Raw genomic sequence first — 72,089 nt, 5'->3', positions numbered from 1 at the left:
GTTCAAGGCACTCACAACTTTGAATCCTATAGAGGTACTGTCAGCCTTTTTCTCTTCAATGCTCTTTCTTCCTTGTTTGTTTCTGAGTTATCTTCCTTCTGATGAACATGTGCTTTTCTTTAGTTATATTGAAACCATTTGTTACATTATACCAACTGTGGTGCTGTTCTGTACAGCAGTACCCCTTATCCCTACGGGATATATTACAAGACCCCTAGTGGGTGCCTAAGAAAGCACAGATCGTATGGAACCCTATATATACTGTTTCTTCCTATACATACATACTTGTGATAAAGCTTAATATATAAATCATGCTGCTATAAACACACATGCACATGTATGTTCATTGTGGCACTATTCACAATAGCAAAGACTTGGAATCAACCCAAATGTCCATCAGTGACAGACTGGATCAAGAAAATGTGGCACATATACACCATGGAATACTATGCAGTCATAAAAAAGGATGAGTTTGTGTCCTTTGTAGGGACATGGATGCAGCTGGAAACCATCATTCTCAGCAAACTATCGCAAGAACAGAAAACCAAACACCGCATGTTCTCACTCATAGGTGGGAACTGAACAATGAGAACACTTGGACTCGGGAAGGGGAACATCATACACCGGGGCCTATTATGGGGAGAGGGGAAGGGGGAGGGGGGAGGGATAGCATTGGGAGTGATACCTGATGTAAATGACGAGTTGATGGGTGCTGACGAGTTGATGGGTGCAGCACACCAACATGGCACAAGTATACATATGTAACAAACCTGCACATTATGCACATGTACCCTAGAACTTAAAGTATAACAATAATTAAAAAAAAGAAATTTACATGAAAGTCTAAAATAAAAATTGTACAGAAAAAAATTAGGTACAGTAAGAGAATAGTAAAACAGAATAATTATAACAACATGCTGTAATAGCAGTTATGTAAATGTGGTCTCTCTCTCTTTCCCTCAAAATATCTTATTGTACTGTAATCACCCTTCTTTTAGTTGATTTGATAACCAAGAAGGCTGCTTAAGTGACTAATGGGCAAAGAGCATACATGGTGTGGATACTTTGGACAAAAGGATGATTCATGTCCTGGGCAGAGTGGAGTAGAAAAAGGACAGAACAAGACAGGGCAAGACTTCATCATGCTACTCAGAATGACACTCAACTTACAACTTATGAATTGTTTATTTCTGTAATTTTCCACTTAATGCTTTTGGAACACAGTTGACCACAGGTAACTGAAACTGTATGCTTGCTATGGTTTGGATATTTGTTCCCTCAAACCTCATTTGAAATGTGATCGCAATGTTGGAGGTGGGGCCTACTGAGAAGTGTTTGGGTTCTGGGGTGGATCTCTCATGAACTGCTTAGTGCTATCCTTACAGTAATAAGTTCTTGATCTATTAATTCCTGTGAGAACTGATTGTGAAAAAGAGCCTGGCACCTTCCTCCCTACTCTCTCTTGCTTCCTCTCTCGCTATATGATCTACACACACCAGTTCCCCTTTGCCTTCTGCCATGAACAAAAGCAGCCTGAAGCTCTCATCTGACATACATGCTGATGCTGTGCTACTTGCAGAGCATGCAGAACCGTGCGCCAAATAAAACAATTTTCTTTATAAATTACCCAACCTCAGCAATTCCTTCATAGCGACACAAATGGACTACAACACTTGGAAAGAGAAACCACGTGTAAGAAGGAACTACTATACGTTATTCTTTTTTCTTGAAGTGGTTTTGGATATTCTTGAACTCATCTCCTATAGATTTTAGGTTTTAAGTGATTAATGTAGTTGCTCTAATTGCTAAAGTTCAGATGGGTGTTTTGGCATCTAATAATAAAGGAAAGACCAGAACCACTATTGTGATCATCAAAGTGAGCACAGAGTTTATTGATTTGCCAGGCAAGAGCACACACACCAGAGAAGAAATTCAAGGAGTAGTTTTCTGAGGGAAAAACTTTAGGGAGCACTATGCAATAGGGATGTGGTGAGAGTTTGTGATGGTTATGCCAATGAATACTTGATGTTTGCTTTCTGGATAGGACTGCCAGTCCGTAAGTCTGCCCAAGGTTAGTTAAAACAAGCCCCATCGTTCACCTGTTAAGAAAGAGTGAAGTTCACACTTTCATTGTAATTTTAGCATGTGAGGTTTTGTCTCTTTTTTGTTGTTACCTGTGTACAGAGTATAATCTTTTTTTCTGTGTGTGTGTGTGTGTGTGTGTGTGTGTGTATGTGTTTTCTCCTTGGCTAATTCTTGGCAGGAATCTTTCTGGAGGAAAAGCTGGGGCCAGTCATGGCAGGAGAGGTGTGGAATCTGCCATGTGAGGCCTGCTGTTTGCTTCTCAGGCCAACTTCCTTTTGCTTGCCCCTGTCCTCTGCCCCTTTGCCTATCCTCAGGCCACTAGAAGGACAGCTCATTCCTCATGGGCGATCACTCCACACCTATAAGGTACAGCCTGAGGGAGATTTGAGGGTGGGCTGGGGACTCCTTGTCCTGGGTTCACAGCTGTTCCTAAGTCCCCTCCTTCAACACCACGGCTGCCGCCTCCCACACAGGGCTGCTGCTTTCTGCGCAGCCACTGTGCCGCCTCCCACAAATTGTCATGGAAAGAGTGGAGAATGGAGGAGAACCTGTCCTTGGAGGCAGCCCAGGAGGGCGACTGTGTAACGTCACAGGGCAATGGAGCAGGCCACCAGCAGCAGCACCTGCTGCGTGAATGTGCAGCATGTAACCCAGGCCAGGCCAGGCCAGGCTCCGGGGTTGGGGGAACCTGCTTGGAGCTTTCTGCCCCACACCCCGAGCTTCCGGCAAGGAGCAAGGCTTGCGAGCAAGTCAGAAGGATTTGAACCGAGCAGCCAATCTTTTCAGCGCCTAAACTCTGCCTGGAGATGCAGCGGGCTGTGTCATCCAGGGCCTCTGATTTGTTGTATTATAGTATATTTCGCTGTGGAAAATGTCACGTTTATTCACCTTGATGCCCACTCACCTGGTCCTGTTGTTTTACCCCATCTCCTCTCCCGCGCGACCTTTGATTTCTCGTTTCTGAGAAGAGTACAACGTTCACTATTGTAGAGTAACCCCTGTGACTCAATATTACCATAGTGCGATGTCGTTTTGTGCTGTTTTGAGCAATTAAAAGTTTTTGAAATTTAAAAAAAAAAAGAGTCTTCAATTGTGTTCAGTAATGGTCCAATATCCTGGAGTCACTCAAAGTTTACATTCACTTATCAGCCATGGTTTGTGAATGTTCAATGTTCATGATTGCTTAAAAGCTTCAGCTGGTTAGAACTAGTTGGGGTGAAACACAGCATATCATATAGTCCAATTATATCATAGGCAATCACTGCTTTAAGTTGAAAATCTTTCTTTCAGATATCTCATTGTTGCCATCACTTACCATCTACTATAATTATATACAAGGCTTATACTCTATTCTGGTGATTCACTTGAGAGTTTAACTGCATTCATATATTCTTCATAGCATCTAGCACAGTTCCTGAGATGCAATAAATGTTCAATAAAGGTTTGCTGAATTAATGAATGCTCAAACGAGACTTTTTTTAACCTCACTTTTTTGTTACCTTAAGAAAATTAATGTGTATCTATTTATAATAAAATCTCTGTGTAAGAGGCTTTCTTAATATTTTATCAGTGTAATATACTTGAAAATATCATATAACATAGCAAAACCCCATCAATATATTTTCTCTTTTCATAGTCATTTACAACTAGCAGTTTATTAAAAATAAGATATACATATAAATCTACTTCTCTTCTGATTAATGAATAAATTGATTAAATGATAAATGAAATATACAGTATTATGTTCACAGCAGACATTCGAAAAATGAGACTAATAAGACATATACTCTCAAATTCATGTGGCAGAATTGATTTTCAGGACTATTTTAAATATATTTATCAAATGATGTAAAATGTATCAAATAATGTAATGATCTTTATGACTTACATGAGCTTGTTTTAATTGTGTGTGCATACACACACACACATATACATATTGTGGAACTAAAAACAGTGATAAATCACAGCAATTAATAAAACTGATAAATTAAATTGCTTACTATATATTAAAGACAAATATTTATATTAAAAAGATGTATTTCAAATTTTATTATTACATATGTTTGATTGTTTTTGGCTGGGGAAATCAGAAGTTTTGGATTATAAATAGTTTCTGGCATTGTTTTATTGCCTAAGTATGTTATGTAGCTTTAAATATAGCAAAACTAGCTTAAAATTTTTTTTCTTTCTATTGCATCAATATTTCTATATAAAAATCTATTGCTGAGCATGTTTTTAGGCTGTGGATATCGCACTGTGGTTTTCATAGAATAATATTAATAGTTTTACTGACAGTCTTTATTGGAAAGGTTGTTTTCTAACTGTGATAGGCAGCTTCTGATGTGGTCACCAATAATCCCAGCATCCTGATATTCATGCTCTTGTGTTATCCCCTCCCCTTGAGCATAGTCTTGATTACTTGATCCTAACCAATAAAATACAGAAAAGATAATGGAATGTCATTTCTGTGATTAAGTGAAAAATATTATGACTTCTATATTGCTAGCAGACTCTATTGCCTTTTTGGCTTGCACACTTTGATGAAGCAAGTTAAAGTATGGGTGAGACCCAGGTGGCATGGAAATCAGGGAAGCCTCACTTTCTACCCGTCCCATTTCTCATGGATGAGTAGAAAAAGAGGTCCTCAGTCCATCAGACCACAAGATCTGAATACAGCCCCAAATCACTGAATGAGCATGGAAAAGGATCCTTTCTCAGTTGTGTCTTCATATGAGACTGCTGATCTTTGTATGATATCTTAATTGCAGTCTTGTGATAGGTTGCATAGCAGAGAACCCAGTTCAGCCATGCCCAGTTTCCTGACCTAAAGAAACTATAAGATAAAAAATGTGTGCTGTTCTGTAGTAGTAGATAACTAATATAATAACTTGTCAGTAAAACTGACAAACTTAAGTATGTCTTCACATCAAAATCTTTTAAAATACTAATTAAACATATAAGAACTTACTCTCACATATGTTGTTAATACGGTGCAATTTTAATTTTCTAAGAAAACTGGATAATTTACCTTACAAGATAAACCTGTAGCCATTCTTACATCTTCTCTTGATGTATTATGCTCATGCTATTTCTCCCTAAATCATCTATTATGACAAAGAAGGAAAATGGGAGACATTACATTCATAGAACAAAACTTAACCTGGTACCAGAGGGCCTCCAGCTCATCTTTTTCCAAGGGGAAAACATCATCAAATTTTTCCCCTAAGAGAGCCATCAAGTTTTGTCACAGAGATTTCCCTAATAATAGCTTCCTGTAAAATTGTAGGCTAGCATTGTATTTCTGTTACAACATAAGTTCTCTTCTTCCCGCTCTGTGACCTACGGCAATTTACTTAATTTCTCTGCATGTCAGTTTTCTAAGCATAAAATTATATTTTTGGACTATATGGTATATAAGGACACCCCCATACCTGCTGAAATATTTCAAATACTGTAAGTGTACCTAAAAATATTTATATTTTTAACATGGCCACAGCAGAAGCTTCTGATGGGGAGACATTATCTGTGTTGCAAAGCTGCTTGATATATCGCCTAAATGTGCCAAAAATTTCTGCTAAGACATTTTTTTTTTTTTTTTTTTTTTTTTTTTTTTTGAGACGGAGTCTCGCTCTGTCGCCCAGGCTGGAGTGCAGTGGCCGGATCTCAGCTCACTGCAAGCTCCGCCTCCTGGGTTCACGCCATTCTCCCGCCTCAGCCTCCCGAGTAGCTGGGACCACAGGCGCCCGCCACCTCGCCCGGCTAATTTTTTGTATTTTTTAGTAGAGACGGGGTTTCACCGTGTTAGCCAGCATGGTCTCGATCTTCTGACCTCGTGATCCGCCCGTCTCGGCCTCCCAAAGTGCTGGGATTACAGGCTTGAGCCACCGCGCCCGGCCTCTGCTAAGACATTTTATTGCAAACTCCAATCTACTGGATTCTGTAGGGATTCTTTTGAATAAATCCTTTTAGGCCTAAAAAAAAGTTCTCTTTTTTTCGTATTCCTAGTGCAAGATTAAAAGTGTTTATTTCTCATATTCTTTATTTAACATGTGACAATTACCTTCCTTGTGAGCATAAATAAATATTAAATTCCACAACTGCCACAGAGAAACAAGCACAAAAGGAAATGATGTTTTTCTAAGATAATTCACTTTCAAATGAATGAATACTACTGTGAGGTGCTTAATAAATCTAAAACTAGTGACAAAATAGGAGGAATTATTAGAGAAAAAATTGATCAGTACTATGGAAAAAATGACTCACATAAGAATACAAAATGTCAGAGAAGCAAAAAATAACACAGGTAAGAAATAGATGCTAAAGTAATATTTTAAAAAGACAAAGTCACAGGAAAATTAATTTCCTTAAGGAATAAAGATCTATTTTCCTTGGCATTGTGCACTTAGAAATGTACTCTTCTGGGTTGCTTAAGAATCCTTTAATCCTTGTGATGGACATATATGGCTACTCAATATCCAATCCACCTTCTCATTTCCTGTCAGCACCCAGTTTTCCTTTTGGGGAACACCCTGCTGACATTGTATAAGAGTTGTGGGGCTCAGATCAGAATTTCTTCCATAGTGCTACTAGTAGATCCAGATCAACACCTCAAAAAAAGATTATTTCACTAATTGTGAAAACTGGTGCTCTCTCCCTGTATCTGAATAAGAAAAAACAGTGTTTCAATTGCTTCTGACTCATTTTTTAAGGATGTAAGACAAGAATAAACCAAATTATGGAGGAAGGCAGAACCAATGGACTATTAGAGAAACAGACTTGTGGTTCTGATAAATCCAAGGCTTAAAGAGACTTGGCAGTGATAAAAGCCAACAGAACTTCTTATTTAGACCAGGTTAAGCTGTATAATTGTAACTTAAAGTTTACAATACACTTTCCTGTAAAAACATAGTTAACAACCAAAGCGTCTTACTCCCCCAAGAGATAAGAGTGTCTCACTCCATTGCCTAGGCTAGAGTGTAGTGCCACAATCATAGCTCACTGTAGCTCTGAACTCCTGGTCTCCAGTGATCCTCTTGCCTCTGCCTTCCAAATCACCAGGATTACAGGCCTCATGAGTCACTGCTCCAAACTCCCCAAACTCCAAAGTGCCTTTAATTGATGCCTTTTATTTAGCTACTGTTGTGTATGTTGGGTTGGGATATTTTCCAATTTAAACACTTCTAATCTTATCCTTCCTAGTATTTTATGGGGATAAAAATCACACATTAATACTGTATTTTATTTTTAATAGTGAGACCTATCAAAACTCTTAATAATGTGCTCCTAAACAAAATACCATTGCTCCACGACATAGGTTTCTGAAGAAGACACACCTTTGAAAGATGTATGTGTGAATATGTGTGTTCCCAAATATAGGACAGTACAAAGGCCACGACCATTGCCTGGGGATTGCCTTGGGATTTGTGAAAGTTACCGGACTGGTGAAAAAATAGCCAAGCCTTTTCTGTGTATATACTTTGGTGCATGAGTAGCAAAGACTTTAAGCTAAGGCATCAAACAAGTTTCTGTACACCCTAAAGAGCAAAAGGAAGGATGCCAGAGACAAGTCATTTTCAGTTATTACTAACTTCCTGAATCAATAAGATTCACTGAAGACTTGGAGAACAATAAACTTTGCTTTTGAGATTTTTGTTTTAGAATAATATAACAACAAGCTTAGAAAGTAGTTGAATTGGTCTTCATCTGACAAGAATGACACAAGTCTCTACAGTGCAAAACTAAACAAAATATTCCCTCTCCCTGCCATGCTTAATTTTTTAACCAATAGATGATAATGGAGGCATAATGGAAACCAGCAATCAGTTGATACATTTCAAGTGTGAAATGCAAAAATTTTCTTTACTCTGGATTTGTAATAGGCAATTGCTTCTTTCATATTCTATATTAAGGCAGGATAAATTTACCATCCAGTCAAACACATTTCTTCTCCAGACACAGTATCATTGTCCCCATGTAGGTTGACATCATTTATATCTTGAAACTAATTTATTCCCTGCTTCCACGCAGCTGTCAAAATGACCTAAATGAGACACAAAATTGCCACGCTACTCCCCTGTGTAAAATCTTTCTAACCTTGCAGGGGCTACAATTACCAGCAACATAAAATCCAAGCTCCTCCTTCCTTGGTCTGGTTCCTAATTTCTTTTTCAACTTCACCTCTTGCCAAACTCTAAATTCCTGCAACATATAGAGGCATATATCATGCCTCTGTTCACGTAGGATCTTCCATCTGGAACTCACACCTCACTTTCATCTCAGCCTGGTTGAATTTGACTTATCCTTTAGCCCCCAAGTTAGGGGCATAACTCTGTGGTCAAGGGAATAGTTTTCAAATCTGCCAGAGTGGTGTTTGAATGCCCCCTCACTACATATGAGCTGTATGAACTCAGTCAAGTTATTCAACTGGCCCAAGCTCAACTGCCCTATCTGTAAAACGGGGGCAATAATACCTATTTATAAGGTTGCTTTGAAGATTAATTGAGATATTTACAAAGTGTATAGAAGAGTACCTGACACACAGCAAGTTCATTATTAATGTGTATAACTAAGTATTATTGTCACCTGCCATGGAAAGACTTTCCTGATACCACCACTCTCTGGCTGTAGAAGAGGCCTCTTCTCCATTCCTTTATAATATTTTATTGAAAATTATATCAAAGTAATTATAACATTGTAACATTATTATCTTTTATAAAATGGCTTTTTAAATTTATCGTAAATTTTATCAGTACTACAACCACACTTATTTCATTTTCGCATGCCCATGGCTTAATACAGTGTCTGACATGTAGTAAACATCCAGCTAATATTTGTTGAGTGATTAATAAATGATATGGTTTGGCTCTGTGTCCCCAGTCAAATCTCATCTTGAGGTGTAATTCTCATAATCCCCATGTGTAAAGAGAGAGACCAGGTGGAAGTGACTGAATCATGGAGGCAGTTTGCTCTGTGCCATTCTCGTGATAGTGAGTGAGTTCTCACGAGATCTTACGGTTTTATAAGGGGCTCTTCCCCTGTCACTCTTTCACTCAGTACTTCTCCTTCCTGACGCCTTGTGAAGAAGGTGCTTTGCTTTTCCCTTTGCCTTCTTCCATGACTGTAAGTTATCTGACGTCTTCCCAGCCATGCTGAACTGTGAGTCAATTAAATTTCTTTCCTTTATAAATTACCCAATCTCAGCAGTTCTTTATAGCAGTATGAAAATGGGCTAATATACTTATCAATGAATGCAGATTTCTCAGAATAAAATAAATATATGTACGTAAGTTGTTACAGATAGCCATTGCTACACACACACACACACACCCACACACCCCCACACCACACATCAAAATTTATTGAATTTAAGCAAGGAGACATTTATCTTTTTCAGAAATCTGCAATTTGGGCTGTGCTGATGGGGAAAGCTCTTCCCTGCTCTCCTTGGCAAAATCTGTGTTAGCTCAGAAACTAAATGCTGGAATCATGCGAAGGCTTCCTGAGTCCATATGTCTGGTGGTTGTTGCAGGGTGTCACCTTAGCAAAAGGCATATAGTTAAGGTCACTTGTTAGTTGACTTTAAAATAGGGAGATGATCTGAGTGCCTTAATCTAATCACATGAATCTTTTTAAAACAGAAAATTTTCTCTGGCTGGTGGCTGGCGGCAGAAGAAGAAGTGAGATATTGGAAGCTCAGTGGGGATTTGATGTACCATGGCTAGCTTTAAGACGGAGAGGGCCACATGCCAAAGAATGTGAGTAGCCGCTAGGAGATGAGAGCTGCCCCCTGATGACAGCCAACTAGGAAATGTGTATCTCAGTGCTACATGGAATTGAATTCTGCCAGCAGCCTGAATGAACTCAGAAGTAGATATTACCCTAGAGGTTCCACGTAAAAGTCCGGGCTGACTAGATCCCGGATTTCAGCCTTGTGAAATACTAAGCTGAACCATGCTGTACTTATGCCCTATATAACTGTGAACTAATGAATCTGTATCGCTTGAGGTGCTACATTTGTGGTAATTAGTTCCATAGCAATAGAAAACTAAAACAATGGAGTTTCTGGGGAAAGTATTCAGACAAGAAATACTGCTATGGCCATTTTAGAACTACCACATAAGTATCTATTCAGAGTATTTGGGTTTGTAATGTTTCTGCTTGAACATAAATACTTTAAAAGTTACTATCATTAAAAGAGTCTTTGAACTTAAGGCTAATTTTAACGTAATTTTTACAAATTACCATAAATTTGATATAACAGTCTCAGTCTGATTCATTTTTGAGGCTCTGAAAGAGGAGGTTCATCCAGATTCTTAAGCAGGATCAAGATTTAGACAGAAGGCTACCTCTGGGCCTGCCTGGAGGTCAGCCCTTAGATGTTGTTGTGGTTAAACTCTGTCCCCACCGGAAAGATATGTTGAAGTCTTAATGCCCAGTACCTCAGAATGTGACCTTATATGAAAATGGGGTCTTTAGAGAGATAACCATATTAAAATGAGGTCATTAGTTTGGCCCTCATTTAATATTGCTGGTATTTTATAAAAAGGGAAATTCCGAACACAGAGAGAGACATGCACAGACAGAAGACTACGTTAAGAGACACAGGGAGAACACCATATGGCAGAGATTGGTGTGATGCAGCTACAAGCCAAGAAATGCCATAGACTGCCAGGAATCAAGCAGAAGCTAGTAGGGGGGAATAGAACAGATTCTCCATCCTGGTTCCCAGTAAAAATCAACTTTGCCAATTGAACTTCTAGCCTCCAGAACTGTAAGATAATCATTTCCGTTGTTTAAGCCACTCAGTTTCCGGAAGCCCTAGAGAACTAATACAGGTGGCAAAAGGGAGTGGGCTGCTTCAGCAAGAAATACCTAAAAAAGTATAAATTGTTTTGAACTTAAGAAATGCACAAAGACTGAGTTTTGAGGTAAATGGCAGAAAAAAACTCGATTGCCTTGAAGGGATTGTTGGTAAAAACTACGGATGTTAAAGGAGAGTCTGTGGAGAGTTCATAAAGAGGAAAGCTGGAGAGAAAGCTTCTATCATCTTAGATCATACATCACCACAAACAATGTCACTAGAAATATGAATGTTACAGATGGTGGGGTATCAGACAAAAATGAGGATCATTTTATTGGAAACTGGAGAATAGGTGATCCACGTTAATGGAAACTGAAGAAAAGCCGACAGAGAATTTGGTTGAATTGTGTTCTGTAGAGTGGAAAGAACTTATCCATGATGAACTTTTTATATTTAGCTGAGGAGAATTTTAAACAAAGTATTGAAGGTGCAGCCTGGTTTCTCCTTGTTGTTTACAGTGAAATATGAGAGGTAAAAGATAAACTGAAGAAGGAATCCTGCCTGAGTTTTCCTGCAGATTTTGAATTTCCCGCAGATTTTGGACTCAAGAGAGCAATATCAACTCTTATCTGAATTTCTAGGCTGCCATCCTGGTCTACAAATTTCTTACTTGCTAGCTTCCACAATCGTGTGAGTCAACTATTTAAAATTTTAAATATGATCTCTTTCTCTGTCTCCATATGCAAGTGCATGCCATGCATGGCTATAAATATATACATATACATTTTATGTGTGTGTGTGTGTGTGTATAGCCAGTATATATACCTAGCATGTCAGACAGTGTGTGAAGCACCTTGAAAAATAATGTGAGAAGCCATTGTATCCAATATTTCTAGCTCAGATAGATTGGAGAATAACATTGCTGTTAGAAGGTTTTTAATATTCAATATCTCATAGGTAGTTATAAGTGGAGTTTAGGGAAAATGATTCAGGTCTAGAGTTCTGAAAACTACCTGTAAACAATTTTTTTTTTTAAAACTGTGGTACTAGATAACTTTTTGAAGTCAGAGGGTAGGAAATAAAGTTGTTGAGAAAAGAAGAGAGAGTAACTCAATACACTTGAGGGTACCCTTTTGTGAAACATGCCTTGAGGAAACAGAATAGCCTATATCCATTTGTTCTTACATTTTTCAAAAATTACCTCTAAGCATCTGTATTAGTCAATGTTCTCCAGAAAAACAGATGACGACCCCAGTCTCTTTAAGTTTCAGTTTGGGAAAGCTCAAAGATGCCAAAAGCATCTGTTTGTTCCAGCCAACACCTTATTTTGGTGCTAATTTTTAAAATTCTTCCCTAATGCTGACTAATCTCCCTTTTAAATCAAAAGAAATCAAAGTCTAAATGAATCACATTTTTTATTCATTATGTTGATACTGTTAGTTTTTAACGGGTCATTATGCTGTTTCGATTTATATTAATCATATACAGTTTTCTATTTTAAAATTCATTTACATATAAAAGGTCGGTTAATTAAAAAAAAAATTAAGTATATAAGAGAAATAGGAAGATTGATAAAATACTCTTCCTGACTAAACTATAGCCAGGTTCCTTGATCCCTTTTACTGGCAAAGCCTCCACTTTGGCCTATAAAAACTACAGACTCTCAGCACAACTGATTTCATCCACATCCTCCCCTCTCCTACCCCTACACACATATCAAAAGACTTGAACAAACACTAATATAGTTTCTAACAGCTCAAGGTTGCATTCTTAAGATGAAATTTGGAGTTATCCTGGACTTATCCCTCTCTCTACATCAAATTAATCTTGTTAATTTTGTCTCCAAAATGCCTACTAATCATCTCTTCATTTTCTGCCACTGATTCACCCAGGACTGTACTGTATCTTACCTAGATTATTAAAATAAAATACTCTCTTTTCCTTTTGATTCTCATGACCTTACTTGACTTCTTTTCAATCCATTTTATACACCATTGTTAGAGAAAGCCCCCTAGAGCAAAAAACTGTTATTTCCTTCCTTACAATGGTTTCTGCATAGATTAATGGTGAAATACTAACTAGTAAGTCCCCATTCAAAGCCCTTCACAAAGTGATACAAACTCTTCTTTCTGTGATTCCTCCTCTACCCCATACACTTTCTATTGTGTGATATGAAAATATTGGTAAAGATCCAATTTTTATGTTCAAAATTTGAAAAAATATAAAAGTCTAAAAAACTCAGAATAATTTAAAAATGGGCCTCAAAAATGAACTGAAAGATGTATTTTATACTGCAGACACACGGTGGCACCATTTTAGCAGCCTAACAGCAATACTAGAGAACCTTTGTTAATATTGTGTGATTATGTGCTAAAATTGTGCAAGTGCTTTAAATGGCTAATGTGATACTACTTTAATCATTTATTAATGGTATTGTTAGTGCTAAAAATGCTCCACAATATCATTAACTTTGAAAAAGAATTTAGAGGTGATAGTTATTTATAGATTGTTTTCATTACTCCTTTGTTTTAGGCTGAATTATGTCAACACTTCCATGTTCATATGTTGATGTTCAAACCCCCAGTATCTCAGAATGTGACTGTATTTAAAGATAGGGTCTTTAATGAGAAAATTAATTTAAAATTATTAGGATCGGCCCAAATCAAAGATGACTCAAAAATGAACTGAAAGATGTATTTTATACTGCAGACACACGGTGGCACTATTTTAGCAGCCTAACAGCAATACTAGAGAACCTTTTTAAATATTGTGTGATTATGCTCTAAAGAAAGCATATAATTTTCTGATAAGAAAAATATCAGAAATGTCAGCCTTATAAGATACTGCGGTTTTCTAAAGTGTGGGACAAATACCTGTGGAGGCACCAAGATAGATTTAAGTGAGATATAGACATGGTATCAAGGACACTGTGTCATTCAGATAAAGTTTTTCTTTCACTTATTTCTGGTAAGAAAATTAGGAAATAGACATGTATAGAGGGAAGACCCTGTAAGAAAACAGAAGGTACTGATCTACAAGCCAAACAGAGAGGTCTCAGAAGAAACCAGCTGTGCTGATATATTGATCTCAAATTCTTAAGCCTCCAGAATTGTGAGAAAATAAATGTCTATTGTTTAAACCACCAAGTCAATCTGTGGTATTTTGTCATGGAAGCCCTAGGAAGCCCTAGCAAACTCATATTCCCTTCAGTATATTTACAAATATAGAAACCATACAATAGTTGTGGATTAATGTACTATATAGGAGTGCAATCTCCATATTATATATTTATTCTTACAGAGAAACTGAGTCTTGATTTATGAGTTTGTAAATTATTTGAACTCTTCAGAAATCCTTGCCTCAAATAAAATGCCACTGTCCTGAATGTTGGCCGTGTTCTCTACTGACTACTAACCCAATATATTGTGTGTTTTTCCTCATTTGTATCCTTGCTCAGCTGAGCCGAGTTTAATGGAGTGGTTAAAGGTGCAGGCTCTAGAGACAGGCTGTGTGGACTCACAGCCCCGGTTCATCACTAACTGTGACTCTAGCCAGTTATTTAAAAAGCGTGGGCCACATTTTTCTTGGAAATCTATAAAACAGATATTAAAAGGGCCAGCAATAGAGGGCTCTGTGAAGATCAAAAGAATTGATACAAAGTATGTAGAATAGTACTGGGAACTGAGAAAAATGTGTTATGCTGTTGATTATTCCTCTGCTTAAGTTCCATTTATCTCCTTGGGTAAAAACAAAAAACTGCCTATCCTTCAAAGCCCGGAAAAGATACCTCCTGTTTCTTCTCAAGTTGAATAATAAACTTACGCTGACAAAGATATTGCAAGACATGAGCTTTAGTTTCCAAAAAATTGGATTCAAATAATTTTTGCATTGATCTATGATGTAATTTTAGACATTTTGCTTAATTTGTTTGAGTTTCCAGAGCTGGTATATAACCTGAAACAGTGGAGCTCAGCATTTTTCTAATAAATATGTTTTTCCGTTTGTAGGTTGGGAAATATTATAATATCAGCCTTATAAGATACTGCGGTTTTCTAAAGTGTGGGACAAATACCTGTGGAGGCACCAAGATAGATTTAGGTGAGCTATAGACATGGTATCAAGGACACTGTGTCATTCAGATAAAGTTTTTCTTTCACTATTACAATCAATGTTATGGCCCGTTTCCTTTCAGATGCACTTCAAGATTAGCTCAGTCACTGACAACATGGGGAATATATTTCGACCTCAGATTTTAAAAGTGCCATTATTATTTAGACACTAGGTAGAAGGCTAAGTCTCAACGTTGTGCTAATAATAGCATCGTTTATCCCTGGACTAAGACCTCCGTTCCTGGTTGGGGAATCAGACTGCCTGGGCGGCACTCCAGGCTGACAGCTCCCCAACTGCGACCTCCTGGGCAAGTCACTCGGTCCGGATTTCCTGACGTAGTATGGGGGAACTGACAGTACAACACACAACACAGGGCAGTAGTGAGAAACAGACAATGCAAAGGAATTGGCACAGCACTCAACAGACAATATAAGCTAATATATACTCTGCCTGCACACTGCGTTTTAGGGTTAATTGAAAGCCCCCACTCACGTGACCACTCCACTGCCCGGCGCCAAGACGCGCTGATGTCACGACGTCGTGCGCCGTGCAGGCGTCAGCAAGCTGCGCCGCGCTGCGGCGCGCCTTCGGGGTGCTTCTGGAGCTGGTACTTGGGCAGAGCTACCCGGGGTTTATTGTCTTCGCTTCACAGGGTCTGTTTGAGTCCTGTCCACCGGACCCTACCCGGGGTACCTTTGAAAACAAACGGGCTATGTTGCTGTTGCTTGTCGGTACCCTCTCCTGACGCCTCCGTCGCCCGGGTCATGTGGACCCTCGTGAGTCGGGGCTGGGGGTGCGCACGCACTCTCGCGCGGTGGGCCACTGGGGCCGCGCTTGGGCCCGCGCCGACCTTTGGGGCTGCTCCAGAGTCCTGGCCTACCTACAGGGTCTACAGCTCCGCAGAGTTCAAGGTGACTGCCCCCTGGAATCTGATATAGCCATGTTTTAAAACATTGGAGTACCCCGTGCGATCTTGGAAATGTGTAGGACTTTCTGGGACTAGCTCTGAATCCTGCTTACAGGGAGGCAGAGCACAGTGTGAGCACGGCTCAGGTTCCCGACCCTCCACCGTTCACTAGTGTGACCTTGGGCAAGTCACTAACTTCGTAGGATTTCTCATTTGCAGTGTCAAATGTTGATTTGTTTACGCGAGCCACTGGTCGAAGTGCTTTGCGGGTATTCATCTATTTAATTCTCCTAAAAAGTCTGCTGAGAAAGTTGCTAGTAAATGTTAATATAACGTCCATTTTCCTGTAAATTAACTAGCTATGTGGCCTGGGCAAGTTACTTCTTTGTCACTCTCCTGCTTCATTTGTTGAATGCAGAACAAATCAAACATCCAGTGGCTAATTGGTGAGATTTGTGTGATTTGAGGAGTGGACTTTTTTAGATTAATACCTAGAATGCAGGAAGTGCTCTGTCTTTGTAGTTTTATTATTTCCTTCTACCTCAGCCAGAGCAAACCTGTGTACTTTTGACTCTGGTGGGAGAGGGTGGGAGGTTCAACAACTCTGATAATTGTGAATGGATACAGTTTAGGCAGAAAAGTGAGGTGACTGAAGGCAAGCTGTAAGTAGGCAGAAAGACAAAACCTTATAATTAATCAACTTTGGCCCTAATATGCCTGTGGTTTCAGAAATGGATTTATATTGCAATTCACGGTTTTAAAGATGGTGCAATTCTCTACCTTTTGAACTAAAGGGAAAGAAAATCTACAGGGCAAACATCAGAATTGGTCTTTTTTTTGGGGGGGGCAGACTTTCAGCTATAATTGTGCTTTTATTATCTGTCTTATATGAGGCTGTTATAAAAAAACTTAAAGCTCTTGTGAATTTTATATTTCATTTTAATTTTATGGTTTTGATTGTGAAATATAGAGTTGATTGGAAAGAAATGTTTAGAGTACAAAAAACTGGTATATTTTGCTTGATAACAATTTCTAGCAGTTTGTGATGTGTTTTAGTAAAAACGTTAAAGATGTGTACACTTAAAACCAGGAGTTCCATTTAAAAATATTTTTAAGTTTTAAGTGAAAGTCTTTTGTTGGATGTCATCTGTTTTTCTTTCTCACCAGAGAAGCTGTAAAGTAGCAAAATTGTATCTAAAATAAAATTTTGAGGCTCAGTTAGAAACACAGATTTTTAAATAAATCTGATTCCTGGTTAAATGTGTGATAGGAGCAGAAGATTTCTTTCAGCTTTTCTGTAGCTCCGTTGCCTCAAAAGTTACTGGACAAGGTATTCTCAGGTCTTTAGAAGTTCTAGGTATCTTAAGTTCATTCACAATTATAAATTCAGTTCCTGGTTGGCCCTAAAAATGGTGTAGAAATGTTAAGGGATTATTATTTAGCTGTATAGTTACTTTTGACTATTAAACTGATGTTCCTTGTAATATGAACTTAACCATATATGTCTTTATTCTTAGAAGAATAATATAAACAATATAAATGCTAGAAATGATATTGTTCAACGATTAAAAGAATATTCTTTGAATTGTTATACTTGTTTGATAGTATGCAAAATTTATACTCTTAAATGTGGTATTTCCCCTTTCTAGGAAAAACTTGACATGTCTAGGTTTCCTGTTGAAAATATTAGAAATTTCAGTATCGTTGCACATGTGGATCATGGCAAAAGTACTTTAGCTGACAGGCTCCTAGAACTTACAGGTATTTCATTTATATTACATACTTAACTGATGGCTGCGAGTTATTGAGAATTACTTTTACTCTTAAATTTTAATTTTATACGTAATATTCTCTTTTTTTTAAAAGCCCAGAGAAATATCAGTAAGTGTTTCTGTTTATAGGGACAATTGATAAAACAAAGAATAATAAGCAGGTTCTTGATAAATTGCAAGTGGAACGAGAAAGAGGAATCACTGTTAAAGCACAGACAGCATCTCTTTTTCACAATTGTGAAGGAAAGCAGTACCTTTTAAATCTCATTGATACACCGGTAAGTTTAATATTAATTTTGTGTGTATTATTAAAGTCAACATTGTGTCAGTAGTGCAGACAGATCCTTGTTTAATTTTTGAACTGAATATTAAACATCTGCCTTTGCTTTTTGTTTTCTCAGTGTTCTTGTGTTAGTGTCAGTTGTTTCAAAAGTGTAGGGTACAAAAAAGAAACGAGTATTTAACAACTTTTATCAAGTCAATAAATTTGACATAATGCCCTTTCCTAAAAAACTACCTCAGATTTACAGGTATCAATATTTTTGTTTCTCAGGGCCATGTTGATTTTAGTTATGAAGTATCCAGGTCACTTTCTGCTTGCCAGGGTGTTTTACTTGTGGTTGATGCAAATGAGGTAGGCATTTTTCATTTTGCATGATGTGACATGTGATATGACATGACTATTTGGTTGTTTCAAGAGTTTTTCTTTAAAATGTGTTTTGGAAATAGAATTTTAGTGTTTGAAAAATAGATTTATTACTTATTGAAAATCATATGGTTTCATCCTATTAACTTGAAATATTATTACACTAAAGCATTCTCTGGAATTGACTAGTTTTTAAATTGGAATTGTTCAAAAGATTGTTGTATTTTTTTTTGAAGTGTGACATCATGTTATCAATGCATCTTACAAAAAAACCCCACCAACTTTCGCATTTCTTAATCTGAGGTTTCTATATCCATTTTTTAGCAGATCTTAAGAATAAATCATTAGTTTCAGATCATTTTAGGTGATTTTAAGGCAATAATTTGGGAAGTATTAGGTTTTTAAAAAATCAATAGCATTACTAAGCTCTTTTGTGGTGTAAACCATAAAGACATTCAGCAGATGACCATATAAGAGCTGTGAATATACTAAAGTAAGCTTTTGATACATGTTTCTCACAAATTCTTCATTCAAAACCCAACTTTTTTTAGTGGTGGTGGTGGTGTTGTGTTAAGCCTTTCCTGATCCCATCAAGGAAAGTCAATCTTGACCTTATATAGGCAGTACTGGGCTTTATAAACTGCCTTGATGACTGTGTTCTTTACTAAGCTTTGAGGTCCTTGAGAGTCCATGTTACATCTTTTGTTTCTCCAATGCCTGATGTATTTCCTAGCACAGAAAAAGCCCTCCAATAAATGCTTTCTGAACTGAAAGGAATTATTACAGAGAATGATTCAGATGCATGGAAAAATAGCTATCATAGTTGATTTGCCCTGTACCTTTCCTTAAAGGCTTCTTATCTCAAACTTAGTAGACTGTTGGCTCACTCTACTTGGTGTGGTTATTGCTTTACCATCAGCGATTTTCATTTTGATCCCAAAGACAAGTTGGAGAGAAAAGTATGAAGGGTAGCTACGTGGCATTTTGTTTAATTTTATTATTAGCATGATGCAAAGTCTCTTGAAGAAGATGTGTGGAATGGTCTTAAATTACAAGTTTTGTGATAGATAATAGAATGGTCATCTCAGTGTCTTGTGTCTTGATATTTTCAGGGTATTCAAGCCCAAACTGTAGCAAACTTCTTTCTTGCTTTTGAAGCACAGCTATCGGTAATTCCAGTTATAAATAAGGTAATTACAATGAGACAACAGTGTTGTTATTTCACTTTCTAAAAATACAATTAGTGTTTAAATGTCAGTTGTACTATTTATTATATGAGGGATCTCCTGCTATTTATTAAATATATTGGTGGGATTTATCTCTTTGAATTGTATGTAACAGAAGTGCAACTTAAACTCACCCTTGCACAGAGTTGAGAAGATAGTTCCCCTGAATTATCTTACAGTAACTGAGGGCCATTTCTGTAGGGAAGGAATGCAGAGCAGATGAAACATGTTTGTCCGATTAAACCATACATAGGAAAAGAAGAGAAGTTTATAATCTAGGAAGAAACAATACAGCACATGAAGCATGACAATTTAGTGCTAAACTGAGCTCTGTCTATAAACTTCCATTTCATATTTTAAAATTAATTTAGAATCTTAATTTTAAAATCTGCATTGCTTTAAATTATATTTATTGGTAATGGAGTTAAGTTTAAAAGAAGGCCATAGGTAGGACAGCTTGTTGTCAGACTTAATGTTATATTTAACTTTTAAAATCAGTTCACATGCTGCTTAATTGATAAATTACTACTGATCTCTTCTGCTGCCCTGGGTAGCTAACTGCTTAAAGTTTTTTTGCATGCTCTGCTACCTAACTTCTCTTTTTCAATCATGGTTATTAAATTGTACTGCTAATATATAGATTATTTTACTGCTTTTGAAAAAATATCATAGAGGGGTCAGTTAGGCTGAAGTGGGTAAGCTTTTAACTACCTGTGAATACTGTTAATACATAATACATCTTATCCTTATTATACTAACACATAATGGATTTTTTTTTTAAAGATAGATCTGAAGAATGCTGATCCTGAAAGGGTTGAAAACCAAATTGAGAAAGTGTTTGATATTCCAAGTGATGAATGTATTAAGGTAAAATACTTTCCTAAAAAGATTATACTTTGAAAAAAGTCACAGGAAATTGGACTAAGTGAAATTTCATGGTATTTGATAACCTGACATTATATGCTATTTTTTTATAGTTTTGCAAATTTCTTTTACTATTAATTTCCTTTTATCCTTACCAAAAGTCCCTTTTATATTGTTGGGACATACAGAAATTATTGTGATGCTGTAGTTAAAGGAACTGAGGCGCAAAGGTTTTAATCACTTTCCTAAGATCATGGGTTTAGTTAGCCAATGTGCCAGGACTAAAACACAGGCCTTCTGAAACTCCCTGCGGTATTTCTTGTGTGTCATTTTGCCCAGTGGAAATACTGTCTTTGAAGAGCAGGTTCAAACTAATTTCAAGGCATTTGTATGTATCATTCTTGGAACTGACAAAAACCTATTTTATAAAAAGCTATAGTAGTGCTAGGAAACAATGGATTTTATTTATATCAAAGTTGCCACCATTATAAATTTGAATTTTTGTTTACCTTTCAAATGATGATTTGCTTGTTAAACAGCCACTGCCAAAGTGCTACGCTACATGGTAGTGTAAAGTATGTCAGCGCAGCACTGTAATGTTTTTCTTTCAATCTCATTTAATTTTCAAAAGAGCAAGTTATACATGGTTTTATATTTTGGATTGTGTTATATTAAAATGCAATTAACTATTCTGATTTTAATCTTAATAAAATTCATTCAGATTCTTATTTGGTATATGCCAGCTAAGAGTATGGCAGTGAACAAGACAGACAAGACAGTCAATAAATAAGTAAAGACAGACAGACTTTCTGCAAACAGTCAATAAATAAGTAAACAAAGAAGTAACCATAGGAATTATTGACTAGGATAAAGTTTGTCGAGGAAATTCATTTGACAAATTGTTATTATTCTAGGTGAAATACCATAATGAACAGTGAAAAGTCTTTTTTCTTAGAGAGATGTTATGACATAGAATAGCTTAGCAAAAGCGTCTCTGATAAACTGAAACATGGAGGAATGAATAATTTTCTGAAAAGCATTCCAAGAATAGAAAAGAGCGTGTGTAAAGGACTTAAATTAGAAAAGATTTGGCATGTTTACTGATCAGAAAGGTAGATTGGATGAGAAGGCTTTGTAGGGGTATGCAGGAATCAAGTTGTGCTGGGACTCTTATGCTAAAGAGCTTGAAAATTATTCTGAGGCAATGGAAGGATTTTAAAGCAAGAGAAACAAATAAATTCAGGTAGCCTTACAGAGAATGGATCAAAGAGGTGTAAGAAGAGATACAGGGAATCCAGCTATGAATAGTAGCCCAGGTGTGAAATTATTATATCTTAAGTATTAACTATCCATATGAAAAGGAGATTATGATCCAGGAGGAAACAACCCATAAAACATAACAGTTCATTGCTAAACTGAGCACTGTCTACAAACCTCCATTTTCATACTTTAAAATTAATAAATAACCTTAATTTTAAAATCTGCATTGCATTAAATGATGTTTCTTGATTTGGAGTTAAGTATATGAGAAGCACGGCTGCCCAGAGGCAAGATAGCTTGTTGTCAGATACAAGAAATGAACCATACTGTTCATTTGATTTCTTTTTTCTGGTAATGTTAAGCTGCTCTGTGTATGGGCATAGAAAAAACATAATTGGATGCAGTCAAGGTTGAGGTTTTGCCAGCTGCCTCTAATAAGGAGAGAATAGAAAGTGGATGAACCAGAGTGATTGTAAATGATGGATCTTGGAGTCCCATCTGGGAAAGAATAGAAATGGAGTGGAGGGTGGAGCTGATGGATAGCATCAAGTAGTATATTCAGTAGTTACAAGTTAAGGACTGTTGTAAAGAAAGTGCTACAGTCTAGAGCAGTAGTTGTCAATGTTGGGTGGTTTTGCCCCTGAGCAAATATTTGGAGATAGTTTTGGTTTTCACATCTTGGGAAGGATGCTACCAGCATCTTGTGGGTAAATGAGGTGCCCTGGTTGCTGCTGAACATCCTATAATGCACAGGACGGCCTCCCAAAACAAAGAATTATCTGGCACAAAATGTCAGTAGGGCTGAAACTGAAAATTCCTGGTCTAGAGTGAATGGGAAGGGTAAGAAGTTTGAAATCAGGATTTCAGAGATAGTCCATTTATTACTGGTGAAAAAGGTTAGTCATACCATGTGGTTTGAGTGTTGGCTTGCTTTTCTGGTGTGAGAACAGTAAAGTTAGTAGTCAGATGCCTTATGGTTTTATGCCATCCACATACATTGTTTATTCACACAACAACCTTGACATTTAGGCAGAATGTGAATAATCACTTCATTTTTTAGACGATAGAATTTATACTCAAGGAGATAGATACTGGTGAAATACACGCATTCAATGCAGAGATATGATTGTTACCCAGATTTTGAACTCTTAGTCTATTCCTCTTTCAGTGCCATAATCAGGACTCTCTTGTAATTCAATTCTAGAACTGTAGAACTACCCAATTATAATAGAAAAAGAGGTATTTGTCAATATACTGTTTGCTTTGTTCTTTTCCTTTTGCTGTATTTCTCAAATTGATAACTGTTGGAATTATTTCTTCCTTCTGATCGTAAGTCACAGGTCATCAAGATAGAAAAGTATAGTCAACTTTAAATGCTTATATTTTTCACATGTATCTTTTTAGATTTCTGCTAAACTTGGAACAAATATTGAGAGTGTTCTTCAGGCAGTTATTGAAAGAATTCCCCCGTGAGTATTTGGTGATTTTTGTACTAGTTGTCTCTATTTAATAGTTCAAAAACTGTCTATGCTTAATAGTTCAAAGATTGTATCAGCTTGAACTGTTATTTTAGCTTAACAGATGTGGCAAATATTCTTGCAGGGAGTGAGAATAAATTTATTTGCTTTTAGTAAAATATAGAAGGCAAGTACAGTAAAGTAAAGAAAAAGCAAAGATGATTGATGGAGGTCTTTTCATGACAATCATTATAAAATATACCTCAGTACATTGGCAATTATTTTCCTTTGCTTTAAGCTGAACAAATATATTTATAAATAATTTGTTAAAACTGGAGGTTATTAAATCTAATATATTTTATAAAAAGGTCTTTTTATTTAGGCTGTTGTGTATCAAACTTTCTCAAGAACTCAAATTAAGTACAATAAGTTGAAAACAGGAATTTTATTAAGATTTTAATTTAGTATATATGTATTTACTTTTTACTTATATTTACTAGCCCTAAAGTGCATCGCAAAAATCCCCTGAGAGCTTTGGTATTTGACTCCACCTTTGACCAGTATAGAGGTGTGATAGCCAATGTAGCATTATTTGACGGAGTGGTTTCCAAAGGAGATAAAATTGTATCTGCACATACTCAAAAGACATACGAAGTTAATGAAGTAGGAGTTTTGAATCCTAATGAGCAACCAACTCATAAATTGTAAGTAATCTGCATTAGTAATTAAAATGCATTTGTATGTGGTTCTGTTTCTGCATTTTTCTCAACTTGGTAGTCTTAGAATGATCCTCATTTGATAACTTAAAAAAAACTATTTAATGCAACTATACAGTAAATGCTCTGTCAGAAGGAATCTTGGGTGAAGGACAATAGAAATGTCAGTTGATACTTTTTTTATTCTAAATGACTAATTATAACTAGGTTTATGATCAAGGGGAGATTGGATCCTATATTGATACATTTGATGAGACAATGAAAGAGTTCCCTCCACCCATATTGGGTATCATTTTTGACAGTTCTTCGTAACTAGATTTTCCATTGTAAAGGTGGTATAACAGAAACCTTAATAAATCTTTAGTGTGGAATTCATGGTAAAACCTTGATTAAAATTCTTGGGGAGTGGGATTAGCAAGGGTAGTGTGCATTAGAAAAACACATCTGAATTGACTTGTAAAAGAACTATTTATTGAGTGCCTACTCCATATCAGGTACTGATGAGACATGACCTTGGATACATAATTTGAGCTTTGTAAGGTCCTGTTTCCTCATTTGTAGAAATTATGGAACCAGATGACTATCAGATCACATTTGAGTGTTGAGTGTTGTATGTCTAAAAACAGCACTATATTGAGTCAAAGTCTATTTTTATTTTACTGAAATATTTTAACATCTATTTATATTCTGCCATATATACTGAACATTATCACATCTTCATTTAAGGTTCTTAAAGCTCATTGTAAGTGTAAATTATTTTACCTTTGTAGGGATTTTTTTTTTTTTTTAAACTACAGCTGAACTCAGAATTCGTTCTTTTGCTAAAGGAGGAACATCAGATGTCCAGTTTGTTCAGAGTTCACATTTTTCTTGGATAAAAAGTTACCTTTTTTTCCATTGTTAAAGCATTTGCAACACAATTCATTAATAAAAGACATCACAAGTAGTGTACTTATTGTAATGCTTTTGTACTTACTAGTTTCACTGTATTTACAATATACTTTAGAAACTGCTGTTTAAATTGCAAAGGTTGGCAGAATCATGAAAAAGGTGATAGGTTTATAAGTAGAGAGGTCTAATGGATTGTAAGACCTGGTGTGTTCATTTGCTGGCAAGCTTCAGAGTTTGATAATTGATATGGAGCACTTATTTTCAAAGTGTATGGAAAGTTTGGAAAGTGTATGATAGTTTCCTGGGAAGGTAGAACTAATTGTGAGTTATGTGCTTGAAACATTAAAGCAGTAAATATTTGCATATAATAATTTTATTTAGATATGCAGGACAGGTGGGCTATCTGATTGCTGGGATGAAAAATGTCACTGAAGCGCAAATAGGAGATACATTATATTTACATAAGCAACCAGTGGAGCCCTTGCCTGGGTTTAAATCAGCGAAACCAATGGTATTTGCAGGTGAGGAGCTCACAAATTCAAAGGTTGAAGGCCATGATATTTTTAAACTAAAAGTTTGTCTCAGTGGTTAAGGAAAAAATACACATTCTGATTATGTTAAATAACCACGAATTCCAGCCTATTGTTTCACTTAATTCTTTGTGCTGTTTATCAGTTTATAATTTCATATGTATGATGAAATTATATGTGGGAGATCATTTAGGATGTGTTAAGAAATAAGCTCTTAAGGAAGAAGTTGTGATGTATAGAATACAGTAATATAAATTTTTCTTACTTTTCTAGGGAGTTCATTATTATATTTGAAACTTTTTAATTAGGATGTTCTTATTACTGATTATCATTAGACACTGAGTATCTTCATCTTCGATAGAGTTTCTTTAATATTGTATTGTACTCATGTAGACATGACAGAGAATGGTGTTGCCTCAAGTATATATAATTTCAGAATCTGTTACTTCCTTTATTTTGGAGAAAGGAAGACCTGATGGAAGGTCATCAGGTTACTCTGTGCCGAGTATCTAACCCTTGATTTTCGCCCTACAGTCTCTCTCACTGGGAATTAGGAACTTTGTTTACCCCTACCTTTAGGCAAAGTCAGTCATCTGGATTTTAGAGGACTTCAGAGTTGTCAGATGAAAGAGAATCAGTAGTGATTCCCATAGTTTTTGTAAGTAAATACCAAAAAGCAAAATTTAACTATGGTTTTAAGTAGATAATCTGCCTTAGAAAATTGAGAGTGCAGTATAGTTTTCATTTCTACTCCTATTTTTATCTAATAATAAAGTTTCATTTGGGTTGTGGGATGTCTTGTGCTTTTGTTTTTGCAATTACAATGTGTTTCCTTAATAGGCCTAATTCCCATGTTTTTTTTTTTCTTTTCCCTGTAGTTTTTCAAAAACATTGAAAACATTATTTGGAGTGCCAATCTAGGTGTATATTCTTTAAGACTAATGACTTGTAAGATACTTTGAAACCAAATTATCATAAATTTTTAGCAAACTAGTATTTTGGTCCATAAAATACAAGAAAGTAATTTAAAAGGTAAATGACTAATTTGGAACTTGGCAGCACTACACATGTGGTTTGATTGGTCTGGAGGCAGCTTATCACGTGATAATTAGAAATCATTGTATCCCCAGGAATGTATCCTGTAGACCAATCTGAATATAACAACCTGAAGAGTGCTATAGAAAAACTAACTTTAAATGATTCCAGTGTGACAGTTCATCGGGATAGTAGCCTTGCTCTGGGTGCTGGCTGGAGGTAAGATTCATTCACTTTTTTTTATAGGAAAGAAAGGTATAAATGGTATATTTTAAAAATATTTTTATAAGAAAGGGAGGTTTTTTTAAAGTATCAAGTACGGGAGGTATAAAATGGTGCATTTTTCTGGAACATTTACTGAAAATAAGTTTATATTAGTGTAAAGTGGACAAAAACAATTTTTATCTGCCTGTTTCACGTTGTGGATTGACATTTTATGGGTAAGTTTTATAGTGATTTAAAATAGATTTCCAGTGGAAGATTTTAATCTTATTTAATGAAATTATGCTAGCATTTAATTATATTGTAAATTCTTTGACTCAATTCCATCCCTCCCTTAAAATAACAATATGTTCATTAAAAAAAAAAAAAAAAAAATGAAGCCCATGGGACATAAACATTTTGGGGTTTATCTTTTCCTCCCCCAGGCTAGGATTTCTTGGACTTTTGCACATGGAAGTTTTCAACCAGCGACTGGAGCAAGAATATAATGCTTCTGTTATTTTAACAACCCCTACTGTTCCATATAAAGCTGTACTTTCATCATCAAAATTGATAAAGGTACTTCGTATTTAGTACTGTTTTGCATTAGTCTCTTGGAAAAAATAAATGTGTGTATATACAATGCAGGAGAAGCTTTTTACTATACCAGTAGCTGATTAAGTTTTAAATATTTATTGATTAGTAGTAATAAACATTGAATTACCCTATGCCTAATGATGAAGAACTTTTTTGAAAACTAATTTATGCAGTATTTTTCTTAACCTGATATAATCTCCACATTATCAAAACTAGTCTATTGCTGATAGTAAAAAGTAAAATTAGTCGTGAAAACAATGTTCTGATTCTAGCACAAAGATGCAAAATGTAATTTTGGTCATAAGTAATTTCTCTCATAAAAAGTGAAGCATTCATTCCAGTGACTGAGAAATTTTAAATTTCAAATCAGTGATGAAGACAATATTGTATTCCATGTAAGTGGCAATCTGTTCATTTTAAGCAAATACTAATTTTGGCAATCTAAATATTTTCCAACAAAATTAACTATTAAACTATAATGTTTTCTAAATGTCAAGTTAAAATGTATTCTTTTGTCATACTTTTTCTAAATGGTCCATGAAATATGTTTAGTAAATATCAATAATTGGAATATATTGTTTACTAATACTTATTAATACTAAATGATTTCAGCGGGAGAGATTTTAAAATATAAAGCAAACAAGAAAAATGATCATTATATTAAGATTTCTTTTTAAGTATTGCTGATTTTTCTAATTTTTAGGAATATAGAGAAAAAGAAATTACAATTATCAATCCTGCACAATTCCCTGATAAATCAAAAGTAACAGAATATTTGGAGCCAGTTGTTTTGGGCACTATTATCACACCAGATGAATACACTGGAAAAATAATGATGCTTTGCGAGGTATAACTAATACAATTTAATACAAAATTAGGTTTTAGTCCTCTGAAATAGTGATTTCCAACTTGTTTTAAAAGATTTCTTTCTGCTGAGCATACTGAATTTAAAGAGATTTTCTTTTATATATATATGTCTGTGTCTGTATACATAGATATAGATATATATACTTTTAAAATTTTGATTTCAAATAAGAAAAATATTTCTGATAATTTGTGTAATTTACTGATTTGATATTTTAGCCCAAAGGAAAGAAATTTGATAATTAGCTAAATGTATAATTTCTTTTCGCCTTTTTGAGTAGTTTGAAAGATGATTATAGTACTTCAGGGACCATAAATTTGAAGGTACTCCCATTTTGCTTTAGTTCTCACCACATTGTAATAAATGATTGAATCCACAAGGTATGTAATTATATTCTTTAAAAATACTTATTTGAAATACTCAGATACATATTGGAAAGTGTCAAATGGTGACTTGAGTTTTAATTAGGTTAAAAACTAGATTGTAATCTTGGTCTTACACTTTTAATTTCTCTGGACCTAATTATTTATAAAACAAGAAATTAGGATTTTTGACTTTATATGTAGTTACATTTGATTTACTGTTACATGAAATAGTGTTTATTTTAAAAGATAAAATTCTTAGATAAAGATTAAAAGCTTTGATAGCAAGCCTAAGGTAATTGAAATATAAAATGTTTCGCCCTGGATTATAAATACTGCCTATAAGTTTTTACTAGACCATTAGAGAAATACATTATTCCTCAGTATTTGAGTAGGTTATCATTAAACCCATTTTTTTCCTTCCCTTTTTAGGCTCGAAGAGCAGTTCAGAAGAATATGATATTTATTGATCAAAATAGAGTTATGCTTAAATATCTCTTTCCTTTGAATGAAATTGTGGTAGATTTTTATGACTCTTTGAAATCCCTGTCTTCTGGATATGCTAGGTAAAAAATCAATGAGAACCTAAGATGCCTGACCAACTTTTTTGAAATATTGATGAGCAAGAGTACACTAATTCTTTAGTAATTTCAGCTTTCTTGAAGATAGTTGAGAATCATATGCTAAGGTTAAAATGACTTGGAACAACCTTATAGGTGTTACAGACTACTTGTGATTTGCTTATAGGAGAAAAACTTACTTTGATTTATTTTCTAACTTTTATTTCTCTTAACAAAAAAAGTTACTCCCCTTTTCATGAAGAGTTGTATTCTGTTAAGAATTAGACCTAATTTCAAAAATTTACTGTAACCTCAGTGGCACTTTTAAAATGTATTTGTATGTTATGCAATCTCAAGAGCATCTATTTACATTTGAAAAATAAAAGTGCATATTCAGTCTGTAAAAAATGTTAAGTGTGCCCCTCCATTAATGAACACTTTAATAACTTAGTCTTTCCAGGACCAGGTTGTCCACATCATGAAAACCATTGTGTATCTCATAGGAGTACATGGAGAAAAGCCAGATAAAAATGAAAGAAGAGTTACTATTAAATAACAAATAAGGAACTCAGGGCATGGCATTCTGAGAGGCTGTTTTTTTTTTTTTTGTTGTTGTTGTTGGGGCATATCACTCTAGATACCCTCACTATGCCCTAAAATCTTATGTTACAGGATAGTATATAGTAGAAAATAGATATGAAACATGGGGAAGCAAAAGGGGAAAAATGAACATTGACATCTATAGAACTCCCACACAGTGCATGAATATTAATGTTAACGTGCAGAGACAAATTTCAGTGTTTAACGAACATGCTACAATGACTTGGAATTTTAACTTTAATCAATCATCTTGTCAGTGAAGAGAGTTAGCATATATAATTCTTCTTACCAAGGAATCTTCATGTTCCTTTGTATTGAGAATTTTTTTCTACTTTGTCACCTAGTTTGTTTGTTTTTTTTTTTTCTTTTATGTCTTCTTTCAGACAAGACCTTGAGCAAGTAAGTGGCTGTGGAATTTAAAGTAAAATGAATTGGGAGGCATATTAAAATTACTAGAGTTGAAGGCCGGGCGCGGTGGCTCAAGCCTGTAATCCCAGCACTTTGGGAGGCCGAGATGGGCGGATCACGAGGTCAGGAGATCGAGACTATCCTGGCTAACACAGTGAAACCCCGTCTCTACTAAAAATACAAAAACTTAGCCGGGCGAGGTGGCAGGCGCCTGTAGTCCCAGCTACTCGGGAGGCTGAGGCAGGAGAATGGCGTAAACCCGGGAGGCGGAGCTTGCAGTGAGCGGAGATCCGGCCACTGCACTCCAGCCTGGGTGACAGAGCGAGACTCCGTCTCAAAAAAAAAAAAAAATAAAATAAAATAAAATAAAATTACTAGAGTTGAAAGGAAGATTACTAGGTTTAATGTTTATAAATATTTTTAACAGAAGTCTGTCAATTTTAGTTTGCATTTGGGTACTACTTTCTGAATTATAAGTGGTCTTAAAAACCCTTTTCATTTGGAAACTTAAATACATTTTGAATTTAATGAGAGAATGTCATTTTTGAACTACATAAAAATAAAATATTCCAGCTTCCAGCATTAAGGTAATTGTTATGTTCAAGATGGATGTTTTACATATGCAGTCAATTCCACACTTAACAGAAAGTCATCATAGGCTATGAATTAAGATCAGGGAAAAATTTATTTCATACCAGGAGGCAAGAATCAACTGCAACTAGGTCAGAGCAGGGAGTCCTGTGTTATACAAGAACTGTAGTGGTGTCTAATCAAACAGGCATTTGCCTTCAACCCATAACCCCAGTAGCTTTTTGGAATTGCAGATGTGTTTCCTGCATTCTAAGGGAACACTAGAATACCTGTGTTTTCAGTAGAGGTTAGGAATTGATTGGGCTCCTTGGAAAAAGAAAACACAATTTTTATAATGATTTCTTTTGAAAAAATGAGTTAAGAAATTTTTAAGATTTTTAATATTTTGGACCACAACATAGCTGGAGCTGTAACAACTTCAAAGTTAAGGACCACGTCTGTTTTTTTCTCTTCCTATTTGCTTTGTATTCATTGGATACTTAACATGGTATCTTTCATACAGTAAATGTTTAATAAGTGATGCTTTCTGAAGAAAATATTTTAACAATACTTCTGAAAAGAATCTGTTAATAGAGTGTATTATTGTCATTTTATGACCTTTCTGCTGAAAATCTTTAGAAACCAAACATAATTTTGCAAGTCCAGGCACCAGTTGTTTTAAAATTAAGACAGTAGGAGTATACATGTTCTTGTCTGTGATTGGGACAACTTGTAAGCCTATAATTGAAATTTTCTTGTTAGACTTCAGTTTTATAAGTTAAACATTTAAATACCTGTTTTGACTAACATTGCAAGCTTTGACCACATTGTTAAAAGTAACAGCTGAAACTAAGTGCTTGTTTGCATGCTAAACTAGGCTCTGTTTGGCTCTGTTTAAACATGTATTATGTACTAGGCATTGCTCTAAGTGGTTTACATGTATTAACTCATTTAATCCTCACAAAAGCCCTCTGAAGGGAGGTGCAAACTGAAGAGCCAAATAGGAAATTCAGAGGTCTCATTTATTAATGGCATTTTATGAGTGTCATAGCATTTATTTAAACATAGAGTTGTCATTGGTAATAGAAAGTTAAACAGAAACCCAACTCATAAATCTGAAAATGATCCATTAATATATAGTATTGTCTGAAGCCTGCCAGCTGCTGGGAACATGGGAAGGCATGATATTTGTTTTCAATAAACCCTTTTCTTTGTCAGGTTCACCAATTTATTTCCCTTTCCCCTATAAACATATTCCCCTTGTTTTTGCCCTTGATTTAATAAACATAAAAAGATAACATTTAGATCCATTCACAAGAAATTGTATGTGTAATATTTTGATGGAAAGTTAGATCTCTTTGGGGAGTGTAATGTGGCAGAAAGTAAGACATTTTGTAAAGAGTAAAAAAAGTAATCTCTTGGGAAGTGTAATATTTATCACTTGGAGTTTTTTCCTTTTAGTTTTGATTACGAAGATGCAGGCTACCAGACTGCAGAACTTGTGAAAATGGATATTCTACTGAATGGAAATACTGTAGAGGAGCTAGTAACTGTTGTACACAAGTAAGTTGAATAGAAACTAATCATGGAATGTGAAAATACTCACTTTTGATATGTTTTTCACTTATTTTTGAGCAGCTGCATTTAAAAAACTTTTAAAGGTAATTAAAATAGAGTTCACCCTACTTACTTTGCTTTCTCTTCTTTTTCCACACTTCTCCCTGGACTGCTAAAAATAGAACAGAGCTATAATAGTCAAAAAGAATAGTGTAATAGAAATGTTTCCCCTTACCACGCAAAAAAAAAAAAAATGTTTTGAAAATTTTATGATGATGGATTTAGAATTGGGAACAAGTTTTTTTGTTTTGTTTTGTTTTGTTTTTTTAGATGGGAGTCTCATTCTGTCACCAGGCTGGAGTGCAGTGGCACAATTTCTGCTCACTGCAATCTCTGCCTCCCGGGTTCAAACGATTCTCCTGTCTCAGCCTCCTGAGTAGCTGGAACTACAAGCGCGTGCCACCATGCCCAGCTAATTTTTGTATTTTTAGTAGAGACGAGGTTTCACCATATTGGCCAGGATGGCCTTGATCTCTTGACCTCTGATCTGCCTGCCTCAGCCTCCCAAAGTGCTGGAATTACAGGCGTGAGCCACCGCACCCTTTTATATTTGTAAAAAAATTAGGAAAAAACCCACGTGTTCAAGAAACAGCAGATTGGTTAAAATGAATTACAAAGCACCCATATTGTTATTTTCAGCCATTAAAACTTGTGGAGTAGTATTTAGTAACAAAAATGTCTATTAAATAAGAGGGTAGAATATATCATAAACACTGATCATAACAAAAATATGCAAAAAAATGACTAGAAAGATATATGTTTAAAATAAACATTCCAAAATGTTTACCATTTTCAGTGGCTAAGGAAAGAGAATCAAGAACGGTTTCTATTCTCTAATGTTGTATTTCTAAATTTCCTGTAATCATACATTGCTTTCTTAGAGAAGTTGTTCATGATTCAGAGAGTAAGAGATATTTATGATAAGTAAGTTCCATTTGAACCTCCTTAAGAGATCACCTTTACATTGATTATGCAACTGGCCTAGAGAAATACTTGAAATATTCTTATTTAGGATATATAAACAGTTGTATTTTTCTGTCTCAGAGACAAAGCACACTCAATTGGCAAAGCCATATGTGAACGGCTGAAGGATTCTCTTCCTAGGCAACTATTTGAGATAGCAATTCAAGCTGCTATTGGAAGTAAAATCATTGCAAGAGAAACGTGAGTTGAAATTGATTTTTGTTCTTGAGCCAGTTTCAGAAATGATGTACTTAAAAAGTGAAAGAATATTGAACATTTTAACATTGGCCTAAGCTTTATTCTTACTTGTAGAAACAGTACGATAGTGCTCTCCATTTTTCTGATTTAAGTAATGACTGTTAGTTTGAATTACTTATATAACACCATTGGGTGATGTAATTTGCAGTTAGTATAATATGTATGGGTTTGAGGAACTGTTTTAATTTCCACTCATATGAATGTCTATAACTGAATTTCCCGGGTAAGGAATTTCTTTATGGTTTTATCCCTTTAGGTAGATTATAAATTAATAGAAACTGAAACTAAAAGGTTTTGTCTTCCTAATGACAAAATTACAATTTTTTTTTTTAAACCCAAAGTATTTAATATCACTTCCCTACTTCCTCAGAGCTAGGGAGGTTATAAACCAAGGAATGCCAATACCATGTTAGGATTTGCATTCTAGATTAGGGACCTCACATGAATTATAGTAGACATGAAAGATAGGCTAGTTTCTATAGGACACGGAAATGTAATACATAAATCAGAACACTGGCTGGGTGTGGTGGCTCAGTCTGTGATCCTAACTACTTGGGAGGCTGGGGCAGGAGAATTGCTTTGAGACTAGTCTGGGAAACATAGACCCTGTTTAACAAAAAAACAAAAATAGCAATGAAGAACACTGAATAAGCTGCTCAGCTTGTAACAGCAGATGCAGGGTGTGTCTTGTAGCACTTCCCATTTCCTTTCCTTAATGATACTAAGACTTCTGGGAAACAGGAAGTATCTCCTCAGTTATGAAAAGTTGAAAATTGTTATTAAAGTCTACCTTTACTCAAACCTAATGGGGAAGTACAACTATCATGTTAATATAGACTTGAGGTTAATTTTAGGCCCACTGTTTGAAATACATTTCATTTCCTAACACAATTTTGCTTCAGTTATTCTGTGTTTCGTAAATACTGAGATCAGGCAGAGTGGAGATGATAACCAGGGAACATCCTGGAAAGTGCAACTTAAGACAGTTAGCAAATGCTCATTCTAACATAAGTGTGTTGAGAGAATACCTTAAAAAAACAGGTTTTTCTCTCTGAAGGAATACATAAAGGTGGTGCTATTTTCAAAATTAGATGATCTAGAAATTTCTCAAACATTATAGAAATAGATTAGTTTATAACTGGTGGGGTAGATATATTAATCTTCCTAGCCACTCCATCCACATTCAGTAGAGGCAATAAGATAATAAACATGTTTTGTTTTTCTGAAGTAGTAGTGGTAACAGTATTTTTAGATTGAGTAAAAAATAACGTAATATATTTCGTGTAATCAAGGTCACATCACGCTTGAATTTGGCCTAATCAAACCTACCACAAGCCTTGACCTTTTTTCTTAATGTGTGTTGACAAACATGTTGAATTTGTTCTTTTATGCCAAGTACATGAAAATAAATACAAGAGCAATTGAAGTATCTAATTAATATGCTTATGGAAATTTTACATAGGTAATGATACTGTCATTAAAATTTTCTAGTAAAGGGGAGATTGTTTTTGGTAAGAAAGTGCTTTTAAACAGTATGGAATTATGTACTTAAACGAAATTTTCTCTTTTACAGTGTGAAAGCCTATAGGAAAAATGTTTTGGCAAAATGTGTATGTATCTAGTTGTATTTATTCTACTTTATAACTTTTATGGGTTTTAAATCAAAGGGGGCATAAGCTTACTGATTTCTATTGTTGGTTTTTATACATTTTTCCAAGTTTTCTTTTTGAATAGGTAAATTTCAGCTTGACCATGGCAACCGGTTCATTTTGCCCATATCCTTAAATATTTTTTCATCTTATTTATAAAATAAAAATTTACAAAAGAATTATGAAAATTGTTCTTATATGTAATACTAAGGAAGATTCTTATAACAGTTATTTCTATGATCTGGGTAACATGTTTTATTGATCTAACATATAATGAAAGATTTTGAAAACAATGGCTTTATTTTACAGTTGAAATCAATCTCTCCTGACATACATATGCTTTGCCAGTTTGCTGTTATTGAGCTGTTAAAAAAATTATTCTTGCCCGGGCTTGGTGGCTCACACCTGTAATCCCAGCACTTTGGGAGGCCAAGATGGGCAGATTACTTGAGGCCAGGAGGTCGAGACCAGGCCTGGCCAACATGGAAAACCCCCATCTCTACTAAAAATACAAAAATTAGCCAGGCCTGATGGTGCATGCCTGTGATCTCAGTTACTCGGGAGGGTGCAGCGCGAGAACTGCTTGAGCCCAGGAGGCGGAGGTTGCAGTGAGCAGAGATCATGCTACTGTACTCCAGCCTGGGTGAGAGGGAAACTCTCTCTCAAAAATTAAGAAAAATTATTCTTAAATATAGTGAGAATTGAATGATCAATTCTTTCTCCAAATGCTCAGTATAGTTTTTGGCACATTTATTCCTATGTGATTAAGAGTTTCCTATATTAGACTGTGGCTTTATGGTCAAAATTCCAAGCTTAGAATCAGTAATGAGATTGATAATTCTTCCTTGACATGCATATTATAATACTTGGTTTCTTTAGGGATCTTCACCTCCATCCAAATTAAAGCCTTTATCATTCTTTGACAGTAAAATTAGGATCTGCTAGGAAGATTAGAGAGATGCCTGCCTTATGGAAAATAATTTGGTATGCTTATTAAGATTGTACTGATGCCTCTGTAATCATGTGATTATTTTCTCTTTAGAGTGACTCAGACTTCCAATTTTTAAAAATATTTTTCAGTATGGTGGTGATATTACCCGAAAAATGAAGCTTTTGAAGAGACAAGCAGAAGGGAAAAAAAAGCTGAGGAAAATTGGCAACGTTGAAGTTCCAAAAGATGCTTTTATAAAAGTGCTGAAAACACAATCTTCTAAATAATTGGTGGGAAAACAAAGAATTTTCATAAATTAAAAACTATCTGTTTTTCACTGCAATTTGTAATATGCTGACAACAGAATGAAAATTATAAAATTTGCTTGTTACTTTCAGGGTATTCAGGTTCAAATAACTTACTAGCCTTTCGTTGAAAGGGAGTAATGAGTGGGTAGGTTAAGAGCTTAAGATTTTGAAGCCATGTTGCCTGTTCTCAGATACCTGTTCCAACCACTCACTAGTAAGGTGACCTTTGCCAAATTAACCTTTGTTTCCTCTTGAGTAAAATAGAGATTATATACTACCTACATAAGTTGTTGTGAAGATTAAATGAAGTAATACATTAAATATTCAGAGGTAAAAGACACTCAGTTGTTAAGTCCTTAATGCAGTTATGTCCTTAAATGCATTGTAAGGTCCTTAGAAACTGACTTTAAGCAAGATGTCACATAGCAGGTCCTTGAATGATGACATTTCCTTCTAAGTGGTTTATAACATTGATGAGGAAAAATAATTGGTTTATGAATCATTTCATTATTATTATTTTTTTGAGACGGAGTCTTGCCCTGTCGCCCAGGCTGGAGTGCAGTGGCACAGTCTCGGCCCACTGCAACCTCCACCTCCCGGGTTCAAGAGATTCTACTGCCTCAGCCTCCATTACAGGTGCGCGCCACCATGCTTGGCTAATTTTTTGTATCTTTAGTAGACATGGAGTTTCACCATGTTGGCCAGGCTGGTCTCGAACTCCTGACCTCGTGATCCACCCGCCGTGGCCTCCCAAAGTGCTGAGATTACAGGCATGAGTCACCATGCCCAGCCATGTCATTTCATTTAAAGTCACAATTTCCATGAATCTCAACAAGTGAGGACCTGCTATATTTTGTTGCGTGCAGTTTTTCCTTACTGACACTAAAAGGCCGCATACTTAAGATTCCATCTACTTTAAGTTAAAGGATTTTCAGAATCACCTTAAGTGTCAAATTTGTTAGCAGGATTAATTTATCTGATATGAATTCATTTATTAAACAGAACTCAAATAACATACTAACTAGACAGCTGCTCTAGTTCATGATAAAATGTTTATAGATTTTATCAGGTTGTTTGAAACTAAATGGTTTACATCTAAATTAAGGGCAGGAGCTGTCTTTCAGACATTCAAAACGCATTTGTGTAAAATGACAGGTGTTTGGTGTTACCAGGAACTCTTAATGACATTTTAATAATTATTGTCTAAATTTCATAATTGAAGCGATTTTAGAGTAGTTAACTTGAGATTTCAGAGCCACCTAAATGGCTGTATTTCTCCAAAGCTCTCATCTGCCGTGTTTATTCAGCCAATGAACAAACCAGACTGCAGACTATATTATAGCAAGATAACATTATTTAGCCATTGATTTTTATCTTCTGCCTTGCTTGAATGAACCGAATGAAGAAAATGCCTTTTAGGGATAAACACTGTCAAGGATGAATTTTATACTAAGGTTATGTGAAAGAAAAAAATCTCAAAACCACTAAGCCAGAGGGAAGTCAAGCTGGGAACTGATTGAGGCAAACCTGCCTCCCATTTTATTCCTAAATGAAGACAATCACAAAGATAAAATTTGCTCACAAGGAAATTCTTTATGGACAAAGACAGAACTCAAAGTCTTCCTTCTGCTCACATGAAACAAATGCATAAATGGTTGCTTCCTGTGCCCCGTGTTTCACTAAGCCAGATTAAGGTGTAAGTATTCCCCTACCCTCCTCTCACACGTAAATTGTATATTCAGTGAAAGGCTAATCAGAAACCCAGAAGAATGCAACTCTTTCTTACCTGCCTATGCTTGAAGCCCCTGCCCCTCTTCGAGTTGTCCTTCCTTTCAGGACCAATGTACACCTTACACATACTGAGTGATGTCTCATGTCTGTCTAAAAATGTGTAAAACCAAGCTGTGCCCCAAATACCTTGGGCATATGTGGCGAGGACCTCCAGAGGCTGTGTCACGGGCACATCCTTAACCCTGGGAAAATAAACTTTCTAAAGTGACGAGAGCTGTCTCAGATATTTTGAGCTCCCAGTTATTGTGAAATCATCTTAATTATAAATTAAGTAGAGATTTACTTAAAATCACTTATAGAAGTAGCCTGAGATGTAGTCCTAGATACATACATTATCATCTTATGTTATCTTCCCTCCGCCTTCCAGGTTCTGATAAAACAGATGAAATCTGAAAGACCATGACAGCAGTATTTTGAAAATGACAGTATTTGAAACTAAAAAATTGTAAAACAAAGTGTTCTATCACTGCCAAGGGATAAGTTACAAATTGGTTTTTGGAACATAATATGTACTGTGTGCTTGCTATTTAATAATTTACCAATATTAGCCTTTTTTAGTCAGACTTTTTTTTTAACCTATGACTCTTTAGGAAATAGTTTTAGTTATAATAGTACAAAAAAGCATTTTCATAAGCTTAATTTCTTTCCCCGTCCCACTTTCTCAGTCAGAAGACTTTAGTGACTTGGAGTTGTGTGCTTTATAAGTGTATTCCTCAGAGGACCTAACATTAATAAGATTTTAGCAATCATTAAAATATGTCTAAACACTGTTATCAATATTAAAATAGCACTATTTATTGAATTTAATATGTGACGACCACTCTGCTGATCTATGTATGCTTCCCTCATTCAATCTATTTAAAAATTTTGGGGAAGAAGCAGAGTTTATTTTCCAAAGTCACCATTGTTGACAGACAGAGCTGGGATTCAATGGTTTCTTTCTTCAAAAAGCTAAGTTCTTTGCCTAACAGCAGCTTAGCTCCTGAGTTAGGGAATGAAAGCAGGAATGAAAGTGACCAGAGTTTCCGCTACTCAGCTTGTGGAGGAGCTTGAGTACATGAACCTCAAGTAAGCCCCTAACATCAAGGTCAGGAAAGGAGAATTTTTAGACCTTTGAAGCACAGAAATAACTGGTGAATCATGTACCACAACAGGTACCTTTAGCTTTTTCACTGTGATGCTGTATGACTTTCTAAGGTAGTCAGCATAGTTTGTAGTAAATGATTCTTATTACTGGAAGTGTACGTGGAATGTTACTGACTCACTAGTTACTTAAAAAACATAAGGCTATTAAAACATCATCTGGAATTAAAGCAGCAAATTTACCCCATCCCCCACTTTTAACCATAAAATCTTATTACCAATTTTATTTCATTAATTTATTTGCTCTTTCAATATTTTAAGAAACTAAATACATTTTAATCACATAGACAAGCAGGTAAGTAAGGCTTCTTCTACCAGGTGGGCTTATGAAATGCAAAATAAGCAAAAGGAGCATTTTTTTTTTGCTCCCCACAGAGGCAGAGACATCTTTTAACCTAACTCTTGATGCATGATGGCAACAAACGCAAAATAAATGCAGGTTCACATATACTATAATTGTTGGGAGTTGAATGCATGTATTCAGTTTCACTTCTGGAAATAAAATTTAGATAACTTATTTATTACACGCTTTATTTGAGTTAAAGATAGAAAACAATATACTTTTATGTAAATTGCTATGGCAATGTAGTTTACAGTAATTCCTTTTATATATACTTCGTATTATTATTTTAGACATAAGGAATAAAGCTAGTCGTATATTAAGTTTAACAATAATCAGAAAATATTCTCCAAAAGAATTTCCTGAAGTGGATTGCTAGGTATAAAGCTCATAATTGTCAAGATACTTATGTTAGGGACATGAACCCAAGTCGTTAAAAATAAGATATTTGTAAAAAAGTGCTATAGAAGGTGGTGCACAAAAAACATGCACTTACACATACTTTCCGAAAGGATGTAAACTACTTTTAGGCACTGTCATCTCTTCAAATTTCCTTTACCAACGATATATAGCACAATTTTTGACGTCTAGATAGTGCTGTAGGAAGATGACTAAGGCAACCACGTGCAGAAAAGCATGTGGGTGATGCACAGAAAATATAAAGATCGCATTCCAAAAGTGAAGGTCTGCAATGACAGTTTGATCTGAAAGGTTTGGAGTGTCATGTCATTAAAAAATGAAATATATGCCACTGGAGTCATATCACAAATGGCACCTGATGTGTACACTCTACCTTTAAAATGACTTTTTAAACGGGCAGACATTTCTATGCTGTTTTATAGGTGGCTATGTGACTTCAATACTTTATAATAGCCAATCTTGAGAGCCAGCTACTTCTCTTAAACCCAAGTACAAGATATAAATATTCAAATTATGGAATGTTTAACATAGATACTCAAATGAAAAAATGACAGTCTTCAAAATTCCCCATGTTTTATCATATTGCATAGCTGAAAATTCATCTACTACTTAGTAAAAAGTGCTCTGTTCATTCAAGCAGAATTTTGCTCCAATCTCCTTCAATTTCCATCTTTCATACTGAATAGTGGATCCACAAGTTTATTGTGCACATGCATTAGACCTTAAAGAAAAAAAGCACAGTTCTAGTTGTTTTGTTAATTTTGAACTATTTCATTTACTTCAGACAACAAAGTATTTTTTATAAGACACAGTAAGCTGTTTAGTTCCCATCTTGATAGTCAAGTTTATTGGAAAAGTACAAATAGAGATGTTTCAGAATGTCTTTTATCTACCTAGCAAATACCAATTTAAAGTACAAATAGAGATGTTTCAGAATGTCTTTTATCTACCTAGCAAATACCAATTTATAATTATGTAACAGTCAGATCTAGAATGTGTACAGGTATTTTGGGAGTAATCAGAAGAGCAGTTCTTGTCTTCAAAGAGATTCAGCATGACAAATTTGAATACTGACTTAGATGATATGTTTTAATTACATCTGAAAGTTTATGTTGATCTTGATCTTCTGGCACTTCCTCTACTAGACTCCAGCCAGGCGCTCAGAACTGCTGTCTCACTCTTAATACATTACCCTATCCATTCATCTGGCAAATTATTTTCTAATAGTTTGGCATGTGTATTTATGACAAAAGTTGATTACAAATTCTACAATGAGGGAGGGTTACTAAATACAGAAAACAACCTGTACTAAATCATTTAATTCAGAATAGAAATTTAGATTTTAAATCAGATAGATTATAACTTTCATTTTGTAACTAGTACAGATACTTGCAGACTGCTCTTAGCTATGAAAGCTGCTTGGGAAATAGCTGATCTTCCAGTTACTCCTGTTTTAATGCCTCAGTACTATACTACTTCAGGGAGAAAAAAAGTTCTAAGAAGACTGTCTTTGACCCAATTAGTGAACCAGAGATTTTATATTTTGGAGGGTAAAGAAATGAGTTAAAATTTCCAGGTTATTAAGAACATGAGGGGCTGGGGAAAGGCACTTACAATGCGGTTTTGCAGGAAATGGAATTACTGGATTGGAGAGATAGGTTGCTTGTTAGTGAACAGATATTCCTTGTCAGAAAGGCTGCAAAAAGGACTCTAAAATCCCAACTTTGAGAAAGACCCACTTTTAAGGGACAAGTAAAGAGCACTGGGAAGTGTTTGTGTAGTAGGAGAAATTCTAACCATAAGAACAGGACTGTAAAGGAGGGAAGGGGGAAGCATTCCATTCACTAGTGCTGCAACTGAAAGTGAGAGAATGCTTCTCAACAGCCTACTTGAAGGTCATATTAGCACCGGAAACTTCACGTCCAGTAGGAGAGGGGACAACAAAGATAAGGGTAATATCAGCTGTATGATTTAGAAGATGTAACATTTTCCAGAGTATCAGTTTGTAGAGAATCATTTTTTTTACTTAAATAGTATTCATCTGTCATTTGCTAACAACTTTGATTATGGAAAGAATACACAGAGCTTTAAAATACATGCAACTTAAAATAACAGGAAAAACATTAGAAATTCAACTCCTTTATAAAGTTTTTTCCTTTACTATACATTGGATATATCTTTTATACATCAAATAGGACTGCTTCCAAACTAGAAATAATTATTTTGAAAATTCTATTAATTGCTTTTTAGGTATTAACTCAAATATTTACTGTGACTTTAGGTAAAAATTGACCACTTTCTACATATGAATTTTATATAAATAAATAATTGCTACTTAAGTCAAACAAATAATTCTTCTGATAAAAATGCACCAGACTTCCTGAAACCTTACCAGAAGAAAGGTTAAATGTCACAGATTCTAACCAATGTCTATACAAAGTAACTTTTATGGTTTTGACTCAAAATGAACTCATTCTACCTTTGTCAAACTACTGAGGTGGAGCCTAAATACAAAGTAAGAGAAAAAATTCATATGATGTTATGAAAATGTACTAAAATCAAAAATAAACTGTTCTATTTAAAAAGCAAAAATGAAAAGCGAGAATGAATAAAACAAATCCCCAGGTACTAAACTTGTTGTCTTGTGATTAACTTGTATCTTTCAAAAGGTATATACTGCTATATAGGTGTATACTGAAATAAACTTGCATTTACTGACAGTTTCTATTGTTTTGGATCTAGTTAACCTAGATCTTATCTAGGCACTAAATAGAACCCTTTAAGATGCTGGTTGGCACTTTTTAGTGATGACAGAAGAAAGGGTAGTGATATGAATGGAATTTGAAGAGTTATGGATGACAATTTTAGGAATTTACATACTCCAGTATTTTGATATACTAGTAACTCAATGGAGGTATGAAAAGTATACAAACTACATTTGAAATGTGTTTATTTAAGAATATTCAATTTCTCTACCCTTTACTAAAATACTATAAAATGAGGCCCATATGTAGCCCAGAATATCTAAATTCTGTCTTCATATTGAAGGAGATACCCTAACAGAGGCTGATATCCTGAAACCTCTTCAGAAATACAGACAGCTCCAAAGTGAAAAATATTGTGTCCTTTTTAGGTAATGCATCTATCTTCTCATGAATGGTCTGTTTCAAAATTTTTCATAAGAGCTTACAATTAGATGAACTAAAAGAACTAAATACATATAAACATCTACCACCCTTCTATTTTAAATTCTCTAACATATGTCTATATACCTTTTTTGGAAGCACTGGTTATGATATGGGGAAAAAAGCATATGGAAGTATGATTTTGATGTAGATGGTATCATACCTAGAGTTTATTCTGGGAGGCAGTATAGCAGAATAGACAAAAGCCTATATACTCCAGAGATCAGCCTGATTTTGATTTCTATTACCCAGCTCTGCCCAAATATGTGCTGTATGACTTTGGGTAAGTAGCTTAACATCTCTGTCTGTTAAGCCTATTAATTCATTTAAAAATGGGACTATGAGTACCCATTTCATAACATTTTTGTGATAAGTAAATCAAAAAGTAAAATGCATTTAGAATAGTGCCTGGTCATAGAGATATTGGCTGTTATTAAATATCTTACTAAATATTCACCAAAATAATATTCACCAAAATGTAAAAATCTGATAAAAAAAAATTGTGACAAAATCAGATTAGTACAGGCATTTATCTGGGACTTAATTAGGACTAGAAAACGGCCATGTTAAACGAATCTCCTTAAAACTGGAATTAAAATTTGTGGATAGTAAGGATTCCTTGTAGTCAAGGAATCTATTATTTGGGATGAAATCTGAAGGATTACTTGGGAAAATAGAGTTAAAACTCCATCAAATGCTCTGTTTTATTCACAAATCAGAAATTTTTCAGTTTTTCAATTTTTCAGTTTGATATATCTGTGGCTTGGTAAATTAATAGTTTAAATGCTAAAAATATAACTAGAAATAATCTTTAAGTGTTAAACAATAAGGAAATGTCTAAATAAATTATGATTTATGTACTTGACTATCCATTAAAATGCTTCCAAATATTTAGAAGAGGCAAATGCTCATGAAACATAAGTACAAATATAAAACTATATACAAAGCACGATCAGTATTTTGTTTAAAAATAGACTATTTTATGCTTGCCAAATGTCAGTTATTTGTATAACACCTTCCAGATATTTGCCATATTCACACATTTACATGAAATATGGGTTACTGGTTTTGTTTGCATTGAATTAAAAATTTAAGATTATATACTTTATTTCTGAATACGAGATGCTATAGACTGTAAGACACATCATTTTATGTACCACTGAGAAAAAAATGCTACCCGGTAAGCTATGATCTGACACCAATTTTAAGACACAGTCCAACATCAGCAAGATCAATGTATATGAGAGCCAATCATATATGGTAGCTTTTTTGGACCCTGTCTTAAGCAATAATATCCAAAAAATACAGCTTTCATTTATTCAGTGTATTTTCCAATAGGCATTAAAATAAATACCTAGTTACTAGAGTAAAAAAGATTAAAAAGTATAATCATGTAGCAAAAGTAGCATACCTACTACATGCTTATCACTGACCTATCTATAGGATCAACTATATAACTTTTAATATCAGCTATGTAAATACAGGTGCTTTATGAAAATTACCTGTTTGTACAGCTTGCTTACATATGTGTAGTATGTGGAGCTGACTCTTAGAGAATGGGTTCGACATTGGGTATAGGCAAAATGTCCCTTGAAAATCTCTTAAAACCATTATATCAAGCATATGTGTTTTGTAATACACAGCCTGGTACAGTAAGGTTTCTGAATTACTGGACTACAGGAAAAAGCAAAAAGGAAAATCAACATGAAGTCTGGGCAATCAAACTCCTGCTTACTTGCAGAGTTTATTCCATACTGTTTTAACATTTAGCCATTATAACTTTAATATATGGGAATAAATTGGCTTAAAATTGTAAAGATTAAATTAGTGGGAGATCTCTATTATCCACTGATTAGGTTCTAAATTTAGGTTAGAGGGGAGTGAGGGAGAGGGATTGAGGTGGGACTGGTAAATACGAAAAGAAATCCAGAATGAACAAAGATACATTTTCTTTTAGGTTATTTGGTCTTATATATTCAATATGAAAGTAAATTATTAAACCTTGGATTTCAAGAAAAAATGTTTACTGAAAATAGAAACTGAAGAGATTCTTCATGAAAAACAAAAAAAATAGGTACTACTTTGAAGACACTATTATCTGAGAACTTTCCATTCCTTGAAAGAACCAGCTGTGTGTTGCCACTTTTCAACACTTCACAGTGTGAGATTCAACTCCACAGTCACAGTAAGTTTCAATTTTCATCCACAACAGAATATCTCAGTCGGCTTTTGAAATTCAGTGCTCACCTTTAAAGTATTTCACAGTTTTAACTCTTAATTCTAAAGTAGCATCTTCATCACATACAAAAATAGTTCGGGGATGCTGCTGGAAAGCGGAAACAGTCCACATGTGATTGACTCCTTCTTCTATTGCTTTGTACAGGGCAAATGCCTTGTGTGCCCCTGTTATGAGGATCATTACCTGAAAAATTATGAACACCAATTGGTAAAACTTGTTCCAAATGAGTAATGAGCTCTATTTTTTTTAAAAAAACAAGGACTTCAGCACCAATATTTTTTCTGAGAGAAAAAGAAAAATACATAGCTCTACATCATAGCTCAAGGTATTTATTTTTACTTTTTAAGGTAACAAGCACAAAATGTTGCTTCTAGTTTAACAAAGCAAAACAATACCTTCTTATGGGGTATTAGTGCAAACATTATAATACCTGTAATTATTAACACAGTAAATGATGTATAAAAGAAACCTGGGACAATGAAGAAAAAAGACTGTCTTGCAAAAGCAGACTTACAAATCTATGAATAATTTATACAATGTAGAATGATACACCAAATTGCTGTAGTCTAGATAAGCAATAGATATTACGTCAGAAAAGCAAAGACTCTAAAACAATAGATAATTTGAAGAGTTACCAAGAAACGCCTGAAGAGCATTTCACTGAACATGTGCTATTCAAAGTTGACTCAGAATAAAAACTGGATTTAAAGAAGGATTAGGGATCTATTTAAACACAGGAACTGTCTTATAAGCATATATGACTGATATTACCCTTATAAGCTACAGAAAATCCAAGATCTTGGTCCTCAGTCCCTAACTGCCAATGAAATAATGCAATGACATGTTGCAAATGTGAATGTATGTGTCAGAATCTTGTCTTTATCACCTTTCAGCTGGAAACTGATCCCACTTAACACCTCATCTACACACACATTTTTGTAATGTAATACATCTTTAAACATTTTTTTCCTCATTACAATTGTTTTAAAAAAGAATGTTAAAACTGCTGTAGTTCTAAAATATTTATAACAAACTTTGTATTACATATTTTGTAACTAGACCTAAAATGGGAGGAAATACTCGGCACTCTCCTTGAATTACATCAACTCCTCAAAACCAACATGAGATAAATACTATTCTTATTCATATTTTAAAGATAAGGAAACTGAGGCATATTCTGTAACTTGCCCAGGTTTTGGTAAGATACAAACAAGCAGTTTTATTCTACAGCCCATATTCTTAGCGATTAACAATTACATTGCCTCTTGTAAAAGTTCTAACAATTAGACAATATGAGCTAAGAGTCTTTTCATTATTGAAGCACACTCTATAAAAAGGTAATGGGACAGGTGGCAAGAAATCTCAACATCAAGTATATATACTGAGAAAAAAAAAAGACAACCAAACTTTTATTGGCGAGAAAAGTAAGTACATACCTACCATTAACGTTATGAAGGGAGTGGAGTTTAGAGGAAAGAAGGCTGCTGGAAGCTTATAGGATGAAGAATTCATTATTGGTGTTTACAGCTAAAGTGTAGATAAAACAAATTGCTCTCTAAATAGACTTGATCTGTGATTAGTTATATCTGTTCTACTCTCAAGATTATTTCTCACATCATGGGAAAGGACAAACTATATGGAATAATTTGGTATGCTTGTTCAAACTGCAGAATCCCTAAATTTAAAGAATCAATCTAGGTGTGGATACCAGGTGATCCTTATGTACACTAATGTTTGAGAACCAGTGCTCAGGCAGATGTTGCACTGATACAGCTTTATGCTACTTAAATGTCGCAGTAACACTATTTTAAAAGGTTATGAAAAAGCTAAAGAATAATCAACATTTAATCATCCCATAAACTGATATAAATGATTTACAAAAATTTATAACCTCATATTAAATCCTCCATATCCCTTCTTGGTTGGAATTTTTAAGTCAAATGTAATTTTTAATAAATGAGGAAATTAGCCTGGGCAGCATAGTGAGACCTTGTCACTTCCAAAAAAAAAAAAAAAAAAAAAATTGAAAAATCAGCCAGGCATGGTAGTGTGCGCCTGAAGTCCCAGCTACTTAGGAGGCTGGGGTGGGAAGATCTCTTGAGTCCAGGAGGTTGAGGCTGCTGTGAGCTGTAATCACACCACTGCACTCCTGTCTAGGCAAAAACTGACCCAAAGAAAAAAACTTAGTATTTGAGTAATTCTGTTTGTTCTAAAAATCAGCATTAAAAACTGTATTACATCTTGTTAAATGTAATGTATTACATAACTCAGTTTCATATTTTAGAAATAAGATTGCTCTAAAATCCTTTTCTCAACTTATTGACTATGAAATTTCAGTCTTTGAAAGGTCTTTTTTCATATACCTATGATTTTTAGGTTTCTCATATATTCTGATTGACAGTTTGTATCTATTTGTATGTTCAAGTTTAATTATATCAAGATAAGTTACTTATTCATCATACCTTGTCTATACTTTTTTCCTCTGAACCTGTCCAATCTGGCTACCAGAAAGGAACAGAGTTCTGGGTTTCCATATAATTTAACTACATATTACCATGAACTGACTACAATTTGTTCTGTATTCTCAAGGAAGAAAATGACAGCCCAATTTAAAAAAAACTTAAATTACACAGGGTCTGCTGTTCAGAGCTCTTCCATGCTTAAATATACCAAATGTAGAATAGTTGTAGCCCCAGCTGAGTTCCTTTTCTCCTGGAAACCAACAGGGCTCTATCATCCTACATAACATACAGTAAAAAAGCATTTAAATCATCCTGAGAGCTCCAAAAAAGATGTTGTGTAACTAGCAATGCATCATTGTCCCAACAGTCCTTTCATGAGACACTTACAATAAAAAACAAACCATGTGATCAGTTAAGATTTTAGGACCTCAAACTGGAGCAGGAACAGGCAAGTAGCACCTCAAAAGTGGTGGTGCTTAATTCTTAGTTTACAGCTTCAAAAGACTTAATTGATCCCTAAACATGTCAGTGAGATTGACAAAAGTTAGTTACTGAAAACTAGAAAACAATTTATACTGCAAAGAGAATGCAATCAAAATATCACTTATTCAGCATCATAACCCCTACAAAATATTAATACATTGACATCAAAGGAAAAACAACAAAGAACATTTAATGCTTACTTCTCTAGCATCCATCACTGTCCCCACACCAACAGTTAGAGCCATAGTTGGCACTTTTGATAAATCTCCATCAAAATATTTGGCATTTGCCAAGATGGTATCCATTGCTAGAGTCTTTAATCTTGTCCTTGATACTAAACTGGATCCAGGCTCATTGAAAGCAATATGACCATCTGGACCAATTCCTTTCAAAAGAAATATACATACATATACACGATGTAAATAGGTTTCACAAAGTTCAATGTGCGTTAAAGAACAACAACAACAAAACACTTACCTTGTTTGATTTTATACTTGAATTCCTATTACTGCATTAAAATATTTGTTTCTGTATTGATTCAACAAATGTTTCCACGTTTTCTACATGCTTAGCAATGAGCTGACATGATTCTAATAGTAAAATTAAGTATCACCTTATATTAATATAACATTTGATAATTTATAAAGCCCGTTCACATGCATCATAACAGATTATTAAATATTATTTAATAGTCTTATGAGATGGTCAAATTAGCCATATCTATTTCCCTCATTTCCTCCACCTTTTTCTACATACAAAAGGAAATTTTGATGCTCAAGAAAAATAAATGACTTGTTCAACGTCACAACTGGGTAAATACTGAGACAGGACTCGGATCTTTCTTCTGATTCCTACTCGGACATCTTTATAGTCACACTTTAATTTACTTGGTTGTAGTCCAGATAGCGCAATAACTAGCAGAACTTTCTGTAGGATAGTTTCCTCACTTATAAAAATGTGTGGATTGGACAAGATAATGTCTAGGTGAATAGTTTTTTTTTCTTTTTCAAACTTCTGACTATAACCCTTGTAAGAAATAACATTTGATGATGTAATCTAGTATATATATACACATATACAACACAAACATATAAAATATAATTAAGACAAAAATTACATGAAATCATACTTACCCTTACTAGGAACCATACAAGCTGTTTTCTATTACATTGCATTTCATTAACAAAAGGAAAATGTTGCATGTAACTGGCTATATTGATTTTATGATATAATAATAGGTGACAACCAGTTTTAAAAACACTGCTTTAAAGAGACCTAGTGCCAACTCTAATATTCTAGGATTACCTCTAAAATATAGACAGGAATATGACATTCTTATTTGAAGGAAATGGAAGGTAATTCTTTTCACAAACTTAAGAATCTTTCCATGACATACATAAATCAAGTTTTATTTATAAGCACCCTAGTAGCTAGTCACATTTCTGGCAACCTCAGACAAAAAATAAATCTGCCAATTCCTTGAGTCATTAAAATATCTTTTACATTTATATTCTGCGTCTTTAATGATATCTGTATTTTACTGACACTTAGCACACAATTTTAACAAAATTTATATAAAATATGACAGAGTAACCCAGTTTTGAAAAATGAAGAAATGAATACTCTATTGAAGCAGGTACAGATGCCAAAGTACAACAATTTATGAATTTTTAATAAGGAGACATAAGACCAGACCTACATGTGGTTAATATGCATTGACTGTTTCTACTATTAAGTATGTATTTGCTTATAAATATATATTAATTATAGGCATTAAATTCTCTAGATTTGCAAAAGTGTTCTGTTTCTCCTCTTAGGTATACATATTCCTAACATTTATATTTCTCTATATATGTGTAAAGAGGGAAGGATGGGATCAGGAAAATACAAGCTTCAGGAAAAAATATGAAGTCTACTAAGATCTACTACTAGTGACCTCACTGATGATTTGGGCCTTACAGAAGTGTACAGCTAGTACTGCTAAGCTGAAATTATGAGCAAAGGTTAATAATAGAGCTGGGTCAAGATATTTGCTTGTTGGCTGTAACTGACAAAAATTGAGGTTCCTGAAATAAAATTATTTTTTTAAATGTGGCTAATTCTTATTCAGCTTTTAAGTCTAAATTAAGATATCAGCACCTCTATGAAACATCTCTAAAACTCATTGTCTGGAGTAAATGTCATTCCTGTGTTCCTACAGTTCTAAGGGTAGAGTGTACATGTACTCTTCATGAAAGTACGGGCTTTATCTTCATCACTATATTCTTACCATTTAGAACAACAAGTGACACACAGGATGCACTTATTAAATAATGGCTGGATAAATGAATGCATGGTTGCTATTCTTTGGTCAGCTCAGTATAGTTTCTTCCACCTCCCACCTTGTTCTCTTCTGCCTTGCTCCCCTCACCAGAGGGGCTGGAACAATTTTAATTTCCTATATCCCTCTTAGGTAAAGTTACTGTGGTCTAGAGACAAGCACTTGTCTCAGGCTGAACCAATCATAATCTCTGTGTGAATCTGAATCTTGACCAGGGATACAGTAAGGAAGAAGGCATGGCGAACTGAAGTACTGGATGATAGCACTGCAAGGAGAAGATTGATGAGTTTCTACTTCTGAGATCTGAGGTTCTCTGGTTGTTTTTCCAAAGACTTGGTTGTTTCAACTTTTCCTTCAGTTGGTGAGTTAACCTAGAATCATTCCAGTTAATTTACTTTTGATCCCATTATTTCCTTTTTCTAGTAAAGCAAAGAATCCAAGCATGCAACCAAATCAGAAGGTTAACATTTTCCCCACTGTCTTATTTTTACTTTTTAAAAACACTATCACCTAGGCCGAGTGCAGTGGCTCACACCTGTAATCTTAGCACTTTGGGAGGCCAAGGCAGGTGGATCACCAGAGGTCAGGAGTTCGAGACCAGCCTGGCCAACATGGCAAAACTCCATCTCCACTAAAGATACAAAAGTTAGCTGGGCATGGAGGCAGGTGCAGGAGGATTGCATGAGCCTGGGAGGTGGAGGTTGTAGTGAGCCAAGATCAAGCCACTGTACTCCAGCCCAGGCGACAGAACGAGACTCCGTCTCAACAACAACAAAAAACCCAAGACACTACTGCCTTAAGATATTTTAAAAGTTTATATATTTAGATTTTATTGTAAAACTAGATTTTTAAAATTATTTATTTATTTATTCATTTTGAGATGGAGTTTCACTCTTGTTGCCCAGGCTGGAGTGCAATGGCATGATATCAGCTCACCGCAACCTCCACCTCTGAGTTCAAGCGATTCTCCTGCCTCAGCCTCCTGAGTAGCTGGGATTACAGACATGCGTCACCACGTCCAACTAATTTTGTATTTTTTTAGTAGAGATGGGGTTTCTCCATGTTGGTCAGGCTCGTCTCGAACTCCTGACCTCAGGTGATACGTCCACCTCGGCCTCCCAAAGTGCTGGGATTATAGGTGTGAGCCACTGGGACCAGCACTACATTTTATTTTTAAAAATCCATGTTTGTGTATCTTATTGCTGGGGTTAAGTCAGGAATTGCATGATACACCTTTACCCTTTCTCTCAACATGTTTGCCATCAAGAGGAAGAATGAGAACATTTAAGTATGTATTTCCTTCTTTTTCTTTTCCTCTTCCCTCTAGGATAGGGAACTCTGCTCTAATTCCCTGGAATGAGCAATAGCAGATTAACATTTTTGAGCTCTTTTCATTCTACTGTTTCAATTCAAAGGGTAGGAGTGAAAAACCCCATTCTGGCTTCAAGCCCAAACTGCAATCTCTATTTCAACTTTACCTTTAATAAAGCTGATATTTTGATCCCATTTGGCACAGTTCTTAGAGTTTTTATTAACCAAACCCTGGAACAAAAGAAGGGTAGTCGTAAGACCCAGATGCCAATCCTCATCTAAAAATCCAATGATGATAAACCTAGATCAACAAATGAGATTCTTTCATGAATACATATCCAATAATAGGGCATCCCAAATAAGGAAAAGTTCAAAGAAAATGCAATAATCCTTCTCTCTGTATGCACAAGTATGTCCTTTAGACGGCACATATAAAATGTCAGGCATTGGATCATCCATGACTACAGTAAAGATGTTAATGTAAGAGGCACGGGAACTCTCTTAAAATATATTTGGGAGCGGGGAGGAGCGGAGAAAGAACTACAGGAAGCTTAAGACTAATTGGTTAAAAAACCAAATCAAATTCTTTTTAGTGGTGTCAGTGATCAACATAATTACAACTTATGCAACATATATTTCAAAAGGAGAACTGAGGTGGTTTATACTGAAGAAACATAACCCCCCCCCCCAAAAAAAATTAACTAAAAAGAAGTACTAAATGATTTAAAGTTATAAGGAAAGAGGAAAGTTCTACCAGACATCTTGAATAAGAGTTACAGGCTTAAACATTATTTTATGCTATGAATGCTTTCTGGAAGGCAGGCAAAGGAACAAAATCAAGTGTTCTTATCAGTGTTATTCCCCATAGTAAAATCTATTTCCTATCTTTGAGTCTACAAGAGATTTGTCATATGCATACTTATGTAAGGTCAATAAATTAACAAGGGGAAAATAAAGTCCACAAATGAAGACATTTTCAAGCAGTCACTTAATAATGAACCTCCAACAACTAAAAGCCTTTTTTTTTTATTATAGTAAATGAGTGAAAACTGTTTTTTATATAAGTAGTTGCAGTATGTTGTACTCCAGTAATTCTTCTAGATTCTGGCGTGGAGTTTAGAAAATCTAAAGATTAGATGGTCTATACACCCCTCAGATACTCTCAAATATCTACTGTCTTAGCCTGAATATTGGAAGTTGCAATATATAAGCAGTTGCAGTATGTTGTACTCCAGTAATTCTACTAGATTCTGGTGTGGAGTTTAGAAAATCTAAAGATTAGATGGTCTATACACCCCTCAGATACTCTCAAATATCTACTGTCTTAGCCTGAATATTGGAAGGTACAAATGGTTAATTATCCCCAAATTGAGCCATACGTACAAAGCAGGAGTATGCATATTTTCTAGGATTACAGAAGTAATATTAGTAAATTTTATTTAAAACAGATAACCTTCTAATTTGAAAGGCAATAGTCTAACTTGGTTTCTTGCTCCAATAAACCATTCTATCAAGAAAGTAAATGTTATTGACTCTGCTAGGTAGAAGTAAAAACTGAAAGAGAAGATTTCAATCCAGCTGGATGTCCTTAGAGGGAATTCGGTAAAAATCCCAAGGAATTCAGTAATTCTAAGGGACAATTATTTCAGCATTTACAGTTGAGAGAAAGAGAAGACTGAAGTAGCACTTATGGAGTACCAACTACATACCAAGCACCGTGTAAGGCATTTTATACATGTTACAACATGATTAATTCTTACAAATTTTGGAATGGTTAATATTAATCCTCTTTTACAAACGATGTACTTATACTGAACTTCAATAAACTTTCCAAGGTCACACAGATACTAAGTGGCTAAAACAGGATACAATTTTACATCTGACTTTAAAACCAAATTTCCTTCAAAGATAATCAACTATCTCAACCATACTTGGCCACTTCAAGTATAAATTAACCTCAGTACAGCTCTATTGAAGATCAAATTCATGTAATTTTGATCAGTGTTCTATTAAGTTAATAATAAGTTATATACAGATAATTTACAGCATTAGTATTTTTAGTTGAATATTAAAGAATATGGCAAAAAAATTGATTTTAGTTTAGTTGATGTTGTACTATTCTTATAGCAATTTGCTAGCTGACTGCGATAGTTTATACTAATAGAAAACCATATTGTCTTTATAAAGAACTTTCTATTTTTAACTGTAGATTATGTATACACACACACATATAAAAATTACAAGTGGAATTTGGCAAATTAAACATTAATTTTGGAATTTATGACAATTATACAGCTTAACTCATATTAAGGCTGATAAGTAAAAAGTTTTACATCATTCTTAACTGATTACTCAGTAAGATGAAACAATTAAAGTGATCTACTAAAATCCACCTGTTCCTCATGCAATCGTTTAAACTCTGTAATTTGATAAGTAGGTTGGCTAGAGTTTTAAAGAAATAGTAAAAAGAAACTATCATTTAGGTAAAGAAACATATTACTCATTTTGAAAGATGTGGTAAACTGTCAACTTTAAAGAGGTAGTTGTAAGAGTTTAACACGGATTGGGATGTACCTCTCAAGGCATAATGTAAATAATTCCAGCTGTCAATTTGAAGATTAAGATGGGAATTTTAAGATTATTTTCTAATGAAAATGAAGTAAAACAGGAATCAGTAGCAGAATTAATGGGTATTATGGACAGCCACAGGTGCTCTTCACATTACACAATGAGAAGATTTCTTTTTTAAATTTAAAAATCCCTAATTCAAACACTAACAAACAGTTAATGACAAAAGGTTTTTACATACCTCCAACAAAAAGATCTATTCCTCCAGCTTCCTTTATTTTCTTTTCAAAAGCATCACATTCTGCTTGTAAATCTGCAGCATTCCCATCAAGGATATGTGCATTATTAGGATCTATATCAATATGCTTAAAAAAATTATTCCACATATAAGAATGGTAGCTTTCAGGATGATTTCTCGGAAGTCCTAAAGATGAAGTTAATAAAAATGTTAAGTATTCCCAGAAATAAATCTAAAGTTTATTTTTCTGTTTGTCATAAGTGTTATTTAATATATCTAACTTCTCTATACCATATTCAATTTAAAAGCATTTTTATGTGGAATATATGATTATATGCCCAGTATTAATCACTTTAAACGTATGCATTAATTCATAAAACATTTATGGAATACTATTATCTCATTTTATAGGTGAACAATTAAAACATAGGAATCTTTCCCAAAGGTCCCATCGTTCACAAAGGAGACAGGATTCAAACAAAGTCTAGTTCATGTGCACTTCATCACTATATTCTCAAACACACAAAATTTTAATCAATGAAACTGACTTTCATGTTAAGCTCAAAATAATCAGCCATTCAAGTGAAATGATAGCCATGTTCCTCCTCTATTCATACTATATGTGTGCAGATTATGTGGGATCACAACACTTCTTTGGCTATCATTTATGCTACCATTAAATATATATTGCTATATTTAAATTTTAACAGAGTTTCTATACATCATAGATTTCAGGTAGGCAAGTTAACACTCAAAAATAAAAGTTTCAGGGCTACCAATATAGCTTTTGATTTGAAAAAATACTTAACTAATTACCTTTACATATACATTAGATTATCCTTACAACACTGATTTTAACTCTGCCTTAAGAAAAAAGAGAATGAGAAATGTGAGTAGACTGGCTTAAAGTTACATCACTGGTGAGTGGCAGAGCCCAGGATGAATGCAGATCTTCTGATTTCTAGTCCTTCATTCCTTCCACTATTCTGTGCTACTATCACAAAAATACAGGTTTTTATATAAACTCCCAATCTCATCTCAAAGCAGTACATTACATTTTAGAAATATATTCATACATTAATATTATATTCAAAACATAAATTCAAATATACTAATATTCTAAGACTACATTCATTTTTTTCAAAATGTAACATACCCAAATAGTATCTTTAAGTATAGCTTACCTACATATTCATCCATATTAAAGGTCTTCACATATTTAAAAGAAAGGTGTCCATTCTTATGATATTCTATTAGTTTTTTATAGCATCCTAAAGGTGTACTCCCTAAAAGACATAAAAATACCATTTTCTAACATGACTTAATAATCTATTAAAAAAACTTTTTATTAACTTTATCTGTTTTTCTTCTTAATAATATTCTGTCGTTCCGATTAATTAGGCAATTATTAACTTAAATACATAATCAATTAACAAGTACTTAAACATTTTGGTAAACTAGAATTTGCTGAATAAAGCTGGAAATCTGTCAATAAAAATTGAAGTTTGGAAAATTATCCTTGGGTTGTTGGGTATGGGATATACTATTACAAATTCTAAGATTAGAAGCTTCTAGAGTATGTACCTGAATTTTTAAAAATCTCCCTTTCTGAAAAGAAAATCTTGAGTTCTTGCACAAATGATATATAAATAGGTCAAGTGTTGACCATTTACTGAAATCAAAAGGGAAAACAGAGCTAAATTTAAATATTGCCCCTACTTTCAAAATAGAATCTCAAACTGGCAAACACTGAGTAGGGACTTTAGCCTTACAGCTTTCTAAATGAAGCCCCTGTTTCTCATCTTTTGATAACTTCAGCATGTATCAGCTAAAATGTGTAAAGTGAGAAAAAGAAGTTATTTTTGCTTAGGACAGAACTTACAGGAAAGAGGATCTTCTAATATTTCATCTGAGTTCTTGATTCTATTGTTTTATAAAATTACAGTTTGATATGTGAAAAGATGGTGCTTCATGATACGACAGAATAAAAATAAATTAATTTAGCCACTTGATGGCCTTCATCTTTGCTTTCTAAATTTTTTTTTTTTTTTCATTTTAACTTCAAACTGAAAGGCCAGATTGCATTCTTATAACAAGTTATCTGGCCCTCCCAATCCTAGTTGGAGTACTGATTCCTAGTTAAAACCACCATCACAAAACAAAACAGTGCAAAACAAAAGGCTGCACAAAAAATTTCAACCCAAGTATCATACAGAAATCTGATGAAACAGTCTCTGACAAAAACAAATATAAAGAAAATTCAAGAATAGTAAAAAGACTGCCTCTCATTTGAGATGACAGAATAGACAAGGCTATAAATAAATACCACACAGGTTCACAGAACAGAAGAATAAAAGATTTTCTAAAAGCTTAGCACATATGTTGTTTTAGATTACAATTATTAATTTAAAACTTATGTAGTAAAATTTTACATTTCTTTCTCAATACGCTGTAGCCCACTAACATGAAACCTGCCTAAAAGATGGATAAATATGCTTTCCCTCTTCCTTTCTGGAAGGATAAATGAATCTCTTCTCTCTTTTAGTGTCAAGAGACGAGTTATAGGATTCTGTCAATTAAAGGATATATGAATAAAAAGGTGATCTGTCACAACTGAGGTGACAAAAAAATTCATTTTCTATTTTGTAATCAATGTGGCTAAAAGACTGAAGAAAAAAGAACTGGTTAAAGCAACTTAATTTTAATATTTGCTTTGTAATAGTCATTACTAACACAATTTAGCAAGTACCTACTATGATTTATATAAAACAAAGATTAAGACATTTTCTTTCCTGTAAGAACTCACAATATAACGATAAGCAAGTACAAAATAGCGATAACACAGGAAAAACGCTATAATCTAAAAGAAGTCTGAGTATTGTAGAACATCAAATAAAAAAGACTACAATCTTGCTAGTTGGAAGAACAATAAAAGAAAATGGCATTTCAATTCAGTCTTGACGAAGGGATACAATTTCGACAAAGAGGAAACTAACTCAGAGCAGAGCAAAGATGGAGCCGGAGATTCAATGATGACATCTGTCTACCATGTGGCTAGATGCTGTGCTAATGTTTTTATATATTACCTCACATAAAGCTCACAACCTGGAGAAACTGGCATTATTTTTCCTATTTTGAAGACAGAATAACTGGGTCAAAAAGATTAAGGAATTTGCCAAATATCATATGGCTGTGAACCAGGGATTCAAATCTAGATACGTCTGGTGCCAGAGCTCATATAGATTCCATTAAATAACATGCGAGGAATATGAGTGAAAGCAAAGCAAAGCAGCCGGCAAGTTTAAGCCCTATTCTTGAACTGCAAGCAGTCAAATCTGCCTAGCCCAGTTCTGGGTAAGGAAATGGTGGGAATAAGTTTTGGGAAGCAGATCAGGCTCACAGCATACAGGCTTTAAATGTCACCCTCATTAAGATCACATGAGTAAATATAAAATTGAACAGATACTGCCCAGAAATTGAGCTTGATGGGGAGATAATTACAATACAGCCTGGTACTAGCAATTACCGACATGTATGTTCAAGTCTCAAAAGCAGTGGTGGAAGGGGACATAATTAACCTTGTCAATGGTCAATGAAGGAGAGTAATGGAAAATTTCAACAAGGTTTTCCAGAGATACTCCCTTGGCAGATATATTACTAGCAGTTATGCTATTCAAAATAAAGCAAAGCTGTAGATCTAAATACACAAAAAGATGTTGAGCACTGCTGACATTTAAGACTCTCTAAGTCTTTTTGTCCCCATTCAAATTACTGTTTTTTCTGCATCATAATTAACACAATGTCATTAACAGAGGTAGGCGGAGTGCAACTAAGGATAACAGCATAGAAACTATACAGAAACCACATTCAACCCCAAGGGCTCACATATCAGAACTGAGGGTGCTGGGGGTGTAGTACTGGTGTGTCCAGTGAAAAAAGTCACCTTTGCCATTCTCACCAAGATCTACTGCCCTGGACCAAAAGAGAAAAAGCAAAACAAAACAATCAGCTTGAAGAGTACCATTCATGGAAATTACTCAAGTGGAAAAAAATTACAATTGTAGTTTTTATGTAATTAGCATGTATGAGGGGAGGAGCTGAAGAAAATAGTCTGTTTAAATAAAACACAGAAACTATAAATTTATAGACTATTTACAGTATACAAGGGACTTACACATACACTATCTTAGCTGACTCTCAAAACAGCATCTTAAGTTATTATCCATATTTTTCTTATAGGTAAGGAAACCAAGGCTCAGGGGTATAGAACAAATGCCTTGTAGTCAATAAGGAGCAACTTTAGTTCCAGGTCTAATACTCTTTGTGAAAATCATGGGTCAAATAAAGTGCCATAAGATCAAATGATACCACCTGGTTGTTTTTTAAGAGCACGGTTAATGGAAAACTTAATTCAATAAAATATGTAATTAATGCTTCTCCTTAAACTGTGATGAAGACATATTTTTCACTTGTAATATATCTATAATAGAAGCAACATAAATAGTAAAAGGCTAATAAGCATTACATAATATATAACTTCTATATTAATAAGGATTTATAAGGCAGGTGAAGTTAAATTAAGAGGCAACAGTACATAACTTAGGTACCTCTTAATGATTAATAAGAAAGCCAATTAACTAAAAACTGGTATGAATGGTAAAAGCAATGCTCCCCAAAACAAAGGACTACTAGAAAAATGTACAAAAAATATGAACAACACTTAAGTTACAATATATCCTATTGCATTTTGGAGTGATAGGTGAGACTAAACTTTGGCACAAGACCTAGTAACACACTATAGACAGTAGATTTTATATACATGCATTTTTCTGGCCTTTTATACTACGATGTTCAATTAGTGATATGGCAAAAATGAATGAGAAAAGTATCTTACTAAGAGAAACCCTTCAATTCCACCAGAATTAAATTTGGGTAACATCAGAATATAAAATGGAAAAAGTAGTTAATTACCTGTTGGTAAACCCAGTGTAAAATATCTGTCCTGTCCAGGTTTGAACTGAATGATGCGATTACAGATGTACTTGGCTGCCCATTCACTAGCCAAGTCATAGTTATCAAGAATTACAAGCCTCATTATGGCGACGCAGAGCTTCCAGAAACAGAAGTTCAAACCTGAGAAAAGTCCATTTTAGAACACTTTATATAATAAAGAGATAATTTAAATTTAATAACTTTTTAAAAGATGTAAATAATAGAGCACTGAAACAGCAGAATATATTGATGATTTTTAAAAGTGCATTACTGAAGAAGGATATGCACATATACAATCTGAATTTTAAAAATAGTAATAATAGCTGTTCTCTTTTGAGCAGACACGGAGTTTAAGGCAGTGGGCTAGGTCATTTAAAAGTACAGTTAGCCTTCTGTGGATTCCATATTCGAGGACTCAACCAACCAAGAACTGAAAATATTCAGGGGAAAAAGATGTTTGCATCTGTATTAAACAGGTACAGACTTTTTTTTTTCCTCGTCATTATTCCCTAAACAATACCGTATAACAACTATTTACACAGCATTTACATTGTATTAGGTATTATAAGTAATCTAGAGATAAAGTATATGGGAGTATGTGTGCAGGTGATATGCAAGTGCTATGCCATATAATTTGAGGGACTTAAGCATCTGTGGATTTTGGTATCTGAAGGGGGATCCTAGAATCAATCCCTAACAGATACCAACAGACACCACCCACAGATACCAGGGACAAGTGTACATATTTTAATCCTTACAGCCATCTTGTGAAGTAAATAAAATGCCCAGTTGTAGATGAGGAAATGGACTCACATGATTTGACTAAGGTCACACAGGTAGTAGGCAACAAGGTCAGAATTCAAATTGTAACAATGGGATCACACTAGACATGTTATTTTTAATAAGAGAATTCAACAGAAGAAAAAGAAAACAAAGTGAACTAAATAAACTGATCTCTGGAGGAGAAATTTCTTCACAGAAAGCAATTTTAGTTCCTCAAAAATTGTTCTAAAGAAAATTATACGTATATTAAGAGATCAGTCACTTAAAAGCTACACGATTCCATTTTACACAATGTAGGTTAATACCATGAAAGATGTGGAAATCAGCATTCTTACAGTAACTCACAGTTTCTGGTATCTGTAAGACATACTGTTTTCCTTTTTTTAAAAAAAATGGTATAAATTTAAGGGGTACAAATGCAATTTCGTTACATGGATATATTGTTTAGTGACTAGGTCTGGGGTTTTCGTGTATCTATCACCTGAATAATGTACACTGATCCTAGCAATTTATCATCATCTACCCACTCCTACTCCCCAACCCTTCTGAGCCTCCAATGTCTATCAGTCTGCTTTCTATCAACCACGTGTATACATTATTTAACTCCCACTTATAAATGAGAACATGTGGTATTTTTCTTTCTGTTTTGGAGTTGTTTCACTTAAGATGATGGCCTCCAGTTCCACTCATGTTACTGCAAAGGACACGATTTCATTTTCAACGGCTGAATTTCGCGGTGTATATATACCACATTTTCTTTATCCAATCATTCATTGATCGACACTCAGGTTGATTTCTTATCTTTGCTAATGTTGTTAATGGAAGGAAGGCCATAAGCGTGAGGTGTCCAAGTCCTTGGTATTTTGAACAAAGAACTGCACAAAAGGAAGGAAACACAGGAATGAAGCAGCGAAAGCAGGGATACTGAAGCAAGAAAAGCACTCCATGGGGTGTGAGTGGGCCCAAGCAAGCAGCTCAAGGGTCCGTTTACAAAGCTTTCTGGGTTTTAAGTACTCCTTTTGAGGTCCCTTATCGGTTACACCTTATCTGCATGAAGGATTTGGTCCGTGGCTAATTAAAGGCTGAGGTGAATTGGCTCCCTATGAAGATGAAGGGATGGCCCATGCTCCGTCCACGGCCAATCCAAGGCACATTCCCCTTCCACCTGAGAGGTGGCGGAAGGCAGTCGATTGTAGGGAGAGTAGCCTTTGGTCCTTTGCTTCTTGGGTATGGGGAGATGGGTTTTTTCCTTTTGGTTTAGCTTTAGGAAGTTTCCGTTAATTGGTTAACTGGCTTTAGGTTCCCTGCCCCCAGACGCAGGTGTTTTCTCTTTCAGGAAGTCAGCACAAATTGGCCTTAGATTTCCTGCCCCTAGACCTTGGTGTTTTCCCTTGATTCAGCTTTAGGAAGTCAGCACGAATTGGCCTTAAGTTCCCCGCCTCCAGACCCTATTCTACTGCCTCGCTGTCAATAGTGCTGAGATAAAAATGAGTGTGGCTATCTTTTTGATATAATGAATTATTTTCCTTTGGGTACATACCCAGTAGTGAGATTGCCAAATAGTAGTTCTATTTTTAGTTCTTTGAGAAATCTTCATACATTCTTTTCTACAGAAGTTGAACTGACATTACCACCAATAGCTTATAAACGTCCCCTTATAACATTTACTCAACATTCTATAACAATTCCCATAATCCTTAGATTTTTAATTCTTAGTTTTATATTTAAATGCATCAGTCACCAATACGAAGCTTTTTATAACATGGTTTCGGCATTTCTGACTTTTGTACCCACACACTTTACATAGAGTAATAAGTCAAATTTTCTAAATTAATGAGATTAAAGTTCTTATTAAAATAAATGTATGGAATCTAAATGTCTTTAAGAAGATAACAGTTTCGAATTCCGACACACAACAAAATATTATGGTCACCATGATCTAGAATTCTGGCCCAATAACAATTATTTATTTACAGAAAATAAATTACATAGTAAATCATAAATTCAGTACAACAAATGGACTCAGCCTCCACTTAAATGTATCCATAATCTAATGTCAAAAACAATTTTAGACTTAAAGCAAAGAATCAGAAACAATTATTGGCTGTCATGACCATCAAAAGATACATTTACTTCTAACAAGAATATATGGCAAGCTGATTGTTAATAAAATGGGGGGAAAAAAGTAAGGTAAGGAGGACGAGAAGCATTAGAGCTTTCCAATGTCTTCTGCGTCCTGGGCATGTTATTTTTCTCAGTTCAACACACATTTGAAGACCTATTATATACTAAGCACTGCTAGGTTCTGTAGACAAAAAAATGATTAAGAACTCTATTGTCAAAGTGCTTAGAATCACTTAATTGTCTCTGAGATTGAAATTATTATTCTCACTCTTCAGATACAGAAAACTGCAACTCCAAGAAGTTTATTGCTGACGTTAAAAAGTGGCCCAGTGAGCTAACTTTAAAACCAAGTGTATCGGACTCAAAGACCCATATGCCACAGATGTCTTATAGGTTGAGAATCACTTAGGATGCTAGCTAAAAATATAGATTCGCAGGTCCCTCTCCCTAGACACAGTGTTTCAAAGATCTGGAAGTCCAAGGAATCTCTGCTTTTGCCAATTATCACAGGTGATATTCATAATCAGGTGAAATTTGTTAAGAACACCACACACCTCACCGAAACGAAGTTCAAGTAAGTCTCTCAGACCAAGGTACAGGCAACTTTTTGTTTTATTAAACCCTCTGGAGGGCGCAGAGTCATCTCCAAAAGTCCCAAATGAATCCCTTCACCCAGAAAAAAGAAGAATTTCTTCACATTTATTTAAGTTTTTAAGATTTGACTTTTCCAGTTTTTGCCAATCCTCAGAGATCCAAACTACTATGGCCTTATGCAATTCCCTGGCATCACGACAAGACAGCATCAAAAAACAACAGAGCACCACCCTTTCCCTCGTCTTCCTTCAGGTGCTGATTCATTTTGGATGTGCATCGCTAGGAAAAAGGGCTGCTGAATATAAAATCGCAAAACTTCAAAGCTGGATCGCAACTTCCACACCCGTGAAGTTACACAACTAGTTAATGGCGGGGCCAGAACCAGAATCTACACTTGCAGAACCTCTGCTCCGAGCTTTTCCTTACTCAACCTGACCTGACCTCAAAGGGTAAGGGTGGCCTGGCCGCGCGTGTGGGACCGACCCGAGGAGGGACGAGAGACAGTAGAGAAGGCTGTGGTTCCAGCCCTGGAGGCGGGGACTGGCCCTCACTCGGCAAACGACAGTGAATGCAAATGAGGATGACTGTTAGGAATTTTTAACAAGTGTAGGGAGAGGTGTCAGGAGGAAGCCGCGAGAGAGGAGAGGACAGGGACGCCTCCTCCCGTAGATACAAATCCTGAGAGGACAACCAGGTCCGCGAGGGGCAGGACGGGAGACCCCACGCGCCCCCAGCCTCGAGGTTCCTAAGACCCCATTCTGACCGGCCCAGCGTCCCCGTCTCGGCACAAAGCCCGCACAGGGCGAAGTCGCCGTTGGGTCCCCCGGCCCGAGTCCCCTTCTGGCGTTCCTCGCGTCCCCCCGCCTCTAAGCTTACCAGCAGACCCAATGGATCTTCCGACGCTGGAACAGCGGGAACAAGCAACACCCAACCACCCGCGAGCGACCCCGGCGGACCAGTGGAGCGCGAATCCCACGGACCCGGATGCAGATAAAGGCGCAGGAAGGAACCGCGGCGCGGCGGGCAGGCGCTGCGCATGCGCGCTGCCTTTTGGGCTCCTGAGCTGAGACTCTGGGAGGTCTGTCCGAGTGCGGTGCGGCGGGGCGCGCTTCCTGCTTGGATGATCGCAGTTTCTAGGGCATCACTTTACCGCTACTTTCCCCCCCGCCATCTTTCAGAGAGGGATTTGCAGTAGATTCTTTAGGCTTATGAGATTTCGTATGTAGTACCGTAGTGCTCATACATACTTTGTTGCTTATGTTGCTGTTTGGCAACATGAAAACATTTGCCGTTTATGAATACATTTCTCTCTCTACTCCAAGTTATTGAATGCATATTTGCAAATGCAATGACAGATAAGTGTCTTGTGTCAAAAAACTCATCAAAGTCAAGTTTGCAAAAGGGCAAACACTACCATGGGAAATCGGGAGCGTCTCAGTAAGAGAAAACAGAGACTATAATAGGGTACCGGCTTTTGCTGAATGAGTCTAAGAAAGGGTTAGAGGAAGCTGGAATCAGCTTTGAGCTGGGTATCACAGATGTCTATACAGGAGTGGGAAGGAAGTAGCGCTGTGGAAATTATTGTAAAGAAAGCAGCAATCATTCAAAAGGAGAAAAGGTTGTTGTGTCTTCACCATATTCCACCAGGAACACTGTTCCATTAAGAACACTATTTAGAGTTCTATTAGGAACAATACAATCTTGACTCCTAGCCGACTTAAGGTTCTATTTCCGTGGAAACTACAAGTTAAAAAATTGTAAAACGCTGTGTCCTCAAACTCGTTATATGAAATTCTTCACCTGGATTGTAAATCCAGCCTGCTTCTTTGGATGAAATGACTCCTCGTGCATCCTTTAGTCAAGAGCAGAATGTTACATTCTTGTTGATTTAGCTTTAAACAGCAACATTGCTCACATACTGATAATAGACAGCTTTGTTAGTACTATAGCCTTGAGTAAGTTTGCAAAAGCGATTTTTGGCTAGGTTCAGTGGCTCACACCTGTAATCCCAGCACTTTTAGAGGCCATGGCGGGTGGATGGATTGAGCCTAGGAGTTGGAGACCAGTCTGGGCAACATAGCCAGACACTGTCTCTACAAAAAAGATTGAGGTAAAATGATGAAGCAGTTAGTAGGCTGTGCAAAGAATTTAGGCTTTGTATTATAGGCAATAGGGAGTCACTTAAGCTTTATGAATTAGAGATAAGAGACTAGAACATACGTGTTTTAGAAAGAATGCTGTAGAAAGGTGGAGATTGAATTACGGTCTTGAATTACAGATATGTACCGCATAAGGAAGTTTAGGTAAGGAATGGACTGGATATTTGGCAATGGTCCCGTAAGATTATAACGGAACTGAAAACCTACGGACATTGTAGTAAATGTAAAGCTGTAGAGTAACATCACTCGTGTTTGTGGCTACATGGGTGTAAACCTACTGTGCTTCCAGTCTCATAAAAGTCTCGCACATACAATTATGTACAGGATATAATACTTGATAATAAATGACTATGTTACTAGTATATGTATTTGCTATATTATACTCTTTATCATTATTTTAGAGTGTATTCATTCTGTATTTATTTATTTATTTATTATGAGACAGAGTCTTGCACTGTCGCCCAGGCTGGAGTGCAATGGCACAATCTCAGCTCACTGCAACCTCCTCCTCCTGAGGTCAAGCAATTCTCCTGCCTCAGCCTCCCGAGTAGCTGGGATTACAGGCGGCTGCCACCAAGCCTCTCTAATTTTTTTTAGTTTTAGTAGAGACGGGGTTTCACTTTTTGGCCATGCTGGTCTCGAACTCCTGACCTGGTGATCTGCCTGCCTCAGCCTCCCAAAGTGCTGGGATTATAGGCATGAGCGCCCGCGCCCAGCCCTATTTGTATTTTTAAAAGTTAACTGTAAAACAGCCTCAGGGAGGTCTTTCAGGAGGTATTCCAGAAGAAGGCATTGTTATTATAGATGACAGCTACGTGTGCATTATTGCCCCGATGAACTTCCGGTGGGATAAGATGTGAAAGTGAAAGACAGGGATATTGATAATCCTGACTTTGTGTAGGCCTAGGCTAATGTGTGTGTTTGTGTCTTCATTTTAACAAAAAAATTTTAACAGGAAAAAAAAATTAAAAATAGATTTTAAAATAAAAAAACTTATAGAATAAGGATATAAAAAAGGAAATATTTTGGACAGCTCTCCAATGTGTGTTTTAACCTTAATGTTATTACTAGAGTCAAAAAGTTTTTTTGTCTGAGATGGAGTCTCACTCTGTCGTCCAGGCTGGAGTGCAGTGTCACAATCTTGGCTCACTGCAAACTCTGCCTCCCGGATTCAAGCAATTCTCCTGCCTCGGCCTCCCGAGTAGCTGGGACTACAGGCGCATGCCACCACACCCGGCTAATGTTTTGTATTTTCAGTAGAGATGGGGTTTCACAATGTTAGCCAGGATGGTCTTGATCTCCTGACCCCGTGGTCCCCACTCCTCAGCCTCCCAAAGTGCTGGGATTACAGGCGTGAGCCACCACTCCTGGCCAAAAAGTTTTTTAAAAATTTAAATATAAATTAAGAAAGCTACAGGAAACTAAGGTAAATTTATTATTGAAGAAAAAACCATTGTTTTATAAATTTAGTGTAGCCTAACTGTACAATGTCTATAAAATCTACAGTAGTATACGGTAATGTCCTAGGTCTTCGCATTCACTCACCACTCATTCACTGACCTACCCAGAGCAACCTCCAGTCCTGCAAGCTCCCTTCATGGTAAATGTCCTATATAGGTGTACTGTTAATATTTTTTAATTTTTATACTTTTTATACTGTATCTTTTATTTGTTTAGATATGCAAATATATACCATTGTGTTATAATTGCTTACCGTATTCAGTAATATGCTGTACAGGTTTGCAGTCTGGGAGCAATAGGCTATACCACATATGTGTAGTTTGTGTACATATACTAGGTTTGTGTGCATATACTGTATAACATTCACACTATAATGAAATCGCTTGAAGATGCATTTCTCAGAATGTATCCCCATCATTAAGTGATGCATGACCGTATGGTAGGAAGACTCCAACACAGAACGACTCTGAGTGTACCTTGTATTTTTCCTGCCCAGCTTTAGTATCAGGCATTTCACTAATAGCTGATAGTTGTTTTATTAATCAACAATGGATGTTAAATTTTGTCAAACACTTTCTATGTATCTATTGAAATGGTTGTATGGTTTTCCATTTTAATATGTTGGTGAATTCAACGTTGAGTACACTTTTATTGCTGGGGAAAATTCGATTTGGTCATTGTTTTTCTTGGTCAGGGTCTTTCTTATACATTTATTGTTGGGTTCAATTTTCTAAAATTTTGTTTAAAAAGTTTACACCTATGTGTATGAGGGATATCAGTCCATAGTTTTTTTTGTTTGATAGTTTTTATTTGTGTGTGAAGTCTTTGTCTAGTTTTAGTATCATAGTAATAACAAACTCATAAATTGAGTGGGAAAATTTCCCTCTTCAATGTTTTGGAAGAATTTGTGTTGAATTGTAATAATATAATTTACTCTTTAAATACTTGATAGAATTCACTAGAGAAGCCGTATGTACATAGAGTTTTCTTTTTTGAAAAATTTTAACTACAAATCCAATTTCCTGAATAAATACAAGATTATTCAGGTTATCTATTACATAATTTTCATTGAGATGTTATTCACATACTATAAACTCAGGCTTTTAAAGTATACAATTCAGTGACTTTCAGTATATTCACAATGATGTGTAACCATCACTACTATCTAATTATATTTTTCTATTTCTGTCCCCCACCCCCACATCAAAAGAGACCTCATCACCTGTTAGCAGTCCCTTCCAATTCTCCCTCGCCTACCTCATTTCCTGGCAACCACTAGTATACTTCCTTTCTCCATGGATTTGCCTATTCTGGATATTTCATATAAATGGAATCAACATGTGGCCTTTTGTGTCTCGTTTCTTTCACTTTGCACTATATTTTCAAGCTCCATCCGTGTTGTACTTCATCACATTTTATTGCAGAGTAATATTCCATTGTGTTGATATACCACATTTTGTTTATCTGCTTGCTAGTTAATAGACATTGGATTGTTTCCTGCTACGATGAGCATTTAAACAAAAGTTTTTGTGTGAACATTTATTTTCAGTTCTCTTGGATATATACCTGGAAGTGGAATTCCTCGGCCATATGGTAACTACATGATTAACTTTTTGAAGAGCTGCCAAAATGTTTTCACAGCAACTGTACCATTTCATATTCCACCAAAAATGCATGAGGGTTAAAAATTTCTCACATCCTTGCCAACACTTGTTATTTTCTATCTTTTTTATTATAATGATCCTAGTGGGTATGAAATTATTTGAATATGCATTTCTCTAAAGACTTATGATGTTGAGCATCTTTTCATGTGATTATTGCACTTTTGATATCTTATTTGGAGAACTGTCTATTCAAATCATTTCTTGATTTTTAAATTGGGCTATTTGGTTTTTTATTGTTGAATTATAGGAGGTTTTCATATATTCTCAATAGTAGACCCTTATCAGATATATGATTTAGAAATATTTCCCCATTTTATGATTTATCTTTTCACTTTCTTGATACTGTCCTTGGAAGGAAAAACATTTTTTAATTTGATGAAGTTCAGTTCATCTACTTTTTCTTCAGATGTCATGATTTTGATGTGCTAGCTATGTAACTAGAAAAATTTGGGCTTGTATTTTCTGTCATTTTTCCTTCTATTTTTCCAGTTATTCATTTTTATTGTATTTTACCAAAGCACTGGTTTGTGACAAATTGAAAATTTAAAAAAAATTATCCTTCACCACAGATAGCTTGATAAGTGCTGTTTTTGAGACCTATCCTGTTTACACTGGATGATATTTAGGGTATGTTTGTGGCCCTACACAGTGGCCAAAACAGGGTGCCAAGGGAACAGGGATGGAAGGGATGAGTCAGGGAACAGGTCATAAGCAACTGCTATGGGAGTTGTTCCCTTAACCAGGGAGGAAAGGGAAGGGGTGACTTCAAATCTTCCGATGTTCAGGGTCAAGAAGATTCACACCTATGATCTATTATAAAAGTTTTATAGTTTTGTCTTTTACATTTAAGTCTTTGAGTTAATTTTTATGTATCGTATATGGTAGAGGTCCAACTTCATTCTTTTACAGATAAATATTCAATTGTAAAAGCATCATAGGTAAAAAAGACTGTTCTTTCCCCCCTTGAATGGTCTTGGCAAACTTACTGAAAATCAGCTGACCACAGAAACATGGGCTGTCAGTTCTATTCCATTGAGCTACATGTCTATCTTTATGCCAGTACCACACTATTTTGATTGAGATCAATTTGTAGTAAAGCTCGAAATCAGAAAATATGAGTCCTCCATGTCTTTCTTTTAGACTGTTTTGGCTATCCTGGATACCTTGTATTTCCATGTGAATTTTAGGATCAGCTTGACTATTTCTGGGGGAAAAAAAAAGGCCATTGGAATTTTATATTAATTATACTGAATATATTGATCAATTGGTGAGTATTACCATCTTAACTATATTAAGTCGATCAGTCCATGAACACAGGATGTCTTTCCACTTATTTGGCTCTTAATTTCTTTCAGCAACATTTTGCAGTTTTCAGCATATGAGTCTTGAGCCTTTTTGGTTACATTTATTCCTAAGTATCTTTTTGATGCTATTGTAAAGGGAATTGTTTTCTTAATTTCATATTTGCATTGTCCTTTACTAATGTATAAGAACTCAACTGATTTTGCAAAACCACAGTGAGGTACCATCTCACACCAGTCAGAATGGCTATTATTAAAAAGTTTAAAAAATAACAGATGCTGGTAAGGCTATGGAGAAAAGGGAACATTGATACACTGTTGGTGGGAATTTAAATTAGTTCAGCCAGTATAGAAAGCAGTTTGAAGATTTCTGAAAGAACTTAAAACAGAACTACTGTTCAACCCAGCATTCCCATTACTTGCGTATATACTGAAAGGAAATTAAATTTTTCTACCAAAAAAGACACATGCACTTGTACATTCACCACAGCACTATTCAAAATGGCAAAGACATGGAATCAACCTAGGTGCTCATCAATGGTGTATTGGATAAATAAAATGTGGTACATACACACCATGGCATATAAGGCATCCATAATAAAGAATGAAATCACATTCTTTGCAGCAACGTGGATGCAGCTGGAGGCCTTTATCCTAAGCAAATTAATACAGGAACAGAAAACCAAATACAATATGTTCTCACTTATCAGTGGGAGCTAAACATTTGAGTGCACATGGACAAAAAGGTGGGAAAAATAAACACTGGGTTCTATTAGTGGGGAGAGGGAGGGGTGAAAAACTACCTATTGGGTTCTATGCTTACTGGGTAATGGGATCATTCAGACCCCAAACTTCAGTGTCACTCAATATACCCAAATAACAAACCTGCACATGTACCCCTTAATCTAATACAAAAGTTAAAATTATTTTAAAAACAACAAAATACAAAAAGAAAAGCAAATCAAAACAAAATGAAAATACTCATATATCAAACATCATGGTGCCTAAAACAATCCATGAAGCCAGTACTTCTAGATTTGCAAATAATTCCTTTCTCAATCAAACTGTGTTTAAAAAATAAAAATAAAGCCAGGACTGGGTTAATAAGCAAAACAAAGACAAAAAACAATTGATTCTTAAATGTCAGTCTTGTATTCTGCAACTTTGCTGTACTAGCTTATTAGCTATAATAGTTATGTGTGTGTGTGTCTGTGTGTGTGTGTGTAAGGATTTTCTATATGTAAGATTATATATAGTTTTACTTCCTTTCCAGTTTGAGTGACATTTATTCCTTTTTCATGCTGTGTGCTCTGGCTAGAACCTCCACAACAATATTTAATACAAGACATCCTTATCTTGTTCCTAATTTTGGAGAAGAGCTTTCAGTCTTTCACCATTAAGCATGAGGTTTGTGTGTTTTTCATGGATGTCATTTATCAGCTTAAGGGAGTCCCCTTCTATTTTTAGTTTGCTGAGTGCTTTTTTAAAGAAAAGTTTATTGAATTCTGTTACTTGTCTGTGTTTGTTGATGGGATTTTTGCTTTAGTCTATTAAATGGTGTTTATGCTGATATTCCTATATTGAACTAACTAACACTGGGTTCTATTAGTGGGGAGAGGGAGGGGCTAAATCTCACTTGGTAATGTACAATTCTTTTTAGATGTTGCTGGATTTGGTTAGTGCTTTGTTGAGGATTTTAACATCTATCTTTATAATGCTACTAATCTGTAGTTTTTTCTTTTGATGTCTTTGTCTGGTTTTGGTATCAGAGTAATATGGGCCTCACAGAATGAGTTAGAAAGTTTATTCTCCTCTTCTTGTTGAGAAAAACTGGTGTTAATTCCTATAATTTACCAGTGAAATGGTCTGTTCCTGGGCTTTTTATCTGTTGGAAGTTGTTTGATGGCTAATTGAGTCTCTTTACTTACTATTGATCTATTTGGATTTTCTTTCTTGAGTCAGTTTTGGTAGTTTGTGCATTTCTAGGAATTTGTTTCATCTAGATTACCTAGTTTGTTGGCATATAATCATTCAGTGTACTTCTTTCTAATCCTTTTAGTTTTTGTGAGGTTGCTAGAAATATCCTCTCTTTCATTCTTGATTTTAGTTATTGGAATAATTTTCTTTTTTTTTTCCCTAAAAGTTCATCAGTTTTGTTGATCTGAGTCAAAAAAACCAACTTTTGATTTTGTTGATTCTTCTGCATTATTTTTCTATTTCCTATTTCTTTTATTTCTACTCTCCTCTTTGTTATTCCCCTCCTTCTGCTTGCTTTGGCTTTAGGTTTCTCTTCTTTTACTAGTTTCCACACGAAGTGTTTTGT

At 35.2% G+C, this 72,089-nt stretch overlaps 2 protein-coding genes across 7 annotated transcripts; one reads left to right on the top strand and one right to left on the bottom strand.

Moving 5' to 3' along the window:
- The first annotated feature begins 15,521 nt into the window (after positions 1–15,521).
- On the top strand, positions 15,522–38,414 carry GUF1 (GUF1 homolog, GTPase). 4 transcript variants are annotated; one of them, XM_025385409.1, is made up of 18 exons: positions 15,528–15,906; positions 17,552–17,663; positions 17,804–17,952; positions 18,228–18,308; positions 19,433–19,510; positions 20,330–20,413; positions 23,075–23,139; positions 23,628–23,831; positions 25,116–25,255; positions 26,395–26,518; positions 26,947–27,079; positions 27,801–27,944; positions 28,757–28,890; positions 31,924–32,025; positions 33,124–33,243; positions 34,874–34,910; positions 36,030–36,170; positions 38,347–38,414. In XM_025385409.1, the coding sequence occupies exons 1-17, from the start codon at positions 15,760–15,762 to the stop codon at positions 36,165–36,167; spliced, it is 1,992 nt and encodes a 663-aa protein (XP_025241194.1). In that variant the 5' UTR covers positions 15,528–15,759; the 3' UTR covers positions 36,168–36,170; positions 38,347–38,414. The 4 variants fall into 4 exon arrangements, with proteins under 4 accessions (XP_025241197.1, XP_025241194.1, XP_025241193.1 ...); XM_025385408.1 differs by lacking the exon at positions 38,347–38,414 and having other exon boundaries at positions 36,030–38,188; XM_025385412.1 differs by lacking the exons at positions 17,552–17,663; positions 38,347–38,414 and having other exon boundaries at positions 15,522–15,906; positions 36,030–38,188.
- Positions 38,415–39,623: 1,209 nt separating this feature from the next.
- On the bottom strand, positions 39,624–64,213 carry GNPDA2 (glucosamine-6-phosphate deaminase 2). Of its 3 annotated transcripts, XM_025385413.1 has the most exons (7): positions 64,058–64,213; positions 59,660–59,821; positions 55,873–55,974; positions 54,692–54,874; positions 48,452–48,636; positions 45,315–45,489; positions 39,624–40,603 (listed from the first exon to the last, which is right to left on the bottom strand). In XM_025385413.1, the coding sequence occupies exons 2-7, from the start codon at positions 59,781–59,783 to the stop codon at positions 40,542–40,544; spliced, it is 831 nt and encodes a 276-aa protein (XP_025241198.1). In that variant the 5' UTR covers positions 59,784–59,821; positions 64,058–64,213; the 3' UTR covers positions 39,624–40,541. The 3 variants fall into 3 exon arrangements, with proteins under 3 accessions (XP_025241198.1, XP_025241199.1, XP_025241200.1); XM_025385414.1 differs by lacking the exon at positions 55,873–55,974; XM_025385415.1 differs by lacking the exon at positions 59,660–59,821.
- Between the last annotated feature and the right edge of the window lie 7,876 nt (positions 64,214–72,089).

This window comes from Theropithecus gelada, chromosome 5 (assembly GCF_003255815.1).
Source record: "Theropithecus gelada isolate Dixy chromosome 5, Tgel_1.0, whole genome shotgun sequence".
NCBI classification, from domain to species: Eukaryota; Metazoa; Chordata; class Mammalia; order Primates; family Cercopithecidae; genus Theropithecus; species Theropithecus gelada.
This window is presented reverse-complemented; position numbering and strand designations above follow the sequence as displayed.

What these genes read in the sequence shown, in the direction of transcription:
- GUF1 (XM_025385409.1), top strand. Translation starts at nt 15,760, where the DNA reads ATGTGGACCCTCGTGAGTCGGGGCTGGGGGTGCGCACGCACTCTCGCG. An exon ending in ACAGCTCCGCAGAGTTCAAG is followed by an intron (nt 15,907 to 17,551) that starts GTGACTGCCCCC and finishes TCCCCTTTCTAG; the next exon opens with GAAAAACTTGACATGTCTAG. An exon ending in CTAGTAACTGTTGTACACAA is followed by an intron (nt 32,026 to 33,123) that starts GTAAGTTGAATA and finishes TTTCTGTCTCAG; the next exon opens with AGACAAAGCACACTCAATTG.
- GNPDA2 (XM_025385413.1), bottom strand. Translation starts at nt 59,783, where the DNA reads ATGAGGCTTGTAATTCTTGATAACTATGACTTGGCTAGTGAATGGGCA. An exon ending in TAATATGGATGAATATGTAG is followed by an intron (nt 54,875 to 55,872) that starts GTAAGCTATACT and finishes CTTCATCTTTAG; the next exon opens with GACTTCCGAGAAATCATCCT. An exon ending in AATAGATCTTTTTGTTGGAG is followed by an intron (nt 48,637 to 54,691) that starts GTATGTAAAAAC and finishes TTCTTTTGAAAG; the next exon opens with GAATTGGTCCAGATGGTCAT.